The sequence below is a fragment of the Pristis pectinata genome, chromosome 2, assembly GCF_009764475.1.
Source record: "Pristis pectinata isolate sPriPec2 chromosome 2, sPriPec2.1.pri, whole genome shotgun sequence".
Taxonomy (NCBI): domain Eukaryota; kingdom Metazoa; phylum Chordata; class Chondrichthyes; order Rhinopristiformes; family Pristidae; genus Pristis; species Pristis pectinata.
This window is the reverse complement of record NC_067406.1, coordinates 142821443-142893296: the sequence shown is the minus strand read 5'-3', so window position 1 is coordinate 142893296 and position 71854 is coordinate 142821443. Positions and strand designations below refer to the sequence as shown.

At 48.2% G+C, this 71854-nt stretch overlaps 2 protein-coding genes across 2 annotated transcripts; both read right to left on the bottom strand.

The window, feature by feature from the left end:
* Positions 1–5822: 5822 nt before the first annotated feature.
* Positions 5823–20070, bottom strand: LOC127587500 (epigen-like). The gene is made up of 5 exons (XM_052045865.1): positions 19975–20070; positions 16268–16387; positions 11314–11443; positions 9549–9707; positions 5823–7233 (listed from the first exon to the last, which is right to left on the bottom strand). The coding sequence occupies exons 1-5, from the start codon at positions 20006–20008 to the stop codon at positions 7179–7181; spliced, it is 498 nt and encodes a 165-aa protein (XP_051901825.1). The 5' UTR covers positions 20009–20070; the 3' UTR covers positions 5823–7178.
* Positions 20071–29526: 9456 nt separating this feature from the next.
* Positions 29527–71282, bottom strand: LOC127586070 (bifunctional methylenetetrahydrofolate dehydrogenase/cyclohydrolase, mitochondrial-like). The gene is made up of 8 exons (XM_052043872.1): positions 71169–71282; positions 67884–68068; positions 63827–63949; positions 55799–55951; positions 51383–51490; positions 46002–46094; positions 36108–36233; positions 29527–29772 (listed from the first exon to the last, which is right to left on the bottom strand). Exons 1-8 carry the CDS (start codon positions 71276–71278, stop codon positions 29657–29659), a joined length of 1014 nt encoding a protein of 337 aa, XP_051899832.1. The 5' UTR covers positions 71279–71282; the 3' UTR covers positions 29527–29656.
* Between the last annotated feature and the right edge of the window lie 572 nt (positions 71283–71854).

The following is a 71854-nucleotide window of genomic DNA, read 5'->3' as shown; positions in this document are numbered from 1 at the left end:
ATTAAGATCTGCAAAACATCCAAGCGGAATGAGCCAAGGAAAGTGGAAGCGGACAAACCAAATGTCTTTGTTCTTGCCATGTGGCTGAAGGAATGGAGGCTGCCATTTTGTGAGACTGTTCTTGCAGCCACCATTTTGTGAACTGTTTTGTGAACTTGTTCTTGCTCGTGGATGGTTTGATCAGAGCAACTGAACATAGACACAATGATGTCCCTGCCGATGATCTGCTAAACCCGAGATCATTTCCAAATAAGAAGCTGTTTAATTGGTTTGGTAGAAATGGCAGGTTTGTGGAAAGAACAGCCTATGATCTGAAGTAACCTGAGCCCAGTGTTTGTCCAACCTGACTAAAATGGTTTGAACTGTCTCAGGGAAGTCAAAGAAAGTGACATGAGACACAAGTCCGGTGGAAGAGCCATAAAGTAATCCTGCTTGTGGCCTTGGGCCAGACCCAGTCAGAAGCCGACACAGGCTCGCCAGGCGAGCCTGAGCCGATGAAATTGAAACACAACAGTTTGATCTGATAAGGAAGAGGATAAGAATGGAGAGTTTTGGGTGTAGAAGCAGCGAAAACTCTGGAGACCAACCATCACAGTGGATGACCCCACATCAGGAACGTGGAGATTACATCTGGATCAAGAGGAAAACTTGGCCGGCGTGAACTCCTATTCTCCGCTTACCCTTTTCTGTTCTTTGACTGTTCAGGGAGGGTCAGAGAAACCCAGTGGGTGTGTGCACAGATATTTAGTTTTGTATGACTTGCATGCTTGTTGTTAACTGAACCAATGAAGGTGTTTGTCAGTTAATACGGATTCTCTATGTGCCTAATCAATTATTGTTGTTGAGGGTGAATACCTGCAACAAACCAGTGCTGTCCAGCTGATGAAGGTGCCCCCACGGTGCAGATGGGGAGCGAGCTCCAGGAGTTCAAGGCAGTGACAATGAAGGTCTGGGGATGCATTTACAATTCAGGATGGTGTGGGACGAGGGGAGCAAGGGCCTTGCTGCATGCAGCCATGGTCTGCTTCACCTACTGAGGAACTGTGGATGGAATTGAACATCAGCCAACATGGAGCAGCTGAAGATGGTTGGACCTAAGACACTGCCCTGAGGAACTGCCCAAGGGGCTGCTCACCTCAGACCAGAGAAGTGCAAGAGGTGACTTGATTATAGTGATGGGATTTTACAGAGCAATTGTTGGTGGTGGCTGGATGGTCAATAATCAGAGACTAAAGTTTAATTTGAGTTACAAATTTGATTGAGCTTTTTGAAGAAGTAACCAAGAAGGCCAATGAGGGTAGGGTGGTAGACATAGTTTCTATGGACTTCAGTAAGACCTTTGATAAGGTTATGCATGGTAGGCAGCTATGGAACGTTAGATCGCATGGGATCCAGGGAGAGCTGGCTAATTGGATGCACAATTGGGTTGATGGTAGGAAGCAGAGGGCGATGGTGGAAGGTTGTTTCTCGGACTGGAGGCCCGTGACTAGTGGTGTTCCCCAGGGGTCAGTGCTGGGCCTGTTGTTATTTGTCATCTATATCAATGACTTGGATGAAAGTGTTAAAGGCAGGGTTAGTAAGTTTACAGATGACTCTAAAAAAGGTGGTGATTTGACAGTGAAAGTGGTTCTCAGGATTCACAGAGGGATCCTGATCAGCTGGGTCATTGGGCCGAGGAGTGGCAAATGGAGTTTAATTCAGTGTTAGATTTTGGGAAGACAAATGAGGGTAGGGCTTTCACAGTGAACGGCAGGGCCCTGGGGAGTGTTGTGGAACAGAGGGACCCAGGAGTACATGTACATGGTTCCCTGAAAGTGGCGTCACAGGTAGACAGGGTGGTGAAGAAGGCGTTTGGCACTCTGGCCTTCATCAGTCAGGGCACTGAGTAAAGAAGTTGAGATGTTACGTTACAGTTGTACAAGACGTTGGTGAGGCCACATTTGGAATATTGTGTTCAGTTTTGGTCACCCTGGTATAGGAAAGATGCCATTAAGCTGGAAAGAGTGCAGAGAAGATTTACGAGGATGTTGCCAGGACTCGAGGGACTGAGTTATAGGGAGAGTTTGAGCAGGTTGGGACTTTATTCATTGGAGTGTAGAAGAATGAGGGTGATCTTATAGAGGTGTCTAAAATCATAACCGGCACAGAGAGCGGTAATATGAACTGTTTTTTTCCCAGGGTTGGGGAATCAAGAACTAGAGGGTATAGGTTTAAGGTGAGAGGGGAGAGATTTAATAGGAACCTGAGGGGCAACTTTTCACATAGAGGGTTGTCCGTATATGGAACGAGCTGCCAGAGGAAGTGGGTGAGGCAGGTACATTAACAACATTTAAAAGATACTTGGACAGGTACATGCATAGGAACAGTTTGGAGAGATGTGGGCCAAATGTGGGCAAATGGGACGGGATTAGATGGGAATTTTGGTCAGCATGGACTAGTTGGGCCAAAGGGCCTGTTTCTGTGCTAGATGATTCTGTAGCGCTATGAAGGTGTAAAAGGAGCAGGGAGGAACCTTTCTCCTTTGTGTGTGGGTAGCATTGGGAAGACACTCCCTGATGGACCAAACACAACAGCAGTCTTCAAAAAGGTATTGAGTAATTATTTTGATGGGGAAAAAAGTATCCAGTTCCAGGAAAAAGAGGGAAATGGGACCACAGCTGCATTTAGAAAGAAATGGACAGGCCCAGGGGCAGAAAACTGGGACCAAATGATGTGCTGTAGGCAGCTGTTGGTCCAGATGTTTATTGGAGTGTCAGACATTGGGCTCCACCACAGTGAGTGGGTGGATATCCTTGACTCATTTGTCCCTGTGACAAACTTCAGGAAAATGCTGGTTGTAACGTGTCCACCTCTCCAGCTGACAGATACAATAAACAGATTTTCATTGTGTGACCATTTAAGGTTTGGAGTAAACACTTCCTGATTCTTCCTCACATCACTCATGGCAGTTCACTTGCCACCGATTTAGGAAGTGTGGCTTCAAGTCCCATGCTCTAATGATCAAATATAGATTGACACTCTGGTGAACTGCTAAGGGAGTGCCGCCCTGTCACAGGAGCTGTCTTGGGGGTGAAAAATTACACCATCAGGCAGGAGGTACAGGAGCCTGAAGACCCACACCTCACGGTTCAACAACAGCTTCTTCCCCACTGCCGTCAGGCTCTTGAACCCACCTGAAAACCCAAACTCTACCTCTGACTATATTTCTTTCTCTCCCTCTCAACTTGTACTAATGTAGTTATGGTTATTTTGTCATGTAAGTTGTGTATAATTTATGTTAATTTACAGTTACGTTAACATACGTTTGAGATGAACTGTGCCGTTGCTGCAAAGAGCAAACATTCATGGCATTTATACCCTGGATATGTCTGCCTGTGACAGCAATAAACTTGAACTTGAACTTAATCTTCTCTTGAGTCCTGCCCAATGTGAACAAACATTATTGAAAAAAGGAACATTCCTGTAACGTGAAACCTTCTTTCATTTCTTTCTGATGTAAAAAAAACGCCAACTCACCCAAGTCCTGATTCCAGTGCCCATCCTGAGCTTCCCCCCCCCCTTCACTTTCCTCTGACCTCCATACCTCACCCCAGCTCCAACCCCCGCTGACCCCAGGTGACCAGTTCTCAACAGAAGTCTCAGCTTTGTACCCCTACGCACGCACCCTAATGAATTCCAGACCCGGCATGATGTCAGACGCCGTCCCCGTGCTCATTTCTTTGACCAGGAATCCTCAGCCCAGACCAGGGACCTTGTGTCCCATCTCCAGAATACCCGATGCACTCAGACCACCACCGCCCAGCCCCTGCCCTCACCCACCTTTCATCTCTTCATTGGGAATTGCCAAGGTGACATTATTCTCTCCCCTCCCCTCACCCATCCCAACCTCGCCCCTCCTGAACGTGCAGCCGTCTACCTACTCCAAGCCAGTCCAGGTCTGGTCGTGAGGCCTGCAGACAGGACGGTGCTGTTGTGGTCTGGTCTCCTGACCTCCACCTTGCAGAAGCCAAACGTCAGCTCTCAAACCTTGTACCTCCCTCTGTCCCATCACTGCACTGCCCACTTCTAACTCCGACCCGAGATCCACCAACAGAACTGTCCCGGTAGACCTATTGGTTCAGCCTGCTCTTGCCCTGTTGAACATTTCTTTACCTTGACTTGATGCTGCCCCCTTGTCCAGTCCCTTCACCCTTACGTCTGTGACACTTCTAATCCCCTCCTCTATTTTGACGATTTCCAAGCACCTGGCCCCTCCTGCACACCTTCACCATTACACCTCCATCGCAGTTGTTCCAATGATGAGGCCTTCCACTCTAATCCTTCTGAAATGTCCTCCTCCTTCCTGACCCATGGCTTCTCCTCTGCCGGAGAATCTCCACGTCCCACATTTCCCCTGTTTCCCATAGGTCTGCTCTCACCCGTCGGCCCCAGGACAGAACACCGAGCTCCCCAGTTCCCACCTTCCACCCCCCCCAGCCTCCCCATTCAACATACCATCCTCCGCAACTCCCGCCTGATCCCACCACTGCTCACATCTTCCCCACTCCTCCCCTTTCTAAATTTCGTAGTGGCCTCTCACCTCGTGACTCCGTGGATGGAGGTACGTTTGAAAGATCGAGGAATCGAGGGTTATGGGGAACCGGCACAGAGGTGGAGTTGAGGCCAGCGTAGATCAGCCACGATCGTAGTGAACGGCGGGGCAGGCTTGAGGGGTCAAGTGGCCTACTCCTGCTCCCATTTTCTTGTGCTCTGAAGTTGACGTGTTCTTGTGCTCTTGGTCCGCTCTCCTGTCCCCACCCTTCCCTCCACGTCCCACAGAACCTTCCCATGCAACTGGAGGAGATGACAAGCTGTCCGATCACCTCTTCCCTTCTCACCACCCAGGGAGACAGACTGTGTCTCCAGGTGAGGCAGCGGTTCACTTACACTCCTTCTGGTCTAGTGAACTGCAATGGGTGCTCACACTGTGGTCTCCTCCACACTCAGAGAAACCAAAGGCAGATGGAGCAGTCGCTTTGTGGAGCCTGCTCTCAGTCCGCTGCGGAGATCTAGGGCTACTTATTGCCTTCCACTTTAATTCACAATCTCACCTGTCCATCTGTGGTCTCCTCCGCTGCCGGGGAGACCCGACGTGAATTAGAACAACAACTTCTTATCTTCCGTCTGGCCACTTTGCAACCTACTGGAATGAACCTTGAGTTCTCCAACATCAGGTGACCCGTTCTCTCGTCATTTCCCATTATCCTGCTTTTCTCACCCATTTCTCGCTAACGGTCAGTGCCCATGGTCCTCATCACCTGATCTTGTGTTCTTAAGTTGATGTGTTCTTGTGCTCTTGGTCCGCTCTCCTGTCCCCACCCTTCCCTCCATGTCCCACGACATGGCCCTTAACCCATCTCCATGTGGCCTTTTGTCGTACACCTCACTCCTCGCCCCAGCTCTGCTTTGGAAACTGTAACCCCTTCACTCCCCCCCTCCCCCCACGCCCGCCAGTTTGGAGAAAGGTCCCTCACCCAAAGCATTAACTGGTTTATCTCTCCACAGATGCTGCTTGACTGGTTGAGTTCTTCCGGCATTTCTGGTTTTGTTTCAGATTCCAGGGTCTGCAGTTTTACTTGTTTTCCATTGGTAAAAATATCCCAGATTGTGTAGTCTTAACTGTTGGTGGGAGCTTGCTGTGCATTCTTACATTACAGCAGTGGCTAGATTTCACCAAGTCCTTCATTGGTCAAAGTCCTTCCTCAGGAGGTCTGGAGAATGTGTTAGGTGCTCTAGAAATACAAGGGCCCCTAATTTTCACTGGTTCACTTAAACATTACACATTAGGATAAAAAATAATTTATTTGCATTACCAAATAAATACTGACAATGTATAATATTTGTTTTTCAGCTTACAATGCATACTTTCAAAGCTATTACGGACAATAATTGCACAGAATCACGGGATGGCCACAGCACCAGAAGAGACCAGCAGGACCCTTGGCTCCTTACTGGCTCCATGTACGAGCAATCCAGCCAATCCCACTCCCGCACCCTCTCCCCACAGCCCTGCTCATTCCTCTATTCAGATACTAATCCAGCTCCCTTTTGATACTACAACTGAATCCCCCTCCACTACTCCCCCCCACCCACATGTGTTCCAGACCCCCAAACTCTTGCTGTGTAAAAAAGTGTTCCCTCTTTGTCACTTTTGGTTCTTGGCCAAGCACCTTCATTCTATGTCCCTCTTCATCCTCCACTGATGGGAACAGTCTCTCTCTGTCTGTACCCTGCATGATTTTAAATACTATTGGCTCCTTTCACAACCTCCTCTGTTCCAAGGAGAACAACTCTGGTTTCTCCAGTCTATCCATAGGACCGAAGGCCCTGATCCCTGGAATAATTTTGCTGAGTCTCTGCTGCTCCCTCTCCAAAGCCTTCACATCTTCCCTAACTGTGGTCCCCAGGACTGGACACAATACTCCAGAAATGGCTGAAGTAATCAACAGGTGCAGTCACACCAAGGGCCCCAGTAATTCATCAAGACATCTTCACTCTTGTGTTCAAATTCTCTCATAATACTGGCCATTACACCATTTGCCTTCCTAATCGCTTGTGTGTTGGGTTCCAGTGACTTGTGCACAAGGACACCCAGCTCCCTTTGAACTGCAACATTTCGTAATCTCTCCCATTTAAAAAATATTCCACTTTTGTGTTACATGCAACAAGGTGGATCATTTCACCGCCCTCCACATTATATTCCATCTGCCAGATTCTTCCCCACTCACTCAGCTTGTGCATTTCCTCTTGAAGCCTCTACACCCTCCTCCCTCCTCACAATCCCACCGAGTGTTGTAGCATCATCTAACTTGGAAATATGACATTTGGTCCCCTCCCCAAATCATTGATCTGGATCGTAAACACATGGGTCCACCAATACGTTCATTGATTGAGCACAGAATGTATCAGTTGAACACATCTTTACGTATTAGCTTATAAGACTTTGCAGGGCTGAATTAGAAAGCCCCTGTGCCATAGCACATGATCAGTAATGAGTTACACTCTTCCATAGTCCTGTCTAAGTGTAATGCGTGATTGCAGAGTTCACTTCTGTTCTGGGCACGTTGGTTCCACCAGTGGGTGAGCTGATCACTATCAGACCATGGGATCAAGGTCAGCAGCCTGAGTCACACAGCAGGTCAAACTCTTGCCTGTCTCGAGCATGTGCTGTACATCGTATTAGATTTCTGGCACCTAGGAACAAACACAATTGCTGTTAGAACATTTAGAAATCTACCTCATGTGTATAAGGTGAGGTAGATTTATTACGTGTATAATTACTGATGTTATATGTTTTATTCTGTATTAATTTGAAAATTAATAAAAAGATTGAAAAAGAAAGAAATCTACCTCACACGAATAGAGATTGTGTCCAGGCCAGCTCTTTGCAAGTGCCAAGGCACTGCCAAAAACAAATCACCCATCTCACTGCCTGTCTAAAACCTCAGACATACACCAAATTCTTTATGTCCTGCACTGTACTGCTGTCGCAAAAAAACACATTTCACAACATATGTCAGTGATAATAAACCTGATTCTTTTCTTTCAGCTGGTGTCTCAACTGCAACAGAACTTTTCCCAGACCTCCCATCCCACCTCCCGTCCCTGCAACTGTCTCTCCTGAGCTAATGTGACCATTTTTAACAATTGTCTGTCCACCCTTCAACTAGAGGTGAGTAAAAGACAAAGGTTTGCCCCACCCAAGAGAGGTAATGAACGCTTGCCTGCTGAGTCCTCCCGATCAACATTCAGTTTGTTGAACAGGTGAATAAAACAACTCTCACACTGTGAATTTGTCGTGCCTTTCTCTTAGTGGAAACATTTCAGCTTGCTTTTCAGGAGTGTTTATTGGCCAAACTATGCAAGAGGAAATACTCAAGATATCCAGAGGTTTTATTTTAAGGAACATCTCAAAGAAGATTTGGGAAAGGGATCTCAGAGCTGAAGGCACGGCCATCGGCAGTAGAACTCAGGGATCTCCCCATCTCTGCTCTCAGATGGGTGCCAAAGAATCAGAATCAGATTTATAATCACTGACATATGACGTGAAATTTGCACTGTACTATTCCAAAGAAGAGAAGAAGGTTCTCCCCGTGCCCTGCGTCAGTGTTATCTAACCAGTATCAGTCTCGTCAAAACTCAGAACACAGCAGAGGCTTGGATCCTGAAATAAACCCAGGAAATACTGGAAACCCTCGACAACCCAGGCAGTGCGTGTGGAGGGAGAAACAGAACTATTCTGGTGAAAGATCATAAACCATAAACATTAATTCTGTTTATTCCTCCGGCTGGGGATCCCTGTCTTCGGAAAGTGGGATTGAGTAGAAAGAACAGAAAATGCGGGAAACACGCAGCAGGTCAGGCAGCGTCTGTGGAGAATGAGGCAGAGTTAACGTTTCAAGTCAGTGGCCTTTCACCAGAATGGGAAAGGGGGAATGCAAGTGAGTTCTAAATCAAGAGAAGCTGGAGGCCAGGAAGGTCCAAGGAATATCTTGGATCGGTTGTGGCTGGAGTAATCCCTAGGTTTAAGGAGCTGCCTGGTTAATGGATTACTGAGGGCAATTAGAGAGAGAGAGAGAGAGAGAGAGAATACAAATAAATGAAGCTGTGAAATGCAGGTCGAAGCTGTTGCTGAGACCTGACACCAAAGTAAAAATGCTGGAACCCATTAACAGGCACCGTCTGACCTGCTGAGTGTTTCCAGCATTTTCTGTTTTATTTCAGATTTCCAGCATCTGCAGTTCTTTGGACCTTCCTTCCACCATTTTCCAGTTGTATGGATTATAACGTGGCTGTGATCATACTGAGGTTGCAATGTTCCTTTTGTGTGGCATTGGTGGTTACTTCTCAGAAGGTATCTAATTGGATGTGAAATCCCTTTGGGAGGTTCGAGGTCATTTCAAGCACAGGTTTTTTAAAAACATAGAACAGGAACAGGGCTTTCAGCCTACGATGTTGTGCTGAACTAATTAAACTAGTAATTAAATGCCTAAACTAAACTAATCCCTTCTGCCTGCACCATGTCCGTATCCCTCCATTCTCTGCACATCCATGAGCCTATCTAAGAGCCTCTTAAACACCTCTATCGTACCTGCCTCCACCCCCACCCCTGGCACCACATTCCAGGCACCCACTTTGTGTAAAAAACATGCCACTCACATCTTTGAAATTACCCCCTCCCACCTAAAATGCATGTCCTCTAGTATTAGACATTTCAATCCTGGGGAAAAGATACCGGCTGTTTATCTATGCCTCCAATGAATCTTATAAACTTCTCCCCTCAGCCTCCAACGCTCCAGAGAAAACAACCCAAGTGTGTCCAACCTCTCCTTATAGCACATGCCCTCTAATCCAGGCAGCATCCTGGTGAACCTCTTCTGCACCCTTGCCAAAGCCTCCACATCCTTCCTGTAATGGGGTGATCAGAATTGAATGCAATACTCCAGATGTGCCCTACCCAGAGTTTTATAGCTCCTTTATCCTGAGATTTATTCCACCTCTGGATTTACCTCTTTCGGCAGCAGTAATAGAACAGGACGGCAAGCCCACTCAGTAGTAATCCGATCCCAATCCCGACCGCGATGTTCAGAAAGCGTTCCGACTTTTCAACTCCTTGAGATGTTAACAGCACATGTTGGCACCTTGTTCCCGTATATCCTTGGTGACAACTGGTGAGAAAATCCCATAAAAGATTACACCCTTCAGTCTAAAATCCAAAGCCTGATCTCTGTAAATAGTTCATTTTGTTTTGCAGGTAATACCAAATGAAAAAATTAAGTAACACCAATAACTCAAGACATAAATAATTCCCCTGCTCTCCTCCTCTGAAATGTTAACTAGAACTTAGAATATAGAGCAGTAGATCAGAGAGGGAGGGGGATGGAGAGCCACAGTGACAGGAGAGAGAAACTCAGGGACAGACAGAACAGAGGTGCTTCACAAAGCACTCACCCAATCCCCTTTGGTTTCTCCAGTGTAGAGGAGACCACATCATGAACACCAAAAAGGATAAACTCCCTCATCTTATAGGACGCCAGTTCCAAACATCCAAACATTCCCATAGGAACAGGCCCTTCAGCCCACCATGTCTGTGCCGACCGTGATGATGATTCAAACTAATCCCATCTGCCTGCACGTGGTTAATGTCCCTCCATTCCCTGTGGTGATGATTTGTGGCTCCAGGAAACACTGATTTCACTGTCCATTACTCCATGAAAACTGGTGAAGCACCCCAGTGTATGGAGGTCCCACCATGTGCATCAGGTTCAAGTTAAACATCCACCTGTAATCCCAGGGGCACTGATCTCAATCTGGTTCCAGTATAAGCATTAACCTCCTGATTATCACACGTCAAGACATCAGCAGCCATTCAAAATTGGCCCATTTCTGAGGTTCATCACGTGACCTCTTCACATGAACTTCCATCTCCATCTGTCCCACCCCCCACTCCTGCCATTGGTCCGCCTGCATGTCCATCCTTAAAGCCTCCTTCCCCCTCACAGCTGGTTGGAAGCAAACAGACTCTGTGTTGCCTGACTGGGTATTCCTCTACTCTCTGTCAAACAGAATTTTTGTTTGTTTGTTCAATAAATTATTTTAAACCCCTGGTAAATTAACCGTTAATTCCAAAAGAGTGCAGGTCATTTCCAGAGAGTTAATAGCCAAAAAGCAAAAAAAGCTGCTGTAGGGAGAGGAAGAGAGTTGACGTTTCAGGTTGAAGACCTTTCATTGAAACTGGAACAAGCTAGAATTAGAAGGGTTAGAAATTATAAAGGGGTGGGGGGAAAAGGGTGGGACAGGTCTCCTGGTGAAGACCAGGAGAATCTGAATGACACCATTGATGGTGGTGCTGGCTGAGAGAGGGTGTTAAAGAGCACAGGAGGTGTGAAAGGAGAGGATTGGGAGAGGAAAAATACTGAATGCAGTCAATGTGAGCTCTGGAATGGCTGATTATCAGAAATTGTTGCATTCATTGCTGGGTCCTGAGATTCATAACTTGCCCAGAGAGAAAATGATATTCAGTTCGTCAAGCTTGTGTTGAACTTTGCTCGAACAGTGCAGAAGGTCAAAGGCTGAGAGATCAGAGAGGGAGTGGGATGGAGAACCACAGTGACAGGAGAGAGACAGACAGAACAGCGGTGCTTCACAAAGCACTCACCCAATCCCCTTTGGTTTCTCTAGTGTAGAGGAGACCACATCATGAACACTGAAAATGATCGACTCCCTCATCTTATAGGACGCCAGTTCCAAACATTTTAAAGGAAAATGACTTACATGCAGATGCGATGTTTGGTGACCTGGTCCTGACTTTCATGGTATTGGCAAATGCCATTCATACAATAATCTTGCTCACTTTGGTGACAGTTTTGTTTTGAATTCAGAGCCATGAATTGACTGGAATTTCCTGTCAAGTGAAGAAAAATCAGGTTACAGCATCAGATACATTTTTGCAGACGCCACTTCCACTGAACCTCAGCTTTAAGAGGAAGGTTTGATGCCATCTCATGATCCTCAGAGATTATGTTCCATCATACAGCACAGAAAAAGACTAACCAGCCCATCAAGCCTTAAATTAGTGTCCCCCTGGTCAATGACCCTCCCGTCCCTGTTCTCTATCAAAACCTTTCTTAGTTTTGAACAGATTAAATCTCCCCTTAATCTTCTCTGCACTGATTCTACCCCAGAGAGTTGAGATACTGCAATATTGAGATATTGTCTCAGGTGCTGCCTTTTAGATGAGACATTAAACTGGGTTCACGTCTGCCATTTTATGCGGGCAAAAGAGAGGCAATGGTGCTATTTTGAAGGGAAGAGGTATTCTGCCTTGTCTTCCTGACCAATATCACAGCAGTAGATCATCTGGCCTTGCTGCTCGCCACACTATAGGAAGGTGTGATTAAACAGGGAAGGCACAGAAAGGATTCACAGGAATGTTGCCGGGACTGGAGGGCTTGAGTTATAAGGAGACACTTGGACTGTTTTCCCTGGAGTGTTGGAGGCTGAGGGGTGCCCTTACAGAGGTTTATAAAATCATGAGGGGGATCGATAGGGTAGATTGTTACAGTCTTTTCCCCAGGGTAGGGGAGACCAAAACTAGAGGGCACAGGTTTAAGGTGAGAGAGGAAAAATTTAAAGGGGACCCCGAGGGGTAAGTTTTTCCACAGAGGGAAGTAGGTGTGTGGACGAGCTGCCAGAGGAAGTGATAGAGGTGGGTACAGTTAAAATGTTTAAAGGACATTTGGACAGGTCCACGGGTAGGAAAGGTTTAGTGTGACATGGCACAAATGCCAGCAAATGGAATTAGGGTAATAGGCATCTTGGTCAGCACGGACAAGTTGGGCTGAAGGGTCTGCCTCTGTGCTGTATAACTCTATGACTTCATGCTTGAGGGAGCTTTCTGTGTGCATATTGCCCACTTATTCCCTACACTCCAGCAGTATCATATCCTATAAATCTATCCACATTTCACAACGTAGGCATCACCAACAGGCTTAGCATGTGTTACCCATCCTTAGTCACCCTTGGGAAGGTGGTGCTGTGCTGCCTTCTTGAACCATTGCAGTCCGTGTAGGGAAGGTGCTCTCTCAGTGTTGTTGGGGAGGGAGTTCCAAATTTTTGACCCAGTGACAATGCAGGAACAGCGATACATTTGCGAGTCAGGATGGTCTACTTTTTTTTTAGATACCTGAACACACACACTCAGAGGAGGCAGAGATGGAGGGTGGCGTTTAGAGGGATATGGGCCAAGTGCAGGAAATTGGGACTAGCTAGGTGGGCACTGTGATCAGCATGGACTGGTTGGGCCGAAGGGCCTGTATCCGTGCTGTGTTGCTCTATGACTCTATGAATCTTTGACATGTAAGTTGCAAAATTTTGGAAGTAAATGGACAAAAGATCGGGGAGCATGGACCCAAAACTTCCTGACCAAATGTCAGCCCCTTTACTCTGAAGTCCTTCCTCTTTAGGGAACATTATGTGGTGAAGCAACTGCACCTCTGCCCAACTCATTCTGACAGCAGTGGCTACAATTAAAGTTCTGGAGAATTCCTGAAGCATGATGTATGTTACAACATCTTCCCCAGCAGCTTGTCACGTGTGTCATGCAACACGCAACTGTAATCATAAATTCTAATCACTCTGGGTTCAGATCCAGGGCAAGTAGTTCCAACGTCTGTGAGATTTGCTGAATAACTGCAAAGGCAAAGTTTGGACAGGCGGCCAACGCACTGGAGATTTCAGCTCACCAGGCACTGTTTTATTCTCTCCATCATTCAGTTCCTTGGCCCTGCATCACAAAGTGTAACCCGACTCTGAACACATTCAGCTTCCCAGTCTGGCATTGGACTTGAAGTAATCAGTCAAGACAATTATTTCTCGCAATCTTAAAATAAATACTCCCACTCACTTACTCAACCAGGTGAAGGCACGTTCCAGGTAGTCAGTGGTATACTGCCAGGGGCACTCAGCTCGACCTTGAACCAAATCTGGAGCAGGTTTCCAGGGCTGAGGCGGGAGCAACTGTCCTTGACATCAAGATGGCTTTTGACCAACTTTGACAACAAGGAGCCCTGGTAGAACTGAAGGCAATGGGTGCCAAGGGAAAAACACTCCAATTGTTGCAGTCACACCTCACACAAAGGAAAATATTTGTGGTTGGAGGCAATGATCCCAGCCCCACGACATCAATGACGTTCCCTTCATCGTAAGGCCAGAGCTGATGTTTACAGGATGTTCACATGATGAAGCAGCCCATGGCTGTACGAGGCAAGGCCTCGAAACCTCACGGGCCTGGGCTGAGCAGTGACCGGTGGCACTTGCACAAGTGTCAGGCAGTAACCAGTGACCTTAACGTTCACTGGCATTACCGTCAGCAAGACTTCCACCTTCAATATCCTGGGGGTCACCACTGACCAAAAAGAAAATGGACCAGCCACACATATCCCACGGCTTCAGGAGCAGGTCAGAGTCGGGGGTATCCTGTGGCGAGTGACTGACCTCCTCACACCCCAAAGCCTTTCCACCATCAACAAAGCATTAAAGCTTTTCCAATAACACCTCTCAGACCTGGGATCCATCCCCAAGAGGGAGCATGGCAGCGGGTGCACAGGGAACACCTCTCTGATTCGGACATTACTCCAATTTGAAATAACTAAACTAGTGTCATACTATACCCTGGAATTAATTATAAATCAACTGCTACATTGGTCAAAAAGATCTTTCAAAGGAAGAGGGAGATGTTGAGGGAGGGAATTCTCGTTCCTTTCCCATATCCCTTCTGAGTCTTGCCCCTCACTCTCTCTGAAGTCCTCCAGCCTGAAAACCCTTTGGGATATCTGTGCTCATCCATTTCTGGGCGATTAAATCGTCTCTGATGTCCACTGATCCATTCTGAGTAACTCCAGGCTCCTGTACACTGAAATCCTATCCCTAACTCTACCGTGCCCTCAACCCCTCCCTGCTCGTTCACAACTCTCTCTCGAACTAGCCTTGTCCTAACATCTCCTCCGACAGCGGTACCACAGACCGTTCATCCTGTGATGGGTTGTTTGTAAGCACTACAGAAATCCATCTCATAGTTATGATGCTGGCAAGAGAACAGGAAGACAAAAGGTCACGGAGAAGGTGGTGGGTCTGTGGAACGTGCTGCCAGAGGGAGTGGTAGAGGCGGGTACAATTACACTGTTTAAAAGACACTTGGACAGGTCCAGGGATAGGAAAGGTTTAGAGGGAGATGGGCCAAATGCAGGCAGATGGGACTAATGTAGACTGGCACCTTGGCCAGCATGGACAAGTTGGGCCGAAGGGCCTGTTTCCCTGCTGTATGACTCTAGGACTCCATAACACATTATTTATGGAATAAATAGGATTTCAAAGCTTCTTTTTTCTTCTTTTTATTATTTTTCGATAAAAGGAAAAATCTATATGCTTTTTAACCCAGAGGAAGGATTTTCCTAAAATTGAACTCCCCAGGTGACTTATACACCAGTGCAGCATTGACATGGACTTTGTGATAATGACTCACTCCTTTAACCAACAGAAGGCAGCCTGTTGGGAATCCCATCTTCAGTTGCTTTGGGCTTCGATTCCCCTCCAGCTTTTGGCTTCATCAGTGACCTCAGGGCCCCCCTTTTCCACACAATGTGTGGTGAGTACATGGAACGAGCTGCCAGAGGAATTGGTACAAGTGGGTAAAATTACAATGTTGAAAAGGTATTTGGACAGGTACATGGATCGGAAAAGCTTAGAGGAATACAGCCCAACACATTGATGCAATCATGAAGAAGGCACGCCAGTGGCTCTACTTCATTAGGAGTTTGAGGACATTTGGTATGTCACTAAAGACTCTTGCAAATTTCTACGGATGTACGGTGGAGAGCATTCTGACTGGTTGCATCACCGCCTGGTACGGAGGCTCCAATGCGCAGGATCGCAAGAGGTTGCAGAGGGTTGTAGACTCAGCCAGCTCCATCATGGGCACAACCCTCCCCACCATCTTCAAGAAGCAGTGCCTCAAGGAGGCAGCATCCATCACTAAGGACCCTCAGCATCCGGGACATGCCCTCTTCTCGTTACTACCATCGGGGAGGAGGTACAGGAGCCTGAAAACCCACACTCAATGATTCAGGAACAGCTTCTTCCCCTCTGCCGTCAGATTCCTGAACGGTCCATGAATCCATGAACATTACCTCGTTATTCCTTTTTTTTGCACTATTTATTTCTTATTTTATAATTTATAGTAATTTCATGTCTTTGCACTGTACTGCTGCTGCAAAACAGCACATTTCACGACATATAAGTCAGTGATAATAAACCTGATTCTGGTTCTGATTCTGAAATGCCAGCAAATGGGATAGGCCTCTTGGTCGGCATGGACCAGATAGGTTGAAGGGCCTGCTTCTGTTCTATCTAACTCTGTGGATCTATCAGCTTCTCACACAGTCATATGCAGTGCTTTCAATCTTTATTTTGCAATCTGTAAAGTTAAAAAGTTAATTAAAATCTTGCTTCTTGCTTCCTGTCAGTGAAAATTCTTCAGTGTGATTGGCTGTTCACCCAACCTGTTGGAGATCACTGCTGCTGGGTGCCAGAGGTCCTCTTATACCGAGGCTGAGGTGTGACCTCTGAGGACAGCCCTCTGAGGGCAACTACTATGGATTCTCTGCAGCCAGCTTCCACTACGGCAGACTGTGGCCAGTTCAGGAATGTCGCATCACCCACATGCCCTTACCTCGGAGTGTTGGAGCTGTTGATTCCTGGCCACTCGATTTGTTTTCTGATACGATGGAGTTCGGGAGAGTTTCAGAGACGGATGTTGTTGATTCACTCACAGCCACAGCCAGAGCCAGAACTGCCAGAGAAAACAGAAAGGCCGTGTTTAGTGGCGAGGGCACTGGGTGTGTGTTAGATCTGCACAGACCCCAGGACAGTGTTAGATCCACAGCAGGGCTGTGTTATATCCCATTGGCATTGGAACTGTGTTATATCCACACCGGGATTGCGTTAGATCCACATGGGCACTGGGACTGTGTTAACACTACACAGGTATCAGGACAGTGCTGGTGGGCAGGCTGCCGATTCCAAAAACCTCCTGGCTAGGCTCTCCTCAAACTTCCCATCAACCTCAGCTGGCCCAGCATTTCGTTGTTGATTGGTCCATTCCGTTCATCTCTCACCACTTGAGCCCTCGCCCCCCCCCACTCCTTGTCCCCTGACCCCATGCTCCCAACCCCACTGACACACCAGCTCCCAATCCAGCAATGCCTCAAAATTCTCATCCATGTGTTTAAATTCCTCACTGATCTCATTCCTTCCCATCTCCTTCAAGTCCTCCAACCTCATTCCAAGAACTATGGACATTAATAATAGAAGAGGCACTAATGGGGGAATTCAGAAGAAACCTGTCTCCTCAGCGAGTGGGAGAGGGTGGCATGTGTAGCCGAGGCCGGATTAAGGCAAAGCTGGAAAAACGCACAAGAGAGAAATGGAGATGGTGATGGGGGAGGGGGGGGATGGTGATGGGGGAGGGGGGGGATGGTGATGGGGGAGGGGGGGGATGGTGATGGGGAGGGGGGGAGATGGTGATGGGGAGGGGGGGAGATGGTGATGGGGAGGGGAGATGGTGATGGGGAGGGGGGATGGTGATGGGGAGGGGAGATGGTGATGGGGAGGGGAGATGGTGATGGTGATGGGGAGGAGGGGAGATGGTGATGGTGATGGGGAGGGGGGAGATGGTGATGGGGAGGGGGAGATGGTGATGGGGAGGAGGGGGGATGGTGATGGGGAGGGGAGATGGTGATGGGGAGGAGGGGAGATGGTGATGGTGATGGTGATGGGGAGGGGGGAGATGGTGATGGGGAGGGGGGGAGATGGTGATGGGGAGGGGGGGAGATGGTGATGGGGAGGGGGGGAAGATGGTGATGAGGGAGGTGAAGAGGGAGGAGTTCCTGTGGACCAGGAACCCAGCATGGAGCAGAGGGGACAGATGGACTTCCACAAAAATTTCCAAGATCTGCACTCGTGCTTCCCCTTCCATGACTGAGCAGATTAAACTCTGGAGTATTCTCACTGAACCTCCTGCTCTCTCTCTCTCTCTCTTAATGTGCCACATGAACACAAGTTGATGTTGTCCGTTCTTGCCTTGGAGAGTGGACAACAGAAGCAAGGGGTTCTGGGAGTTGAGCACAAGTGGGGCCTGATCGCCCAATCCCGTCACACAGCAGGTTAGGGGCACCAACCCCGGTCTGTTATGTGTGCAGGTTGAGGCAGATTGTGTAGCACTCATGGTTTGAGAGACGTAGCTTTAAGTCCCATCTCCCGCACATTCAGCCTCATTCCCCAAAGTAAGAATGACCACAAACAAGTGGATAAAGAACGAATCATTGGTTTCAGAGGCGTTGGTTGCAGGTTAGAAACTGGGCTCAGGACATCTTCCTTTCTTCAAAATAGTTCTATGGGACTGTTTATCCAAGAGAGAGCAGAACAGATCACCTCAATGTTTCATTCAAAAGGTAATAGCTCCGACAGTGTGACCCTCCCTCAGTACTACCCCTCCCACAGTATGACCCTCCCTCAGTACTACCCCTCCCACAGTGTGACCCTCCCTCAGTACGGCCCCTCCCACAGTGTGACTCTCCCTCAGTACTGCCCCTCCCACAGTGTGACTCTCCCTCAGTACTGCCCCTCCCACAGTGTGACCCTCCCTCAGTACTGCCCCTTTTTTTTATTATATAAACATTTATTCGCTAAAAGCACTACAAAAAGACGACCAGTGTCAATACACGACATCTAATACAGAAAAGAAGAAACTACGCAACGACATACTACAGTGGAGAATGCAAACTAATACTAACGAAACACACACGCGACGCTACACCCCTTAACACGACACGCAACACTTCAAATAAGAATCGCGTTTGTACCGTCCACAACACATGCGATCCCCTGAGGGTCAGTACTGCCCCTCCCACAGTGTGACCCTCCCTCAGTACTGCCCCTCCCACAGTGTGACCCTCCCTCAGTACTACCCCTCCCACAGTGTGACCCTCCCTCAGTACTGCCCCTCCTACAGTGTGAACCTCCCTCAGTACTACCCCTCCCACAGTGTGACACTCCCTCAGTACTACCCCTCCCACAGTGTGACCCTCCCTCAGTACTGCCCCTCCCACAGTGTGACCCTCCCTCAGTACTGCCCCTCCCACAGTGTGACACTGCCTCAGTGCTGCCCCTCCCACAGTGTGACCCCCCCTCAGTACTGTGAGCACCCTTGTGCTGTGAATGTGCAGAATCTGTCAATATGTTGAACACAAGCGAGGAATTCGAGGGCTGCTGCCCGGATTAGAGGGCATGAGCTATCAAGAGAGGTTGGACGAGCTTGAGGCTGAGGGGAGACCTGATAGAGGTTTATAAGATTACGAGAGGCATAGATAGGGTAGACAGCCAGTATCTTTTTCCCAGGGTCGAAATGTCTAATACTGGAGGGCATGCATTTAAAGTAAAAGGGTTAAGTTCAAAGGAGATGTGCAGAGAATGGAGGGATATAAACATTGTGTAGGCAGAAGGGATTAGTTTAGTTAGGCATTTATTTACTAGTTTAATTAGCACAACATTGTGGGCCGAAGGGCCTGTTCCTGTGCTCTACGGTTCTATGTTCTAATTAAATTCCTGCAACCTGCTCGCACGGGCAGCCAGTGCTGGTTCTTGGAAGAACTGACACCAGTCCCGAACTCTGCTCTCTCCGCACTGCCCTGAATGTTATTTTCCCCACTCCCTCTGGAAGGTTCCTGTGAACCTGCTCTCTGCACCACATCACAGCCACTCACTGAGAGAGGCATTGTCCCCCCCCCGAATCTCCCCCACCCAGCTCTTGCTTCTTCAGCCGACCCCCTTCACTCCCTGTTGTCTGCTCCCACATCCCCGTCACTGGAAACGTTTGTTTCTCACGCATCCTGCCTGGACCCTTCCTGAACTTGAATGCTTCTATTAAATCTCCCCTTAACCTTCCCTGCCCCGAGGAGGTCAGCCCCGGCTTTAACCCCTCACTCTGGCACTGGAGCTTTGCTCCAGGAACCAACATTTATTTCCAGTTATAACAAAAACAGAAAACGCTGGAAACACTCAGCAGGTCAGGCAGACCAAACGCTGGCTCTGGCCCTCTTTCCACCTGATCCGCTGACCGTTTTCGGCACTTTCTGTTTTTACATCTTCTTTTAGTCAGTAGCTCTGGGATCACCTTTCCCTGCAGGCTTCACGTTGTGTCAGCGTCCACACTGACACCACAGCCAACTTCTCACACCTAAACCTGAGATCAGATGGGGCTCCACGGTTGACAACACTGCTTATTTCTTCCGTCAACCACTGGCAGAGAGCTGGGAATCAGATTACTGTTTAACGTAAAACAACCACAGAGGAGGTTAAAGCATTTGCAAGGAGACTTACCGCTTAATATGTAGACACTTGCCCCGGATTCCATTGTCGAACAGACTCTGTGCACACACTGCCACTCAACCTGCACAATGCTGCTCACCTTGTTGCTGTGTTCGGACCAGCTGATCTACCTGTACTTAAACTTGTTCAAAGCAGTGAGTCACCAATACGTCAGGGAGCTGGAGCTCAGCCCACATTCTGATCTTAGGGAGCTTGGCAGCAGGTCCAGACTCGGCAACTTGTACAGAGTCCCAACTGCCCTGGGGCAGGATCTGTCATATGGGCGATACAAGGTAATCCATTTGTGCATTTCACCAGATTCAGGGCAACTCCCAAAGCAAAGTCACAAAGGACCAAAGGAAGTGGGCTGAGCAAAGATTTGTTCAGTGCATTTCCTGCTGACAGTTGCCTGTGCCCCAACTCGAACCAAGCCCTGTTCCATCTCCTGTTGCCTATTGTCCCACGAGCAGAAACCAAACCCCTGTACCAACTTACCACACCAGCTTGTAATTCTGCTGAAGCAGTAAAAGCTGTTGCTTTTGACAGTCCCTTCCGGAGATCTCTGGTGTCAGCAGATTAGGGATCAGAATCCTGTGACTGCCTTCTGGGTCTTGGCCGTATAAAGACTCCTGAGGTTTGAGCTCTTTCAGGATCAGGTCACATATTGGTCAGCCTTTCGTCAGTTCTGACGAAGGGTCCTGCACCTGAAGTGTTAGCTGTTTCTCTCTCCACAGATGCTGCCTGACCTGCTGATTGTTTCCAGAAGCTTCTGTTTTTGTCTCAGATTTCTATCACCAGTTTTAATGATTTTCATGTAGTGTTAAATTCTGCCACTTCAATGAAAACTTTGACGAGGTTCCCTTCTGCTCTCCAATAGGATTTCCATCCATCTCCTTTTCCTTGTCCACCCTGAGTGGCGTTAAGTTCTGATGAAGGTGCCAGACCTGAAACGTTCACTGTTTCTCCTTCGACAGACACGGCCTGACTCACTGAGTCTTTCCTACATTTTCTCTTTTAACCACTGACATCAATGGAATTTTTTTGGGCAAGGGTGTCGCTGCTAATGGAAGTAAGCTTGGTAACTAGAGTTAGATATAAATCAGCTATGGCTTGATTGAACAGTAGAACAACCTCAAGGGGCTGAATGGCCTTTTTCTGTTCCTGTGTACTTTGTCCCCGATCATTCTAAGCTGTTAAATATAAGTAGAAACACAGTGGTTTAGGACACAGGCAGCATGATTCTGGACCAGTCCAAGTGTACAGGGAGTGAAATAGACTGGTCTGGGGTAATACAGGTACCAAGTGGGGTAAATAGAAGTGTCCACAAAATAACCTTCATGTTGACTGTAACATTGGAACCATTCATACGGCAATTGCCAGCAACAAGCCACAATAGCTCTCCTTAATCTCCGAACCCTAAACAACCCAGCCCCTTGCTTCATAAGAACGTAAGAAACAGCAGTCTGTTCATCGAGATCAGGGAGCAACACCCAAGATGCTGGAGGAACTCAACAGGACAGGCAGCATCTGCGGGGGGGAGTGGACGGTCGGCGTTTCGAGTCGAGGCCAGGTGAACCTTGCTGAGTTCCTCCAGCTTTTTGTGTGTTGCTCCAGATTCCTGCATCTGCAGTCTCTCGTGTCTCCATCGAGATCTTTTGCCTCAGCTCCACTTTCCCGCACTGTCCTCACATCCCTTGATTCCTTTCATATCCAGAAATCTACCAATCTCTGCCATAAATGAACTGTCAGAGCCCCACTGGAGAGAGAGTTCCAAAGATTCACCACCCTCTGAGTGAAGACATTCTCCTTATCTCAGTCCTAAATGGCTGACCCTTTATCCTGAGACTGTGACCCCTTGTCCCAGATTCCTCAGCTGGGGAAACATTCACCCTGCTTCCAGCCTGTTATTGATGAGATCTCCTCTCATTCCTCTAAACTCTAGAGAGCACAGTGACAGGTCTCAATCTTTCTTTGTACAACAAACCTACCGTCCCTGGAACCAATCTGGTGACCCTCTGTGGTACTCCTTCTATGCCAAGTCTATCTTTTTTAGGTGAGGAGATAAACACTGTCCACAATATTCCAGGTACAGTCTCACCAAGGCTCAATTAGATTAAACTTTCTGGTTTTCAACTCCTCTCAAAATAAAGGCTAACAAGTCATTTACTCTCTTAATCGTTCATGGCTTCTACATGTTGGCTTTTGGTGACTGGTGTAGAAGCACACCCAAATCCCTTTGAACCAACACTACCCAGGCTCTCACCATTTAACAAACACTCGGCTTTAGTTTTGTGCAGCTTTGTGGATGACCTTACATTTCCCACTTTATCTTTCACCTGCCTCATCCTCACCCACTTAGTCAGCTTGTCCACACCCCCTTGAAGCCTCTTTCCACCCTCCCCCCCACTCATGGTACCACCTAGTTTAGTATCATCAACAAACTTGGTAATTTGACGTTTAGATATAGATCAGGAACAGCTGGGGTCCCCAGCACTGATCCCCACTAGACACGGCTGCCAACCTGAGAAAGATCTGTTTCTTTCCACTCTTTGATATCTGTTGAATGACCAATTCTCAATCCATGTCAGTACCTCGCTCCCAGTTCCACGTGCTCTAATCTTGTTGACCAGCTTCCTGTGCAAAACCTTATGAAAGACCTTCACTATTTCCCCCTTATCTATTCTACTGGTCACATCCTCAAAGAACTCCAGTAGATTAGTCAAACATGATCTTCCTTTCATCGATCCATGCTCAATCCTGTTATTCATTTCAGGGTGTTCTACTACTACACTACAGATTCCAGCATCTTCCCTACTACTGACGTTAGGATAACAGGTCAGTCGTTTCCTGTTTTCCCTCTTCTTCCTTTTTTTAAAATAAGAAAGTCAAGTTTGCTTCCCTACAATCCACAGGGTCAACTCCAGAACCTATAGTAGCTTGGAAGCTGGTAACCAGAGCACCCACTACAGTCACCTCTCTCAAAGTTTCTGGATGTGAATCATCTGGTCCTTGGGATTTAACAACTTTTGGTCTCACCAACACCTCTAGGACAATTTTTTTTGACCTATACTTAGTTCCTTCAATACTTCCTTCTATACATTTAATTCTGGCAGGTTTTGTGTGTTTTCTTCCATGAAGACAGACACAAAGTAATTGTTTAAATCCACTGCCATTCCGAACTCTCCTGTCTCTGTCAGGGGCCCACACTTCCTCTCACTGGCCTTTTCCCTTTTACATCCCAATGTTTCTCTCCAGTCTACTCCCAGGTTTTATCTCTCTTTTCCTTATTAATTCCTTGGTCCTCCTTTGCTGAACGAGTTTATTATCGTCACACGTACCGAGGTACAGTGAAAAACTTTGTTTTGCATGCCATTCATACAGATCATTTCATCACATTGGTGCATCAAAATACTACAAGGGAAAAACAATAACAGAATGCAGAATGTCAAGAATGCAGAGCGTCCTGACGAAGGGTCTCGACCCGAACCGTTGACTGTTTACTTCTCTCCATAGGTGCTGCCTGACCTGCCGAGTTCCTCCAGTACTGTGTGTGTTGCTCTAGGTTCCAGCATCCACAGAATCTCTTGTGTCTACTGCTAGCTCCGTCAGTTTTATAAGCCTCTGTCTTGGATTTAATACTCTCTTTAATTTTTCAGTCATAGATGAGTACATTTTCGTGTTGGCTTTTCCTGTCTCAAAGGAATTTTTTGTGCAACTTATTTTGTGGATTTATTCAGATACAACGGCTTAATCATGTGATTCTGTAACAGTTTTCTGTGGAGTCATACAGCACAGAAACAGGCTCTTCGGCCCAACTGGTCCATGCCTTTGACTTTGACGCCTTTGTTGTTTCACTTTGTTTTTGCTATTTTACTTTCTACTTTTTTAACCTTCTTTCCACTTTCTTTCTCTCCTTCCTTAATCCCTTTTGAGGTCCCAAGATAGTTGAAACCCTCCCCAATACCATTAGCAACAGCTCCCCCCCCCTTAAAATGATGCCCCTATTTTAGGGAGAGCAGGGTAGGGACCAACCCCATCCTACACTCCCACCTCAGTTACCCCTGAGGCAACATCCACTCATTACCTCCCTGCTGTTACAGGGAGCTGGCAGTAAAATGGGTTTCCTTGGCTATGGGGGGGGGGGGGGGTGTCTGAGACTCTGAAAGGTGCTATCAAAATTCAGCTCTACTGTCATTCCCTTAAACAACAAACCCCCTCAGGGAAGCAACCCAGCAGTTTCCCCGCATCATTTAAAGATTAATTTAACTGACAAATGTTCCTAATTTACAGTCCTTTCACTGCTTCTTCCAAGAAGTGTTCAGTGCCAGATGATCTGTTATACCAACAGCTAACACGATGAAACCTGTTCAGTAGTGGGCTGGAACCAGTTGTGAAATGCCAGCGGTTCTGTGATGAACAGTTAGTGTTTGCAAACACCCACAAACCCAGCAAACGTCAGTGCTGTTGGGGAGGGAGTTTCACCATTTAGACCCTGCAGTGGATGAAGGAATGATGATTCAGTTCCAAGGCAGGAAGGTGTGTGACTTGGAGGGGAACTTGCAGGTGGTGGTGTTCCCCATGCAGTTACTGCCCCTGTCCACGGAGACTGAGGGGTTGGGAAGTACCTGGGTGAGTAACTGCAGCACATTAAGTGGATGGTTTCGATTTGGCTGCATGCCATCATATGTTCCAAGGTTTTAAAAATTATCCTTGGGCTGTGGCTTTTGCTGGCATCTGATATCCACCCACTAGTTGCCTCTTGCGAAGATGGCAAAGATCAGTCACGTCCAGACACTGAGCGCATGACTGTGGTAGTCCTTGGAATGAAAAGTTCAGTACCAGGGTACAACTACAAACTCTGTCCCATCACCTGTTTACAGTGAGGGAAATGAGGGAGTGAGGGTGAATATCTACCCAACTTTTGTTCCAAAATCTCTTTGATTTTGCTGTCATGGTAGTGTAGCAGTTAGTGTAACACTATTACAGCACCAGCAACCCGGGTTCAATTCCGACCGCTGTCTGTAAGGAGTTTGTACGTTCTCCCCGTGACTGCGTGGGCTTCCTCCTGGTGCTCCGGTTTCCTCCTACATTCCAAAGATGTACGAGTTAGGAAGTTGTGGGCATCTTATGTTGGCGCCGGAAGCGTGGCGACACTTGCGGGCTGCCCCCAGAAGATGCATTTCACTGTGTTTTGATGTACATGTGACTGATAAAGAAATCTTATCTTGTTTGTGATCCAGAAGTTGTCCCATTCCTGGGTCTGACCAGATTTCAGTGAGGTGTATTCTTTAAGTAAGGGGTTTATCTCGGGGATTCAGTAGCCTGTGGGCCAAACGTGGGCAGATGGGACCAGCTCAACATGGACGAGTTGGGCCAAAGAGGCTGTTTCAAGCTGTATGACTCTGACCATCAGAATGCAGCCCCTGTTAAAATGACACAGAGCAAGAACCCCAGGGAGCGTTGGTCTCTGTGAGGTCCTCTCCAGCACCCTTGTCCCACCAAGCCTCAGAAACACCAATTAGTTTAACCTTCAAAAGGCCAGTGGTTGCTCTATCACAGGCACCTCTTCTGCAGCCTCCATCCAGAATCCTTTATTGAATGATACAGTACGGAATTCTGAAATGTAAACAACACCTATCCCAAGAATGAGAAGGAAAAGAAATGAGGAGCTATTCCCCACCTCCTGAGGAAATAGTTACCCTACAGGCTACGTAACTTTAAAAAAAATGATCCTATCGTTATCAACATGCTGCTTGTGGGATCTTGCTGTGCTGCTGTCTGCCTCTCTTTCTGTGACCATGCCCAATGTGCTGTGCTGTGGGATGAAGAACTGTATTGGTTTTGGGGCTCCCCAAGGTAGCATAAAGTGCAATAGAAATAGAAATCCTTCCACAGGCAGGAGGCCGTTGGGCCCATCGAACCCCTTCTGTACTTCGGGACTTGCCCACTGTCCCGCCCCATCGCCGCTCCTCTTCCATTCTACGCACCATGCGCACTGATCCTTTTGTGGTGTTTTGGGGTCAGATATGGCTGCCTTCGGACCCATGAGCATCCCCCAAGGTTCACGTGATCATAAATGCACACATGGGTTGGACAAACATGGGTTGTTCTCCCTGGAGCGGCAGAGGCTGAGGCAAGACCTGACAGAAGGTCATAAGATTATGAGAGGCACAGACAGCCGGTATCTTTACCTTCAGGGTTGAAATATCTAATACTAGAGGGCACGTATTTAAGGTGAGAGGCAATAAGTTCAAAGGAAACATGCAGGGCAAGTTTCTTTTTTTGTTTACAGAGAGGTGGGTGCCTGGAACACACTGCCAGGGGTGGTGGTGGAGGCAGATACGATAGAGGTGTTTAAGAGGCACGTCTGTGCAGAGAATGGGGTAAGGGAAGGGGTATGGACATTGTGTAGGCAGAAGGGATTAGTTTAGTTGGGCATTTAATTACTATTCTAATTAGTTCAGCACAACATTGTGGGCTAAAGGGCCTGTTCCTGTACTGTTCTATGGAATGAATTAATACTGAAACAGAAGATGTTCAGGTATTTAATTGTCAACACCAAGTGATGTATCAATCATTATGTGTTCACCTGTGGGTTTTTGACCTCCAGTCTCCAGGTTACAGACACCTCATAGTCATAGAGCACGGAAACAGGCCCTTTCGCTCAACTCCTCTATGCTGACCAAGGTGCCTACCTGAGCTGGCCCCGTTTGCCTGTGTTTGGCCCAAATCCCTCTAAACCTTTTCTATCCATGGACCCCTCTACAACTTCTTCTGGCAGCTCGATCCATATACCCACTGTGTGAGATAGTTGCCCCTCAGGTTCCCTTTAATTCTTTCCCCACTCACCTTAAACCTGTGGCCTCTAATTTTAAACTCTAGTCCGGGGAAAAGAACATCCACCTTATCCACGCCCCTCATGATTTTATAAGCCTCTATAAGGTCACCCCTCAGCCTCCTTCGCTCCAGGGAGAATAGTCCCAGCCTATCTGGTCTCTCCTCATAACTGAAGCCCTCCAGTCCCGGCAACATCCTCGTGTATCTTTTTTGCACCGTCTCCGACTTAATCACATCCTCCCTACAGCTGGGTGACCAGAACCACACAATACCAAGTGTTGTCTCACCAACAACTTGAACAGTTGCAGCATAACCTCCCAACTCCTGTACACAATGCTCCCACTGATGAAGGCCAGCGTGCCAAACACCTTCTCCAGCACCCTGCATCAGAGTTCAGGTACCCCACTGATCACCCAGCCACACCTGATCTTATTAGGCACCTCCCCAATTCTCCATACACCGAGTGCACGGAATGAGTCATGTGGGCCCTGGATTGGTTACAACACAAGTCTGATATTCCTTCAACTGTACAAGGTTAAGGGAGGTCCAACTGGTGAGGTACAATGTTTTAAAGGATTTAATTGTGTCAAGAGTAACTATTTTCACTGGTTGGGGGATTAACTAAGTGATGGACCAGCCACCCAGTGACATCACTGGAGATCTACATCTCCAGAAAGCTGTCAAGATTGGGGGCTATTTGATGGATCAGCAAATTTGTGTCTTGGAGAGGGGATGGGATAATTAAGGATTATAAAATGGAGACAGATAGATGTTGATATATAAATTGTTTGTGAAGCTGGTAGAAATACCCAATGGGAGAGGGGTAACTGAGCAACAACTGCAACATTAAACAGACACCATGTTCTGGTTTTAACATTGCATAGATATGACTTTAATCAATTGTTATCAGATGAAGATCAATGATTTGACAAAACTGATGCAATTGGTCATTGCCCAACACTCATCCTTCTTATTGTAAAAGGCCAGCACCTAATATCCATCCCTAACTGCCCTGAGTGGATGATGTGAGCTTCTCCTGGTGATGGTGCTCCCACAGTGCTGTTGGGGAGGGAGTTCCAGGATTTCGACCCAGTGACGGTGAGGGACTGGCGAGACGTTCCCAAGTCAGGATGTGTATCTGTAGGTGGTGGTGTCCCCTATACCCACTGCCCTTGTCCTTCTCCCTGTAAAGATCACAGTCTAGGAAGTGTTGGCAGAACAGCCTGGGCAAGTACCACTGTTGTCTCACATTTACCAATTAATGAACAAACCTGCTCCAAAATAGATCAACTGAGGATATTTGAACATCAGCAATGCACAAAGGCAGCTGAATGATCCAGTTAGTCTCTCCCCCTGACAGATCCTCAGCACCTTGCAAATCTTCATATTTCCTCACAACAAGGAAGGCTGCTCTGGCCATCGAGTCTATGCTAGCTCTTACAGCAATCCCATTCCAATTATGTCATAGACCCTCTCATAGCCCCATCAATTCCCCGTCACCTATCTGCACTAGGCAGTAATTTACAATGGCCAATCAACTGAGCCACACATCTTTGGGATGTGGGAGGAAACCGGAGCACCTGGGGGGAAACCCACAGTCACAGGGAGAGTGTGCAAACTCCACAAAGACAGAACCAGAGGGCAGGATTAAACCCAGGTCACTGGAGCTGTGAGGTAGCAACACTACCTGCTGCACCACTGCTTTGCCTTTGAAATATTCACACAAACCTTTTCTGGAGGGTCCAGTTGGAACTGCTTCCACCCTCGCAGTTAAAGCCAAAGCCATTCCCCCATCCCCACTGGTCCTTTTTCCCAATCAGTCACTCCGTGTCCTCTGGTTACTCTCCCTCCTTCCACTGGGGACAATTTTTCCTCGTTTATTCTCAGTGAATCCCTTCCTGATTTTGACCACCAATGTCACACCTACTCCTGACCCCCTCTGCTCGAAGGAGAACCCCAGCTTCTCCAGTCTCTGTGCTATTGTGGGATGGGATCCATTGTCAGCTGTCTGCATGAACACTGGATGTAACTACCTACAACTGAATCGTAACCTCTTCAATATTCTAGCTAAGCTACCAACCACCCAGCAACAATCACAAGCTTCAAGGAAAACCACAAACACCCAGAGATAATTTGGTTACTAATTCATCTCTCCTTCTCAATGACCCCTGAATTTAACTCCTGAAGCCTCTCCAACTGTGTCCTTGTCTCCCCAGACAATCTTTTGGTTATCTGTCCAAATATCTCCCAGTGCCAAAAATAACATTCCTGTAAAGCATCTGGTGATGTTATCAGGCTAAAGGTGCTTTATAAATGCAAAGAGTTGGTATTAACATCACAGCAACTTCAACTAAACTACCAGTTGTAGCGTCATACAGCACGGAAACAGGCCCTTCGGCCCACCGAGTCCATGCCGACCATCAACTACCCATTTACACCCATCCTATTTTACTCTCCCCACATTCCCACCAACTCCTGAGATTTTACCCCTCACCCACACAGCGGCCAACTAACCTACCAACCGGCACGTCTCTGGGATGTGGAAGGAAACCAGAAACCACCCCCCCACCCCCCGCAGGGTCCGGGGCGTAGCCCCCTCGGAATGACACAGCAGCAACAACAGGACAACCGATGCTTCCGTGGATGATAGAACCCAACGTGCAGCAGATGCAATGACTGGGAGTAGGGAGCTGTCGGGGTGTCCCCAGCTCCAGAACACAACATGAAGTAAACATCACACGTGTGACAGCTTCCAGCAATTACAAATATAGTTAACAAAAATATCTTTTATATAATAACTTAAACTATGCTCCACGGTGGGAGAGGGACTGCTTCAGTTGATGCCTTGGGCTCGTCTTCAGTAGGTTACAGACTTCTTGGCCACGATCAGAGTGTTCTTCAGGAGCATTGCTACAGTCATCGGCCCCACCCCGCCAGGGACAGGCGTAACATAACTCGCCTTCTTCTTGATCTCTGCGAGGAGGACACAGCATCTTTACCATTTCCAAAGAGCAGCAATGGCTGTGAGGTAGGATGGGATTGGAGAGGCCCACGCTACAGGCCTTCTGGGTAACAAACTGGTTCCGTTTTTACAGACACAGACTAGAAACTGCTGGCGGAACTCTTGAGTCGAGCAGCATCTGTGGAGGGAAAGGAATTGTCGACATTTTGGGTCGAGACCCTTCACCAGGACAGAGTGGAGAGAGGAGATGGCCGGTGTAAAGAGGAGAGGGGGGGTGGGGGGAGAGGGGCCAGAGCTGATTGGTGGACTGAGGAGGGGTGAAAGATGATGGGCAGTTTGCACCAGGTGGTGGGGGTGGGGAAGGGGGTGGGGGCAGGTGGGTGATAGATGGAGGTAGAGTAAACACAGAGGCAGATGGAGAGGGGTGAGGAAGGTGGAGAGGGGTGCTAGAGGGAGATAAGCAGGAACACAGAGGGTCATCAGTACCCCACCCTCCAGATGAAGGGTCTCAACACAGAACATCGACCATCCATTTCCCTCCACAGATGCTGCCTGACCTGCTGAGTTCCTCCAGCATCTTGTTTCCTGCTCAGTTTTTTCTTTAAACAGACATCCATGAGTTGATTTTGTCCATTAGTTAGAAACTACACAAAATTCACTTGCTATATTAACCATACCTCCAGTTTTGTAATCAATGGCATCAAAACATTAATAATAAAGAACAATTATCAAAGGCAGAGAGAGAGGAAACTAGTTCTGTCTTTGTAAGAATGAATACATATGCATACATTGGAATTTTGAATTTAATAATATTATGGGAGCTTGTTTGTATGTAGAAGTGTCCATAAGACAAAGGAGCAGAAGTCAGCTATTCGGCCCATCGAGTCTGCTCTGCCATTCTATCATGAGCTGATCCATTCTCCCATCTAGCCCCACTCCCCTTCCTCCTCACCACAACCTTTGATGCCCTGGCTACTCAGATACCTATCAATCTCTGCCTTAAATACACCCAATGACTTTGCCTCCACAGCCACCCGTGGCAACAAATTCCACGGATTCACCACTCTCTGGCTAAAGACATTTCACCGCATCTCTGTTCTGAATGGGTGCCCTTCAATCCGGAAGTCGTGCCCTCTTGTACTAGACTCCCCTACCATGGGGAACAACTTTGAGGGGGCATCTCAGAGACATTTCAAATGTTAAAAGGCTTGGACAGAGTAGATGTGGTAATCTTCTGAACTCCAAGGAGTACAGCCCAAGAGCCAGGTGTTCATATCCTGGGGGGTCTGTATATAAATACAAGTGTTTTTATTTCATTTGAGGAACTTTGTTGCAATCCTTTAAACATCCAAGATCCAGGGCAACTGGTGACAACATTATTCCAGTGCTGTCTGATCTGGGATCATTAGCCAGGAGGGGTATTGTAAGACAGAAGAGGTTACAGGGAAATAAGCAGAGAAATGGGAATGATGGGATAGCTCTGGAAGTCTGCACCGACTCGATGGGCCGAGTGGCAGAAGGAAGTAGGAGGAGATGGGGCAAGAATGGAACATATCCCAGTGACTGCTCTCAGGGAAAGGGAGAGAAACAAGATCAGCTTTTAATGAAAGGTTCTGTTAAACATTCTTCAAAGTTCATAAAAACACACCTCATTTGGAAGTCGTCAGGTCAGTTCTCCGAGTTCAGACAGAGTGCGAGAACCTACAGGGGTGATAAAAGGTGTGCGCAAGAACAGCCTTCTCTCCCCACCTTGTGCTGCTGATAAAACCTGAAGAACTATTGTATGAAAGCAAATGACAGTCAGAGCTACAAGTCAAGATAAAAGGTCCTACTGTTGAGAGACTGGTATGGAGTTTGGATATCTGGGAATCCAATCTCTTGCTCAGATACACGAACCTCCCAATGCATGACTCTGCCCTGGTTCCTCTTTACGTACTTGATATTGAAACAGGTTTAATAATGGTTGCTCCAGAAGTGATCTCCTGTGGTGGGAGGGTGGTCCTGTGGTGGGGGGGGGCAGGTGGGTGGATAAGAGAAACATTGAGTGGAGTGGTTCTGTGGTCACAAAGCATTAGGAGATCCCTGTGGAACTGCAAAAGTCAATGCAGACCGGAGTCCAGAAGTAGAGAGGTGATGTGCTTGCCAATTAGGGCTGAGGGAAGAAACTTCTTCACTCAGACGATTCAGAGAGTCTCAGAGTATTACAGAATGGAAACAGGCCCTTCGGTCCCTCAACCATGCCGACCAACTTGTCCACTTGAGCTAGTCCCATTTGCCTGTATCCCTCTAAACCTTTCCTATCCATGTACCTGTTCAAATGTCTTTTAAACACTAACTGTACCTGCCTCCACCACCTCCTCTGACAGCTCATTCCACACACCCACCACCGTGTGAAAAAGTTGCCCCTCAGGTCCCCTTTAAATCTTTCCCCTCTCACCTTCTACCTGTGCCCTGGAGTTTCAGACTCCCCTACCCTGAGGGGGAAGACTGACTGTCCACCTTATCGATGCCCCTCCTGATTTTATAAACCTCTGGAAGGGTCACCCCTCAGCCTCCTTCGCTGCAGGGAGGACAGTCCCAGCCTGTCCCGTCTCTCCTTGTAACTCAAGACCTCCGGTCCCAGTAACATCATTGGGTCCCGGTAACATCTCAAAAGGGAATTGCAGGGATAGCTGGAGCAAAGACGAGAAGGGCTGTGGGGAGAGTGATCGGAGACTCTCGAAGGGCTGGCACAGGCATAAATAATGCAGAGCTGCCCAGTTCGTCACAAGCTCCTCACTTCCTTCCTTCCAGTGCATTCACCGTGCACTGCTTCAGGAAGGCTGACTGTATCGGCAAGGGTATCTGCCCCCCCGGCCATTGCCTTTTCTCTTCTACCTTCTGGGAGAAGATACAGGAGCTCAAAAGCCCAGACGTCCAGACTCAGGAACAGCTGTATCCCCACTGCTGTCAGACTCCTGAACCAGTCACCTCTCTCACATCCCCTTCCCGGTGGTGCTGCCACCTTAGAACATAGAACACTACAGCACAGTACAGGCCCTTCGGCCCACAATGTTGTGCTGACATTTTACCCTGCTCTATCTAACCCTTCCCTCCCACATCACCCCCTATTTCTCTATCATTCATGTGTTTAAGAGTCTCTTAAATGTCCCTAATGTATCTGACCCCACAACCTGTGCTGGCAGTGCATTCCACACACCCACCACTGTGTAAAAAACTTACCCCTGACATCCTCCTTATACCTTCCTCCAATCACCTTAAAATGATGTCCCCTCATGTTAGCTACTGTCGTCCTGGGAAAAAGTCTGACTGTCCACTCGATCTATGCCTCTTATCTTGTACACCTCTATCAAGTCACCTCGCATCCTCCTCCTCTCCAAAGTGAAAAGCCCTAGCTCACTCTAGTCAGCCTGTCCACATACTGTGTCAGGAATCCTTCCTGGACACCTAACAAACTCTGCCCCATTTATCCCCTTTACACTAAGGAGGTGCCAATCAATATTAGGAAAGTTAAAAATCACCCATGACGACAACCCTGTTACTTCTGCACCTCTCTCCACAATCTGCCTCCCGATCTGCTCCTCAGTGTCTCTGCTACTATTGGGGGGTCTGTAGAATACTCCCAACAGAGTTATCGCTCCCTTCCTGTTTCTGACTTCCACCCACACTGACTCAGTAGATGATCCCTCCAGGACATCCTCCCTTTCTGCAGCTGTGACACTGTCCCTGATCAGCAAAGCCACTCCCCCACCTCTTTTACCTCCGTCCCTGTCCCTTTTAAAACCTCTAAACCCCGGAATATCCAGCAGCCATTCCTGCCCTTGCAACAGCTAAGTCTCTGTAATGGCCACAGCATCATAGTTCCACGTACTTACCCACACTCTAAGTTCATCAGCCTTGTTCCTGATACTTCTCGCATTAGACACACTTCAGCCCATCCAACTGACTGCAGTTTTGCCGGTTCAACAGCCTATCCTTCCTCACAGTCTTTCTACACTCTGCATCTGCTTGTACACTAAATGAACCAAGCTCTGACCTATCACTCGGGTTCCCATCCCCCTGCCAAACTAGTTTAAACCCTCCCCAACAGCTCTAGCAAACCTGCCCACAAGAATATTGGTCCCCCTCCAGTTCAGGTGTAACCCGTCCCTTTTGTACAGGTCATACCTTGCCCAGAAGAGATCCCAATGATCAACAAATATGAAACCCTGCCCCCTGCACCAATTTCTCAGCCATACGTTCATCTACCAAATCATCCTATTCTTACCCTCACTGGCACGTGGCACAGGCAGCAATCCAGAGATGACTACCCTTGAGGTCCTGCTTTTCAGCTTCCTACCTAGCTCCCCATATTCCCTCTACAGGATCTCATCTCTTTTCCTACCTATGTCATTGGTACCAATATGTACCACGACCTCTGGCTGTTCACCTTCCCCCTTCCGAATGCTGTGGACCCGATCAGAGACATTCCTGACCCTGGCACCCAGGAGGCAACATACCATCCAGGAATCTCTTTCACGTCCACAGAATCTCCTGTCTGCCCCCCTTACTATGGAATCCCCTATCACTACTGCTCTCCTCTTCTCCCCCCTTCCCTTCTGCACCACACAACCAGGCTCAGTGCCAGAGAGTTGGTCACTGTGGCTTTCCCCTTGTAGGTTGTCCACCCCCCCAACAGTATCCAAAGCAGAATAACTGTTATTGAGGGGAACGGCCACAGGGGTACTCTGCACTACCTGCCTATTCTCTGTCCTTCTGACAGTCACCCAGCTACCTGCCTCCTTCAGCTCCAGAGTGACTGCCTCCCTGTAGCTCTATGAACTCCTCAGTATCCCGCAGGAGCCGAAGGTCATCCAGCTGCAGTCCCCAAAAACCGCTGGATGCACCTCGTGCAGATGTAGTTATCAGGGAGACTGGATGTCTCCCAGAACTCCCACATCTCACACCACTGACCCTGGAGCCATTCTCACTAATCTGGCCTGGCACTAAAGGGAACACCAAATCAAAGAAAGAAAGGAACTTACCAGAGACTTACCTTCGCCTCTTCTCCCCGAAGCCTCTTGAGCCAAAGCCTCAGCTTCCCCCACTCTAACACTGCCCACTCACACAACGGCCGCTCCACTTAGACTTGCTTTACATTTATTTGCTGCTGTTAATAAGACGATCAACTAGTAACAATTTGCAAATGTGCCTCGTTTAGTCTCTTGCAAGCTGAGACTCACAAGCACAGGCACAGAGACTCACTTCTTTTCAAAGGTCCCGCTCCAAATCCCGACTCTGTAAAGTGAATCTCACCTTCTTGGAATTTTAACCCTCTTTCATTCCTGTCACTTCAGAATTTCTTTCTGCACTACCTCAGTCTGCACTGCTGTACTGAGGACCACTGTTGTCTTGCACTCATCGTTATATTTATTACCATGTACACTGTTTACTCTGTGAATTTCACACCAGCAAGGAATTTCATGTGACGATAAACTCATCTGAATCTGATCTTTCTTCACGGTGACAAGCGATCAGCGCTCTCACAACCCCCATCTCCAGTTCCCATAGAGCGGTGACCAGAACTGTCCCAGTGTTCTCCCACACTCGTTGTGTGCAGTCCCAGAGTCACCTCCCTGCTCACCCATTCTGTGCTTCACTCAGTTATGGAGAATGTCCCACAGGACTCCTTAACAACTACTGACCTACCCTGCAACCTTCAGGGAGGTGTGGACAAGACCCAAAGGTCCTCAGCCCTCCACCACATTGCACAGTTCCTTGCCTTCTTGGCCCTCCCTCCACAAGTCACCTCACACTGCTCTGCAATGAGTTCCATTTGCCACCTTCCCAACCCAAACCGACCACTGATGGATCCCTGACTTCAGTGCCTCCCCCACAGTCAACCACACCACCAATTATTGTATCATCTGCAAACTTCTTATCCATGGGCCCTCAGCTTAAACCAGTCCCCTACCCTCCTCCCTTGGTTTGAGTTCCCCACCATCTGAACCGTGCCATCTTCTCACAGCTACCATCAGGCAGGAGGTACAGAAGCCTGAAGTCCCACACCACCAGGTTCAGGAACAGCTACTTCCCTTCAACCATTCGGTTCTTGAACCAACCGGCACAACCCTAATCACTACAGTTTAGCAACACTATGACCTTTGATCACCTTGCACTAAAAATGGGCTTTATTTGTTCTAATTGCGTTCTTTCTTGTAAAAATTGTGTATAATTTATGTTTTTCTTGTGAATGCTGCTTATCTGATGCTCTGCGCCTGTGATGCTGCTGCAAGTAAGATTTTCCTTGCACCCGTGCACACATGGACTTGTGCATCTGACAATAAACTCGACTGACTTTTTTTACCTTCAAAATCAGCATCTCCCACCAACTTGGTCTTGCCCGTTACAGGATCCTGGACGCGGTTGATGCCGACATCTATTACAACCGTTCCCTCCTTGATCATGTCAGCAGTAATCAGTTTTGGAATTCCTGGAAGGAAGGAATAATCTAGTTATCACTGTAACCTCTCAGGCCGCGAGTCTCAAAGCAAGTCGCCCACTGCTTCCCCTACTACGTGGAACCAGAGGACAGGAACCTCTCTCATCATTTCAGACTTTTATTCATTAGAGACATTTGTTACATCCCTAATTGCCCTCGAGAAGGTGGGGGTGAGCCACCTTCTTGAACTGCTGCAGTCCTTCTGGTGAAGGTGCTTCCACAGTGCTGCTGGGGAGGGAGTTCCACAACATAGATCCAGCAACAATGAAAGAAGAGTCAATATTAAGTCATTATAAAGTCAGGTTGATCCATGGCTTGGAGGGGAACCTGCAGGTGGTGGTGCTCCCTGTGCCTACTGACCTCCCCCTTCCTGGTAGTAGATGTCACGGATTTGGGAAGAACCTTCAGAGCAGCCTGGGTAAGTAACTGCAGTGCATTTTATGGGCGGTGCACACAGCAGCCAATGGGTACCAGTGGAGGGAGGGAAGGAGTGTTTGGGGGGTGGGGGGGGGGGGGAGAGTGTGAATGTGGTGCCAGCTGAGCAGCTGCTTTGTCCTGGATGGTGATGTTGGAGCTACATTCATCCAGACAAGTAGAGAGGGCTTCATCAAACTCATGACTTTGACTTGTACAAGACGTTGGTGAGGCCACATTTGGAATAGTAGAAACATGGAAAACCTACAGCACTATACAGGCCCTTCGGCCCACAAAGCTGTGCCAAACATGTCCCTACCTTAGGAATTACTAGGCTTACCCATAGCCCTCTATTTTTCTCAGCTCCATGTACCTATCCAAAAGTTTCTTAGAAGACCCTATCGTATCCGCCTCCACCAACAATGCCAGCAGCCCATTCCATGCTCTCACCACTCTGAGTAAAAAAACTTACCCCTGACATCTCCTCTATACCTACTCCCCTGCACCTTAAACCTACGTCCTCTTGTGGCCGCCATTTCAGCCCTGGGAAAAAGCCTCTGACTATCCACACAATCAATGCCTATCATCTTATACACCTCTATCAGGTCACCTCTCATCCTCCGTTGCTCCAAGGAGAAAAGGCAGAGTTCACTCAACCTGCTTTCATAAGGCAACTGTGTTCAGTTTTGGTTACCCTGCAATAGGAAAGGTGCCATTAAGCTGGTAAGGGTGCAGAGATTTACGAGGATGCTGCCAGGACTTGAGGGACCGAGTCATGGAGGAAGGTTGAGCAGGTTGGAGCGTAGAAGACTAAGGGGTGACCTTACAGAGGTGTATAAAATTATGAGGGGCATAGAGAGGGCGAATGCGCGCAGTTTCCCAGGGTTGGGCAATCAAGAACTAGAGGGCAGAGGTTTAAGGTGAGAGGGGAGAGATTTAATAGGAACCTGAGGGGCCTTTTTCACCCAGAGGGTGGTCCGTATGTGGAACGAGCTGCCAGAGGAAGTGGTTGAGGCAGGTACATTAACAACATTTAAAAAGACAAGTGGACAGGTCCATGGATAGGAAAGGTTTAGATGAATATGGGCCAAAACAGGTACAATTGGGACGAGCTCAGATGGGAAACTTGGTCAGCATGGCCCAGTTGGGCTGAAGGGCCTGTTTCCATGCTGTATGCCTATCACCTTGTAGATCATGGGGTGTCAGGAGGTGAGTCACGTGCTGCAAGGTACTCAGCCCCTGACCTGCTCTTGGTGTTTATGTGGTTGTTTTGCTTAAGTTTCTGGTCAGTGGTGACCCTCAAGATGTTGATGGTGGGGGACACGGGGCTCTGCCAGATTTTTTTTATTTACAAACTTGTACAACTATAGGAGTGTGGTGCTAACAGTGTGACGAGAGCAGGTGGTGGAGGCCAGAATCTTGTGTTTGGAGACTGTGGGTAAACCACACTGATGTTCAATTCAATACAGCAGAGCATAAACATGGCAAATTCTGGCATTTACTTAGCGCCAGTATCAGAAACAAATTATTTACCCTACCCTGTGGTACAGCTTGATACAAGTAAACATCCATTGCAGGCTTGGCTCTCTCCAAGAACAACATTCTTTTCGATAAAGCCTTTAAAACGTAGAGGAATTCACAAATTTGTCACAGATACAACACGGAAAAAGGCCCTTCATCCCACTGACTCCATGGCAACCATCAAGCACTCATTTACACTAATCTCATTTTATTCTCCCCACATTCACATCAAACCCTCCCCCCCCACCAGATTCTACCCCTCACCCACACACTAGGGGCAATTTACAGCAGCCAATTAACCCACCGACCCGCACGTCTCTGGGGTGTGGGAGGAGACTGAAACACCCGGGGGAAACCCACACGGTCACAGGGAAAGCGTGCAAACTCCACACAGACAGTGCCAGAGGTCAGGATTGAACCCAGGTCTCTGGCGCTGTGAGGCAGCTGCTCTGCCAACTGGGCCACTGTGTCGCTCCTGTCACCCAGCTACACAAGGAGATGTGAAGGGCAGGAGATGTGGCTTTACATGGAGTTCAGTAAGGCCATCGATAAGGTCCCAAATAGGTGATTGGTCCAGAAGCCCATGGGATCCAGAGCAAGTTAGTAAATAATGAGAGACTAGGTAGTGTTGATGTTCAGAGACCTGGGTGTCCTTGTAGACCCAGGTCTCTCTGAATCTGGGTGTACAACATACCCAGAAGGTCTTTGACCTGAACGTTAGCTGTTTCTCTTTCCACAGATCCAGACTCAGTCACAAACTTCAGGCTGGCATCAAATTGCAGCAAAGTACAATGGGAGAGACTGTGCCAAGGGAGTGCTGCACTGTCACTGATGCGGCCTTTCTGAGGAAGCATCACAGTTGGATGTGAACAATCCCCTGTCACTATTTTAAAGAAAGGCAAATGATTTTTCCTGCTGTACAACCCAATATTCATAGAACATAGAACAGTACAGCATAGGAACAGGCCCTTCAGCCCCCCACGTCTGTGCAGACCAGGGAGCCAAATGAAACTAATCTCATCTGCCTGTACACAATCCATATCCCTCCATTCCCTTCTGGTTTGTGCGCCTGTCTAAATGCCTCTTACACACCACCATCGTATCCGCTTGCACCACCATCCCTGGCAGCGTGTTCCAGGCACCCACCATTTTCTGTGTAAAAACTTGCCCCACACACCTGCTTCAAGCCTCCCCCTCTCACCTTAAATGCATATCCTCTAATATTTGACATTTCTACCCTGGGAAAAAGATCCTGACTGTCTACCCTGTGCCTCTCAATTTTTTTTTATATAAACCTCTATCAGGTCTCCCCTCAATCTCTGATGCTTCAGAGGAAATTTGCCCAACCTCCCCTTATAGCTAATACTCTCTAATTCAGGCAGCATCCTGGTGAACCTCTTCTGCACCCTCTCAAAAGCTTCCACATCCTTCCCATAATGGAGCAATCAGAGCTGCAGGCAATACTCCATATGTGGCCCGACCAAAGTTTTATACAGCTGCAACATGATTTCCTGACTCTTGCACTTGTCTGGATTAAACTCCATCTGCCTCTTCTCTGCCCATATCTGCAAGTGATTTATGTCCTGCTGGAGCCTTTGACAACCATCTTCACTGTCCACAAGTCCGCCAATTTGTGTTGTTTCATTTCATAAAATCACCAAAACACGAGGCACTTGGTATCAAGTTGTTAATTTGTGGGATCTTTCTCTGCTCAGCATGGCTGTCAGGTTTCCTGCATTAGAATAGTGATCACACTATAGCTGTATCACACTCTGGGGACACCCACAGAGTAATGGAAGGGGCTACAGAACTGTAGGTGACTGCATGAAGTGGATTCAACGCACAGCAGGGGAATTCTGACACATCAGTATTCGTGAGAACGAGGAGTATCCCCAAGTTTTTCCCCTGAAAGCAGTGAGCAAGTGAAACCCACTTCCTCCTCCCTCACAGCCTTACTCAACAGAATGCGACAGAAGTTGTAAACACAATGGTTGCTTCCAAAACATTCATGTCCCAACAGCACTTGAATGCATGTATGGAAATGTGTTAATTGATACAGTTTCATGGAAAGCAAGGTTCAGGGCTGTGGCACACAACCATTCGACAGCAGACTCAAACATTGTAAAGTGTCAAAGATTCCCAAGTGAAGTTACACTTCATTCCCAGCTGGAACTTTTTATGTTACAAAGTGAACATTATCTTATTAAATAAACTGTATTAATATTCATGGTAATTTAAACACATGTATGCACATGGATGCTTCTTTTGGAGATAACTGGTGAAATTGGCAGATAGCTAGAAGTTAGATATTGGAGGGGTATTAAAAACAAGAGGGGATGGGTTTAAGGTGAGGGGTAGGTATTAGAAAGGTTTTTTTAAAAAAAACACACACAGTGGTTGATATCTAGAACTCACTGCCAGAGGAGTTGGTCGAATCAGATACATTCACTACGTTTGAGAGGCATTTAGACAGACACTTAAATAGGCAAGGCTCAGAAGGATGCGGTCCTAATGTGGGCGAATGGGATTGGTATAGATAGCAAAAAGGGTCAACTTGGATGTGGTGTTCTGTCTGACTCTGGATGAATAGACAGTTGATAACTTGATACACATACAGACATAGATAAGAATACATTGAGCTCGCAGGTGAGAGCTGTGTGCAGACATTGACAGTCCATGCTATCGACCAAACATTTACACTGATCCCATTTTATTCTCCCCACATTCCCATCAACCTCTCCCAGATTCTACCCCTCACCTACACTCTAGAGGCAATTTACAGCTGTTCATTAACCTACCAACCTGCAAGTCTTTGGAATGTGGGAGGAAACCGGAGCACCCAGGGGAAACTCACACAGTCCCAGGAAGAACGTGCAAATGCCACACAGACAGGACCAGAGGTCAGGATTGAACCTGGGTCTCTACCTGCTGCTCCACTGGGCTGCCCTGATCTGGTGAAAAACCACTGATGTGAAACATGCTCTCTGATCACCTCTCCCTACACCCTGCCTGACCTTTGAGTGTTTCCAGTACCTCCTGTTTTATTTCAGTTTAGCATCTGCACAATTTCAGGCTGTAGACACCCCCTCAAACCTACCCAGCCCTCACAATCCCTTAATTACCCAGAAGGAGAGATCAACCTTTCCTTCAATGACAACATTGACTTCAGGAAAGGAGGGGGGTGTACATGCACGTGTCTACATCAATGGTGCTGAGGTCAAGAGCTTCAAGTTCCTGGGAGTGAACATCACCAACAGCCTGTCCTGGTCAAATCACGTGGACACCATGGCCAAGAAAGCTCACCAGCGCCTCTACTTCCTCAGGAGGCTAAAGAAATTCGGTTTGTCCCCTTTGACTCTCACCAACTTTTATCGATGCACCATAGAAAGCATCCTATCTGGATGTATCACGGCTTGGTATGGCAACTGCTCCGCCCAGGACCACAAGAAACTACAGAGTATTGTGGACACAGCCTAGTGCATCACAGACACCAGGCTCCCCTCCTTGGACTCTTGTCTTTACTGCTTGCTGTCTTGGTGAAGCAGCCAGCATAATCAAAGACCCCACCCACCCAGGACATTCTCTCTTCTCTCCTCTTCCATCGGGTAGAAGATACAGGAGCCTGAGGGCACGTACCACCAGACAAGGACAGCTTCTACCCCACTGTGATAATACTATTGAACGGTTCCCTTATCCGATGAGATGGACTATGACTCCACGATCTACTTTGTTGTGACCTTACACCTTATTGCACTGCACTTTCTCTGTAGCTGTGACACTTTACTCTGTACTGTTATTGTTTTTACCTGTACTACATCAATGCACTCTGTACTAACTCAATGTAACTGCACTGTGTACAGTGCACTGCACCTCAGTACAAGTGACAATAATAAACCAATACCAGTGATTCCAGACAGCTCTCGGAGGACTAGCAAGGGAAAACATTTCCCGGTTTCATGCATCCAAACTCCCTCTCCATCACAAAATGGAAACAGTGGATTTTTCTGGCTGAGCACATGATTGAAGAGGCAGAGTGCTCACCCGGAGAAAGGTCGCCTACCTTGAAGAAGTTTTCCTCCTGTCTTCAACAGGATCTCTGAGACCCTCTCCGACTGCTCCCCCTCTGATCTCTGCTGCTCTGCGATTCTCCGACCACGTCTCACCCAGAAAAAGCCAACTGTTCATTTCCCTCCATAGATGCTGCCTGACCCGGCCAGTTCCTCCAGCAGTTTGTCTGTTCCTCCATCACAAAACCGTTGTTTGTCCTGATCTACTGAGGCAAGGCCCCTTCTCCATGATTTCCCTCTTCTCACACACTGCTCCTGCGGACAGGTCGGAGTTGGGACACACTGGGACCATCCACCTGACCGAGGACCTGCAGAGCATGGTCACAGCCCCACTCCCACCCACAGCGACATGGCCTCCTGCTCTCCCTCTCCCACCATCTCTTCAGCCTTCTGCTCTTGGTCTCTGCTCTGCAACTCCCATCTCAGGGACCAAGAGAGCAGAAAATGTTCCAAGGGGCGAAGTGACAAGGAGCGGGTTACTGCACAACAATGCAGTTACATGGCACCTTTGTCGTTCCTCGATGCCTTCTGAAATGCAGCCTGGACTCGTGAGTCACATGATCAAAAGCTCGACCAAAATGATTTGAGCAAGTCAAAGGGGAAGACAAGGCGGAGACGTTCAGGAAGGGAATTCCAGAGCTCGGGGCCCAGGGAGCCGAAGGCACGGCCACCAGCGGGAGAAACCATTAAATCTGAGGATATCCACAGGAGCAGGATTAGGGGAACACAGAGGTCCCAGATGTAGAGCAGGGATAGAACTCTCTAGCTAGGGATGGACTTTGCTTAAGGTGCCTCTAATACAGCATGTTGAAAATGAGCACTGGAGACCCAGTACATGCAGCGGGGAACCACGGTCAACTGATCCTTGCCAAGTCTTCTGCAGGAAAGCGTGTTCCATACAGTGGGTGGTGGTGGGGTCCAGAGGATAAGGTGTGGGCAACACAGACAGGGACAAGGAGGGAGATGCTCCAGTCACACACCAGATGTCACTGGCCACATTTATATGGATTACATCCATGATGCCACAGAGCAGCAACCTGATGCTACGTGCCAGAGAGCTCCACTCAACACCAAAGCAACCTACAACATTAATGTTACAGTCGGATTAGCCAAGACTGTGTTGAGTAGCAGGGCAGGCTCGAGGGGCTGAATGGCTTATCCCTGCTCCAGTGAACTGTAGACAACAGACATCAATTCAATGGGAGCCACACCTTGTGAAATTAGAGCAGTTCAATTCCAGGTAATAGTGACACCTTCCAGGCAATGACAAGAGACTTGACAAGCACCCAATTTGTGGTTCACCACCACTCATGACCTGGGTCATGGAAGTCCGGTTTCAACACATCAGACATAGCAACAGTGTTCACTGACACTTAACATAGTTAAGCTTCCCAACAAACTTCACCAATACTGGACAGGTGACCAAATGCTTGAAGAGGTGGGCTTTAAGATGGGGGTCTTTCTCCAAGGTTTTGAGGCAAGAGGCAGGGAGCTGTTCAGAAGAACAAAACTGGAGTTTGGAGGTGTCAGAGCGGTGGGGGTTGAGGGGCGGATGCAGATAGGGTGGGTCAGGCCAGGGTCTTCAAGTATGAATGAGAATTTAAAAATGAAGTTGCAGTGACTCCCTGAGACAGCGTACATTGATCAGCACAGGGGCCCAACAAGAGCTGAAGGTAGACGATATTTCAGGAGCTGTTGCTACAATCAACTTAAGTTTGATCAACTTGTATGAACCTTGTTAGACCACACTCAGAGAGCAGTTAACAGTTCTGATCTTCGTATCAAAGAAAATCATAGTCATAGAAAGAATACAGCACGGAAACAGGCCCTTCAGCCCACTGAGTCTGTGCAGACCATCAACCACCCATTTACACTAATCCGTCACTAATCCCATTTTATTCTCCCCACGCTCCCATCAACTCCCCCCAGATTCTACCCCTCACCTACACACTGGGGACAATTTACAATGGCCAATTAACCCACCAATCTGCACGTCTTTGGGGTGTGGGAGGAAACCGGAGCACCCGGGGGAAACCCACACAGTCACAGGGAGAACGTGCAAACTCCACACAGACAGCACCGGAGGTCAGGATTGAACCCAGATCTCTGGTGCTGAGAGACAGCAGCTCTACTACATAGAACAGTACAGCACTGGAACAGGCCCTTCGGCCCACAATGTCTGTTCCGTACATGACGCCAAATTAAACTAATCCAATCTGCCTGCACATGATCCGTATCCCTGCATATTATTATGCCCATCTAAATGCCACTTAAATGTCACTATCATACCTGCTTCTACCACTTGGCCTGTTCCAGGCACCCACCACTCTGTACAAAAACTTGCCCCAAACATCTCCTTTAAACTTTCCCCCTCTCACCTTATAGCTGTGCCCTCTAGTATTTCACATTCCTACTCTGAGAAAACGACTCTGACTTTATCCTACCAATGCCTTTTATGAACTTCTATTAGGTATCCCCTCAGCCTCCAATGCTCCAGAGAAAACAAGTTTGTCCAACTGCTCCTTGTAGTGAATACTTACAGCTGCACCACTCTACCACCCTCGAGAAAGTAGAACGAGATTTACAAGGACGATATGAGAACTGAGAGGATATAAGCATCAGGAGAGACCAAAGGGACCAAAACTCTTTCCTCTAAAAGCAGAGCTGTTGGGGAACAGCCCAATAAAGGGCTTTAATATTCAGCAAGATTTGATTGGCAGGCAGTGAAAGGGGAGTAAGAGCCATCAATGGAAACCAGTCACTGATATATCCAACTGGGAATCCAGCAGCCTCTTTCTGCAGGGGGGGGGGGGGGGGCGGGGGGAAGGTGCATGAAGACTGTGGAGCACACTCCCACAGGGAGCAAACAAGGCAATTAGTAGGAATGTATTTAAGGAGAATCTGGGTAAACAGGCAAAGGGGGAAGAAATAGAAAGCAGATGATGTTGGGAACACTCAGTGGGCCAGACAGTGTCTGCGGAGAAAGAAACAGTTGCTATTGAAGACCTTTCATCCCTAAACCTTAACTCTGTTCCTCCACAGATGCTGCCTGACCCGCTGAGTGTTTGCAATACTTTCTGTGCTTATTTCAGATTTGAAGGGTCTGCAGTCCTGCGCTGAAGGAGTGGAAGGAGAAGGTGATGGGAAACGAAGAGAAACTCCAGCATGGACCTGATGGGCCGAGTGGACTAGTCCTTAAAACAGATTCACAGAGTTGTACAGCATGGAGACTGGCCCTTCAGCCCAACTCCTCCATGCTGACCAAGGTGCCTACTGATGCTCATCCCATTTGCCCGCATTTGACCCATATCCCTCTAAACCTTTCCTATCCACGTACATGTTCAAATATCTAAATCTTGTAACTGTACCTGCCTCTCCCACTTCCTCTGGCAGCTCGTTCCACACACCCACCAGCCTGTGTGTGAAAAGTTGCCCCTCAGGTCTCCTTTAAATCTTTCCCCTCTCACCTTGCACCTGTACCTTGGTTTTAGACTCCCCTACCCTGGAGAAAAGACTGTGGCCACCCACACTACCTTTGCCCCTCATGATTTTATAAACCTCTATGTGATCACCCCTCAGCCTCCTTCACTCCAGGGAGAACAGTCCCAGCCTGTCCGGCCTCTCCTTATAACTCAAGCCCTCTGGTCCCGGCAACATCCTGGTGATTCTTGTGGGAAAAAAATAATGGCAAGAGATGAGATGACAAATCACTCCAGCAGAGATGAGCAGTGGGGTTTGGGAATGGGGAAGAACTTGCCTGCACCCACGATGACGATATCTGCCAGAAGCGTGTGAGCCATCAGTTGCTCCTTGGGCGTGAACCTGTGCGTGATGGTCACTGTGGCATCGCCTGTAATTCACAAACAATAGCCCGGATTAACAGCTGAACCCTCGGAAGGAGAGATCAAGGCAGGCGACTGAAGGCTTGGTCACAGAGGTGGGCATTAAAGGTTGAAAGAATCCCTTGGGATCCAGGCGGGAAAAGACCAGCCACCAGCGGTGCAGAAGTTGAGGAGCACAGAGATCTCAACAGGTTGGAGGAATGGCGTGGGGGGGGGGGGGGGGGGGGGGGTAATGGGTAAATTGGTTTATTATTGTCACATGTACCGAGGCACAGTGAAAAACTTTGTTGTGCGTGCCATTCATACAGATCATTTCACCACATCAGTACATCGAGGTAGTACAAGGGAGAATGCAGAAATAACGTGTTACAGTTGTAGAGAAAGTGCAGTGCAGGCAGACAATAAGGTGTGAGGCCATGATGAGGTAGATTGTGAGGTCAGGAGTCAGTCTTATCGTACTAGGGAACCGTTCAATGGTCTTGTAACAGCGGGGTAGAAGCTGGGTGGTCATGGAGAAGTGTGTTACGGTTCAGGGACTGGTGGAGGTCAGGAACCAGTATCAGTGAGTGCAGGGCAATAGGTGACCAGGTCTCCGTGTGGGCAAGGACACGAGCAGCAGAATTCCAGGAGTAAATACCATAGAACCCAGTTGGTTAATGAGCCATAGAACACAGGACAGTACAGCACAGGAACAGAACCCACGGCCCACCACGTCTGTGCTGACCACCATGCCAATCTAACTAATCCCATCTGCCCGCACGTGGTCTGTATCCCCCCCCCCCCCATGTGTAAATGTGCCTTAAACATCACTATCATCACCCCTGGCAGCGCGTTCCAGGCACCCACCACTCTGTGTGTATCAAACGTTGCCTTAAACTTTCCCCCTCTCACCTTAATCCTACGCCCTCTAGTATTTGACATTTCTACCCTGAGGGAAAGATTCTGACCGTCTACCTCACCCATGCCTCTTATAATTTTAGAAACCTCTATCAGATCTCCCCTCAACCTCCGACGCTCCAGAGAAAACAACCCAAGTTTGTCCTTGTAGCCAATACTCTTCAATCCAGGCAGCATCCAGGTGAACCTCTTCTGCATTCTTTCCAAAGCCTCCACATCCTCCCTGTAATAGGGCTACCAGAACTGCACACAATTCTCCAGATGTGCCCTAACAAAAAACCTCTGGCTGCTTTCCCTGGGCTGCATCAATGCAACACCGAGGCTCTTTCTAACCCTATCCCTTCTCTTCAAAGGCTGAGTAGGACCAGAGAGCATCACCTGAAAACAGGCGACAGCACAACCCCTCTTCTCCACACCCTGCTCCCCAGTCCAGTGGTGGCCAATGACAGATTTCCACATTTCCTTACAGTATAGGCCATTCAGCCCATCAATCCCATTCTCCACTCATTTTCCCTGCAACCTATTCTCCCACATCCCCTTCAACTCCCCCAGATTCTACCACTCACCTACACATTAACAGTGGGCAATTAACCCACCAAGCCACACGTCTTTAGGATGTGGGAGGAAACTGGAGCACCCGGGGGAAACCCACACAGTCATGGGAAGAACGTGCAAACTCCACACGGACAGCACCTGAGATCAGGATCTGACACAGTGGTGCTCACTGGCTCAGAGAGGGCAGGCATGGTGCTGGTGTCCAGGGGCTGTTGGTCACATTGGGAAGGGTCAGGAGGAAGAAAGTTACAAGGAAATTACTCTACGTGAGCTAGGAGATTTTAAGGGAAGCAATCACTGACAGCTCAACTTCTCGGGAAGGACAAGTTATTGAGCATTTAAATGTGATTCAGTCTGATATCCTGGTGGGTTAACAGGTATCCAACCTCCCCATCTCTGTACACTCCTGCAGTCCTTCCTCTTCCAACCCTGGATGCCCGCCACACACACACTTTCCTTGCGAAAGCAAAATACTGCTGGAAAGTTGCAATGAAAGCAGAAAATATTGGAAGCACGCAGCAGGTCAGGCAGCACCTGCGGAGAGAGGAACAGGTAACCTTTCCCATCACACATGGACATGGGTAGTTTGGCAGCTGGAGCTGGGGTCCAGAGTGTTTGTACATTTCCTGCTCTCTTTAAACTCACCGGGTTCGACAGAAAATGTATTACACCACTGGGTAATGTTAAAAAATGAAATGGTGTGTTTGGGTGTAAAATAGGAGTAACATCTAATGGCCTGCAAAATCTGCTGCTCTAGTTCCTCCAGAATCTAAAAGTGCTGGATTATCAGAGTTTTATGGATAAATAAACATCAAAAAGCTGCTGGAAATCTGAAATAAAAAAAACAAAACATGCTGGAAACACTCAGCAGGTCTGACAGCATCTGTGGAGCGAGGAAAAGTGTGAATGTTTCAGGTCTTCAGGTGTGCTCCAGAACTGGACATGGTGCTCCATCTGGGCCAGAACTTGTGTCTCGGAAGGTTTAGCACAACTTTTTAAAAGCACAGGCAAGCAGCAACAGCACTTGGCACACCAGGTGATGAAAGCCCAGGTGAAACAGGACTGTGCTTGTGCTGCGTGCTGAGTAGTCAGTGGGCTGGGGCTATTGGTGTAAGACACGTGGCTCTAACCTCAACAGGGAGGAACTGTGCCAAAGAGAATGAGCACTGGAATTTTCCTTCTTTCACCTTGTCTGTACACAAAGATAACTTTCCATCACATTCTTGAGTTACTGGGTGTATATTTCCTCATAGTCTCTGGGATTGTGTTTGCCCATCTATTCATTCCTGAGAGGAAGTGGATCAGTGAATCAGAGCTTCAGATCACAACCACAGCAGCTGGAGAATTCAAATTCATTCATTAAATTAAAATGAACTGAAAAGCTAACAACACACACCTTCAACTTGTATACAGGGACCAAAGCAGAAAGAAAATAGTTTGTGTGCACACTTTGGAAGCCTTGTTAGAGCACACAGAAGGTGGGGGTGAGCCACCTTCTTGAACTGCTGCAGTCCTTCTGGTGAAGGTGCCCCCAGTGCTGTCAGGGAGGGATTTCCCTGAAGAAAGAGCAATGTCGTGTGTGACTTGGAGGGGAACCTGCAGGTGGTGGTGCTCCCCTGCGGCTGCTGCCCTTCCACTTCTCGTTGGTGGAAGCGGTGGGTTTGAGGGGTGCTGTGCAAGGAGCCTGGGCAAGTAACTGCAGTGCACTTTGCAGATGGTACACACTGCAGTCACTGTGCGCCGGCGGTGGAGGGAGGGAGCGTTTGGGATGCCAATCAAGTGAACTGCGCAGTGTCCATTGCTGTCCTCATCTCGGCAAATGGAAAATATTCACCACTCCTGACTTGTGCTTTCCAGATGGTGGAAGGGCTTGGGGTATCAGGAGGTGAGTCACTCACTGCAGGACACCCAGCCTCTGACCTGTTCTGGTGGCAATGAGGCTTGTCCTATTGAGTTTCTGGTCAATGGTGACCCCCAGGATGTTGATGATGGGGATCTCGGCCACGGCGATGTCTTAAATGTGAAAGGCAAGTTGTTGGACTCCCTTGCGGGAGATAGTCATTGCCTGGCACTTTTATGGTGCCAATGTTACTTGGAGTAGAGGTCTGAATGTGGTCCACCTCTTGCCGCATGCAGGCAAAGGCTGCTTCACTGGCTCAGCAGCAGTGAACAATGTGCAACCGTCAACGGCCATCCTCACCTCTGACCTTATGATGGAAGGAAGGTCACCGATGAAGCAGATGGTTGGGCCCAGGACACTGAGAGGACAGGCTATCTGGAGCGGAAATGAGGAGAAATCGTTTCACTCGAAGGATGAAGTCCTCCACCCTGGAGGCTCAGTCACTGACAGAGATCCACAGAGGAATTAAGGGATATGGGGATAAAACAGGGAAATAGCTCTGGGGTAAATGTAATGAGTAGCTCTTACTGAATGGTGGATCAGGCTTAAGGAACAGAAACTCCTGTTCTTATTACGTTCTTGGAGAGGGATAGAGAGGTTCAGGGAGGGAATTCCAGAGCTTTGAGTCTCGGAAGTTGACGACCAGTCCTGACACCAATGGAAGTTGTGTACAAACAGGGGCCAGGATTGGAGGACAGCGCCCCCAGAGGATGGGAGGACTGTAGCAGGTTAGAGTGATTGAAGGTCTCGGGATTGCCCCCACATCTGTAACAGGCCTCCACATCTGCCGTGAGGACAGTCAATGGAAGACTCTTGGGCCATGTAGGTCCCTCAGAAGAAGAACATGCAACCACAGTAGGTGACACAATGTGTGTTGGTGAATTTTATGCAGGCAACACCAAATGCCTTATGAAACCAATTCTCCAGGGCACACATCAGCCTGGATCTTCTGCCCAGGAGAGGATGCCCACCACTGAACCTTGAGCACACTGCCCAGAAAGAACCAGTGGCCTCTGTGCCTTAGACTTCCCCTTTCCCTATGGCAATGGCTTCAGGAGACTCCTGGCACGCCGGTACAATGGTTTAAGCAGCCCAAGTTCTGGACCTTTGATCCAGAGACGAGTTCAAATCCCACCACAGCAGCTGCGAATTTAAGTTCAGTGATTAAAAGTAATCTGTATTCTCAAAAAATAACACAGTCTCAGTAACAATAAGCATGGAATGACTGTACCGTTGTAGTTCATCAACAGGGAACAAAACTTAACTCACAAATGTGGTTGATTCTTTAACTGCCTCCTCAGTCCAGGGGCATTTACGGATGGACGATAGACACTGGCACTGCCAGCAATATTAACATTTCCCCAGTGAATCCTTCCTTTAAAACAAAAGCTGCTGCAATGTCATCAAGTTGTCTATTCAAATCACAGCCAACAACCCAGCAAGAGAAGAAGCTAAATATCACACAGGGCACAGACTATAAACCTGAACAAATTCGCCACCGAGGCAGATGCTGAAATATCACAGCCTTTTCAAAATTAGAAGTAATGTTATTATTTTAAGATACCCTACGTTTTAAATATTGACCCAATTACAACCCACATTATTGAAGTTAACGTTTTAGGGAGCAGCAGAAATTATGACCTGGCTAGTTGTTAAACATAAGCAACACTTTCAGGGTATTTCAGTCCGAGAGGACTTTGGAAACATCTGATGCCGCTGGGAGGCATCAACCCAAGGTCTCCTCTCAGGTGAATGCACGGCACAGGTTTGAAGAGTTGGGCTGACAGACACTGATCAGCCTACTTCGCTGGCACTGGTCGTTATCACGCCGCTGTTTGTGGGATCTTGCTGTGCACCGCCTACATCACCATAGTGAGTGCATTCGGTACAAAGCGCTGGGACGTGTCAAAGGTGGTGTGGCATTGCAAACCTACTTCCACCTACCACCGGGTCTCTCGTGCCTTCCATCAGTGTGCAGGAGAACAGCCATGGGCATCCCGACATTCTTCGACCTCCCCACGACCACCACGTTCTTACCGAACGTCTCGATCCCTGCAGGGGAGCAGCATGCCGTCAGCATTCTGTTAACCTGGTTCTGAATTAATGTCACAGAGTCATACAGCAGGGAAACAGTCCCTTCAGCCCAACTGGTCCATGCTGACCAAGATGCCCATCTAAGCCAGTCCCTTTTGCCCACATTTGGCCCATATCCCTCGAAACCTTTCCTGTCCATGTACCTGTCCAAGTATCTTTTAAATGTTGTTATTGTACCTGCCTCATCCACTACATACCATATACTGACCACCCTCTGGATGAAAAGGTTGCCCCTCAGGTTCCTATTAAATCTCTCCCCCTCACCTTAAACCTATGCCCTCTACATAGAACATTATAGCACAGTATAGGTCCTTCGGCCCATGATATTGTGCCGTCATTTTATCCTGCTCCAATATCTATGTAACCCTTCCCTCCCACATAGCCCTCCATTTCTCTATCATTCATGTGGCTATCTGAGAGTCTCTTATGAATATTTTAAAGTATTCATAATCAACCACAGGACTTGCAGAAGAGGGCACGCTACCCTAAACATGCCTTGCCATTGATCAGGGAGAGGGGACACACGGTAACAGAGTCATGGAGTTATACAGCACAGAAACAGGCCCTTCAGCCCAACTCACCCATGTTGTTTTCCTGAGCTAGCCCCATTTGCTTTTGTCTGGCCCAAATCCCTCTAAAAGTTTAAGAGTCTCTCGTTCGTGATTCCCCAACCCTGGGAAAAAGACCATCACCCTGTGTATGCCCCTCATGATTTTATACACCTCTATAACATCACCCCTCATTCTCCTACCAACCTGCTCGACCTCTCTCCATAACTCAGTCCCTCAAGTCCCAGCAACATTCTGTAAGTCTCCTCTGCACTCCTTCCAGTTTAATGGCATTTTTCCTACACGAGGGTGACCAAAACTGAACACAATATTCCAAATGTGGCCTCTTGTGACATCTTGTAAAGGTTAAACGATATCGTCAAGATAGCTGACCACACAGGAATGAGGCCGTCACAGGATGTGGGCAGGATGTCACCCACTGAAGTGATTGAGAGGGAAAGGCAACTAACTGAACTGATCCTGAAGCTTGCTGTTGGACAGATCTCCCTAAAATCTCCCAAGTCTTTGTTTTGAAATTCTTACTTAACTCTGTCCAAAACCCACAGCCTCAGCAGCTCTGAGGGGTGGGGTGGGGGGTCGTGTGGGGGGTGGAAGTTCTGACTAAGAGGATCCAACCATTCGCCCATACCAATGATGTCAGTTGCTAAAGCCCGTACATTAGGTGCTGATTGTGTCAGACACATCTCCATATCTGACAAATCAGATCTATCTCACTCCCATACGCCTCTTCATTGCCATCTGAGATTCTACCAACATTAGCGCCATCAGCAATAGTACGGATGGAGTTTGAGCTGTGCTTAGTGTAGAGAGAGTACCTTGGTAACACCCTGTGGAAACAAGTTTCACATTACATTGTGGGCTCCAAACTTCCCAAAGCTGCTTTAGGTCCATTTTGGTCTTGTGTTCAGCAACTGAGAGTTACTGGGAAGAGAACACAGAACAGTACAGCACAGGAACAGCCCCTTCAGCCCATCAAGTACGCACTGACCATGATGCCAATGACAAACTGAGTCAGCCCATCAGGGGTCAGAAGATAATCTCACCACCCACCCCACTGTTATTGTCAAGTCTGCCACTGGAAACATTTCCAAACTTAATCAATTGAAATCTTTCATAAAGGCAACATCCAAAGATCCCCACCATCCAGACCATGCCATCTTCTCGCAGCTCCCATCAGGCAGGAGGTACAGAACCCTGAAGTCCCACACCACCAGGTTCAGGAACAGCTACTTCCCTTCAACCATTTGGTTCTTGAACCAACTGGCAAAACCCCAATCACTAGTTTAGCAACACTGTGACCACTTTGATCACTTTGCACTAAAAATGGGCTTTATTTGTTCTAATTGTGTTCTTTCTTGTAAAAATTGTGTATAATTTGTGTTTAATTTATGGTTTTTCTTGTGAATGCTGCTTATCTGATGCTCTGTGCCTGTGATGCTGCCGCAAGTAAGTTTTTCATTGCACCCGTGCACACATGGACTTGTGCATCTGACAATAAACTGGACTTTATAAATCTCAGAAGGAGAATCTGCTCTAAAGGATCTCATGCCATCCTTGCATAGAGTCACATCACTAAGTCTCCTCGGCACCTTGCAAAGCCTTTACCATCCTCAATAAAGTGTCGTGGACACGAGCTGACTGCCAGCAGAGAGCGCTGGCTTCTCTGCCACACACAGAGTTAGAATCTGAGCCCTGGCTGCTTATGCCAAGTGTGCAACAAAAGAGTGTTTGCACACTGTACGTTGTTTCCAAAATCGGGTTCTGCTGACTTTGGGAGTGGAGTAGATACACATGCCTTTCACGCTAGCACACAAGGTCAAATTACTGCCTCTCCAAGTTCTGGTTCTAATTGTTTGCCCTGTGGTAGAAGTTGCTGAGATGCTGCTATCTACTGGATGGACTCTGACCTCATGATCTACCTTGTTGTGACCTTGCACCTTATTGCGCTGCACTCTCTCTGTAGCTGTGACACTTTGTACTGTTATTGTTTTTACCTGTACTGCATCAATGCACTCTGTACTAACCCAATGTAACTGCACTGTGTAATGAATTGACCTGTACGATTGGTATGCAAGACGAGTTTTTCACTGTACCTCGCTACAAGTGACAATAATAAACCAATACCATGGTTACAACTGCTCTTGCCATTTCAAGAGCTTTAAAGCAACCAGGATTTTATTTCTTTTAAAAAAATAGTGAACATTTCACACTGCCCCAATCCAGAGCAAGTAACAAGACCAAGGTGAAGAGGAACCTCTGATTCAAATCTCTAGTCGGCCAAACTTTCAAGTGCTTTGCTAGAAGTTACTGAGCCGTTATCTGAACTTTGAAAGGACAACATCGCCCTCCAGAGATGCCTGCAATTACCACACACAGACATTTCAGAAAAGGATACTGCATGGAACATTCGGCCCATCGTAACCGTGAAAGCTCCTCTACCTCTCCACTGCCCTACTTTTCCATTCAAATGCTTCTCCAGTTCCCTTGGGAAAGTTGAATCTTTCAAGCAGCACATCGTTTCCCAGGGTTGGGGAATCAAGAACTAGAGGGCAGAGATTTAAGGTGAGAGTGGGGAGATTTAATAGGAACCTGAGGGGCAACTTTTTCACAGAGAGTGGCCCGTACATGGAATGAGCTGCCAGAGGAAGTGGTTGAGGCACAGGTACATTAATAACATTTAAAAGACATTTGGACAGGTACATTGATGGGAAAGGTTTAGAGGGACATGGACCAAACACAGGCAAATGGAACTAGCTTAGATGGGCATATTAAGAACATAGAACACTACAGCACAGTACAGGCCCTTCGGCCCACGATGTTGTGCCAACATTTTATCCTGCTCTAAGATCTATCTAACCCTTCCCTCCCACATAGCCCTCCATTTTTCTATCATTCACGTGGGCATGGACAAGTTGGGCTGAAGGGTGTGTTTTGGAACTCTACGATTCTATCCCGGATCATACGACGTGCTGTACAAAAACATTCCCCTGACCTGCGGCCCTTTCACCAATCCCTTCACGCCACGCGTTCTACTCACCGACCCCACGTCTATTAAAACTGATCCCAGGAATGAAAGGGTTAACACACGAGGACCGTTTGATGTCTCTGGGCCTGTCCTCGATGGAGTTCAGAAGGATGAGAGGGGGAAATCTCATTGAACCCTACCGGATACTGAAAGGCCTGGACAGAGTGGACATGGAGAGGATGTTTCCATCAGTGGGGGAGTCCGGGATCCGAGGGCACAGCCTCAGAATAAAGGGAATTCCCTTTAGAACAGATGAGGAGGAACTTCTTCAGCCAGAGGGCAGTGAATCTGTCGAATTTGTTGCCACAGACGGCTGTGGAGGCCAAGTCATTGGGTGTATTTAAGGCAGAAGTTGATAGGTTCCTGATTGATAAGGGGGTTAAGGGTTACGGGGAGAAGGCGGGAGAATGGGGTTGAGAAAAAAAAATCAGCCATGATTGAATGGCGGAGCAGACTCGATGGGCCGAATGGCCTGATTCTGCTCCTATATCTTTTGGTCTAATGTTCCTAATTTTGTGGGGTTTCACTTAATCTCGCCAACCTTCTCATCTCCAAGCAGAGTGATCCTAGCCCCCCAACCTCTCCGTGTCATAACTCAGTAAAATTCACTCGGTGTTTTGGTCGCAGTTCCTTCCTGTGACGAGGCAGCTAACAGGAGCACCCTTCACGTACCCGTCCGTTTAATCATCTCCCAGACCCCCGCGGGGGTGGCCGGGAGAATTGCCTGTTGATCCAAGCACAACCTTCCGACGTTGATGACGTGAAACCCATCCACGTCCTTCTCCGGAGCGACAGCATTGCAGACGGAACGCTCGTCGATGTGGTCTGCAGGTCGAACAAAGGGTTTGGGAACAAGGCATTAGGATTCCTCACCTCCGTCACCTCACCTTCATTTTCCTCACCCCCCCACTTCACTAACCCGTAGGTACCTTATCTGTTTCCACCCATCACCTACCAGCCCGTGTCTATACTCCTCCCCCCTCACCTGGATCAATCCACCCACATTCCCCTCCTTACCTGGTTCCATCTATTACCTCTGCCTCCTCCCCTCCTGGATCCATTTGCCCATCAATCCACCCCCTCCCCACCCCCCCAAAACTAATTCCACCTATCACCTGCCAGCCCATCTCAGCCCTCGCTCTATAACGGCCATCTCCCCTCCCACCGATGCAGGGTCTCAACCAGAGACACTGACCCTCCCTCTGCCTCCACAGATGCTGCCTGACCCACTGAGTTCCTCCAGCAGTTTGAGTTTTGCCCTCAGAACCTGCTGTGGCTCAAGGTTCAAGTCCCACCCCGGACCCTTCAGCGGAAAAGTTGACGGTGCAGAATAGTGTGACATTTTCCTGGCTCCACCCCCCACCCAACCCCTCCTTTCCTTAAAGGGTCACTGTTGACAACACCATGTCAGCCAATGAGAGGCAGGCTTATGGGGTCATAGAACATGGAAACAGGCCCTTCAGCCCACTGTCTTGTGCTGGTCATCAAGCACCTATCGCTATCAGCCTCGGTTTGTGATCACATCAGACAGCTGACTATAGAGCAAATGACATCAACTTGCCCAGAAAACTGTATTTAAACAGCAGGGGACACACGTGAAAGAAACTACAGCAACTGCTCCCAATTTAAGGAATTACTTCACTGGAAATGCAGATAGTGGAGGATAACTGTACATGAATTACGTGCTTCTGTTCAATCTTGGTCATAGGGTCGTACAGCACAGAAACAGGCCCTTCGGCCTAACTGGTCCATGCTGACCAAGATGCCTGTCCAGGCTAGTCCCATACAGCAGAGCAACCTCAGCTGGCAGTGACATTACCCAATCACACTCACTTTGTCTGGGAATAGCTCTGTGACTATACTCAGCCACCACAATCCGTGGGTGTGTCCTGTCCCACCAGCAGACAGACCCCCACGGCGGCACAAGAGTGGGAGGGAGTAGCCCTAGGACATCAGCTCCAGACATCGTGAAGTCTCGTACTATCAGGTCAACCATGGGCAAGGAATGCCCCTCCTGATCCTCACCCACTGCCCTCCCTCAGCTGATGAATTGGTGCTCCTCCCTGTTGAACAGAGGGCAGCAAGGACACAGAATGTCCCCTGGGTGGGGACCTAAGTGTCCATCACTGGGTTGGTAACACCACCACTGACCGTGTCCAGGAGGAGAGGTCCCAGACTGGGTGTGGGGCAGGTAGCGAGTGACCATCACCGGGGACAAACCCACCGGCCCCGTCCTCCCTGTGGTGGGTACATCTGTCCCTGAGAGTACTGGTAGAGGTGACCACAGCATTGTCATAGAGTCATACAGCACAGAAACAGGCCCTTCGGCCCAACTCATCCATGCTGACCAAGGTACCTTCCTGACTTAGGCCCATTTGCCTGCGTTTGGCCCATATCTCTGCATGGACCCGTCTTTGTAATTGGACCTGCCTCTACAGCTTCCTCTGGCAGCTCGTTCCACATACCCACCACCCTCTGTGTGAAAAGGTTGCCCCTCAGGTCCTCTTTATATCTTTCCCCTCTCACCTTAAACCTAGTTTTGGACTCCCCTACCCTGGGAAAAAAAACTGTGACCATCTGCCTTACCTACGCTCCTCGTCATTTTATAAACCTCCATAAGGTCACCCCTCAGCCTCCTACGCTCCAGGGAGAACAGCCCCAGCCTGTCCAGTCTTTCCTGTAACTCAAGCCCTCCAGTCCCAGTAACATCCTCATGAACCTTTCCTGCCCCCTCTCCTGCTTAATGTCACCCTTCCTCTGGCACCGACGACTTGTACAGCTGCAACATGATGTTCCAACTCCTGAATTCAAGCCCTAGTGAGACGCAGTCCTGCCTTCACACCGAGGACACCCTCCATTGCGTTGTGTGACATTACCGCTTTCCTAGCTGGGATAGACTCGAAACAGATCCGGCAGCTCAAAACTGGGAATCCATGAAGCCCTGTGGACCATCCTCACCACCACGCACCGTAACCACATGGCCTGGCATATTGCTACAGCCAATGGATGAAGCCTGGTTCAGTGAGGGACACAGAAGGACATGCCAGGAAAACACCAAACAAACCTAAAGGTGATAACCTGGTGAAGCTACAGCACAGGATGACAGGCAAAAACATGCAACATACAGAGCTTGGTGGATCAGATCAACAGTCTGCAGTCCTGCCACATCCGGTCGGGAATGGCGGACAATTTTACAGCTAATGGGAGGCTCCAAGAACATCCTCCCCCTCAACGCTGTGAGTGCTGAAGAAATGCCAGGCGGATGGTCCACCTCAGTTCCTCCCGAGATCCCCACCAACACAGAAACTGGTCTCCAGACAATTCCATTCACTCCGTTTCAAGAAACAGCCGAGAGCATTGGGCACTGCAAAGGCCAAGGGACCAGACAACATACTGAAGGCCTGCTCTCCAGAACTGGCTGTGCCTCTAGCCCAGTTACAACAGTGGCATCTACCCTACCATGTGGAGAAGTGTCAGGGTACATCCTGTCAATGAAGAGCTGGACAAATCCTGTTCACTAATGACTGTCCATAGAATCAATGCCAAGGAAATGAGTGGTGATATCTTGGACTACATATGAATTAGCAGGGAGGAGGTATTAGAGACAGGGTGCATTAACATGGTTAAAACCACAGGGCCTGACCTAGTGCATCTATGGACCTTGTGGGAAGTTAGAGAAGAAATTGCAGAGGTCCTTGCAGAGATTTTTGCTTCATCTCTGGCCAAAGGTGAGGTTCCAGAGGACTGGAGAGTGGCTAATGTGATACCATTGTTTACAAAGGGTAGCAAAAACAAGCCAGGAAACTACAGGCCAGTCAGTCTGACATTGGAACATCGGTGGTGGATATACTGCTGGAGGGGATTCTTGAGGGTCAAGATCTACCAATATTTAGAGAGAGACAGGGTCTGATTCGGGACAGTCAGCACGTCTGTGTGTGTGGGAAGTCATGTCTGATAAATCCCTGGGACTTCTTCGAGGAGCTAACCAAGAGGGTAGATGAGGGTAGGGTAGCGGATGTTGTCTATATGGACTTCAGCAAGGCCTTTGAGTCTGGAAGATTAGATCGCATGGGATCCGGGGGAGCCAGCAGATTGGATTCATAATTGGCTCGGTGGTAGGAAGCAGAGGGTGATGGTCGAGGGTTGTTTCTCAGACTGGAGGCCCATGTCTAGTGGTGTGCCACAGGGGTCAGTGCTGGGACCTTTGTTGTTTGTAATTTATATAAACGATTTGGATGTGAATGTACAAGGCATGGTTAGTAAGTCTATGGACGATACTAAAATAGGTGGTGGTACAGACATTGTAGAAGGTTATGAAAAATTACAGGGGAATCTTCATCAGCTGGGTCTGTGGGCTGAGGATTGGCAAATGGCTTTCAATCCAGATAAATGTGAAGTATTGCACTTTGGGAGATCAAACCAGGGTAGGACCTGGTTCATTGGTAGGGCAGGGTATACAGTGAATGGCAGGGCCATGGGGAGTGTTATGGGACCTAGGAGTGCAAGTACAGTTCACTGACAGTGGCGTCACAGGTAGACAGGGTGGTGAAGAAGGCTGTTGACACGCTGGCTTTCATCAGTTAGGGCAGTGAGTACAGAAGTTGGGAAGTTATGTTGCAGTTATGCAAGACGTTGGTGAGGCTGCACTTGGAGTATTGTGTAGAGTTTTGGTCGCCCTGTTATAGGGAAGATGTCATTAAACTAGAAAGAGTGCAGAAAAAATTTACCCAGACGTTGCCTGGACTTGGGGGCCTGAGTTACAAGGAGAGGTTGTGCAGACTAGGACTTTATTCCCTGGAATGTAGGAGATTGAGGGGTAACCTGAGAAGTATACAAGATCATGAGAGGCATAGACAGGGTGAAAGCACACAGTCTTTTTCCCAGGGAGGGGAAGCTAAGAACAAGAGGGCATAGGTTTAAGATCAGAGGTGAGAGATTTGAAAGGGACATCAGGGGCAGCTTCTTCACACAAAGGGTGGTGCGTATTTGGAATGAGCTGCCAGAAACAGTTGAGGTGGGCACATTAGCAACATTTAAAAGCCAACAAGATAAGTATGTGGACAGGAGAGGTTTAGAGGGCTCTGGGCCAAACATAGGCAGATGGGACTAGCTCGCTGAGCAACACAGTCGGCACAGATGAGTTGGGCCGAAGGGCCTGTTTCCGTGCTGTATGACTATGATGCCGCAAAGGAGGCCATTCAGTCTGTCAAGTCTATACTGGATCCCTGTAGAGCAATCCGGTCAATCCCATTCCTCAGTCCCACTGCCCATAACTCTACAAATTATTCTCCTCCCTGGTGAGGGAAGGTATCATCAACAGAGCTGTCAGCAGCACTTATCGACAACCTGCTCCCCGATGCCTGGACGACCCATCTCTGGTCTCAGTCCAAACATGGACCAAACAGCAGAATTCCAGAGCCGAGGTCAGAGTGACTACCCTTGACATCAAGCAGCGCTTGGCTGGGAGTGGCATCAAAGAGCCCTGCTAAAGCAGACTCAATGGGGAAAGCACTCCCAAGCCTCAAGTTGTACCCCACACAAAGGAAGGTTATTATTTTCATTGGTGGTCAGTTACCCCAGGACATCACCACAGGGTAGTGTCCTTGGCCCAACCACCTTCCTTCTCTCAGAAGTGGAGACCTGCACTGATGACTGCACAGTTTCTATTCCATTTGCAACTCCTGAGCCAATGAAGCAGTCCTTGCCAGCATGCAGCAAGACCTGGACAACATCCAGGCACGGGCTGTTAAGTGGCAGGTAACATCTACACCACGAAAGTAGCAGACAATGGCCATCCCCCACAGAGAGAGTCTAACTGCCTACTTTTGACATTCAGTGGTGAGTCCTCAGTCATCAGCATCCTGGGGGTCACCATGAGACAGAGACCCAGCCAAACTGTGGCTGTAAGAACAGGTTAGAGCCCTGTTACTCTCCAGGTCACACAACTCTCCCGACTTGGGCATATATCACTGTTCCTTCATCATCACTGGGTCTAAATCCTGGAACTCCCTCCCTGACAGACTGTGGGAGCACCTTCACCAGAAGGACTGCAGCTGCTCAAGGAGGCTCACCACCACCTACTGTTTGTTGAGCACTGAAAAATCTCTTTGTAAGTCTTTCACTGTTCCTCAACTGTCCCACCACACAGCCTGTGCTCCCAGCCTAGGCTAGCCAACTCCTCCCTCATCCATTGTAGTCTCCCTCGTTTAGGCATAATACACTGGTTTTAGATCGAACTATTGCACCTTCCATTTGTATGAGAAATCCAATCATACTATGGTCACTCTTTCCAAGAGGACCCCTAACTACAAGATCATTAATTTTACCTGTCTCATTGCACAGGACCAGATCTGGATGCATTTTCCTTTTGTAGGTTCACTGACATGCTGTTGAAGGAAGCTATCACGGATGCATTCTGTGAAGTCCTCCTCAAGACTGCCTCGACCAACTTGATTCACCCAATTTATGTGGAAGTTAAAGTCCCCCATGACAACTGCCGTTCCATTCTTACATGCATCAAATATTTCTTGGTTTATTGCCTGTGCCACTGTGATGTTATTATTTGGTGGTCTATAGACAACTCCCACCTGTGACTTCTTCCCCTTTACTGTTCCTAATCTCTACCCAGATAGACTCAGCATTCTGCTCCCTAGATCTTATATCATCTCTCACTATCGCCCTGATCTCGTTTTTAATTAAGAGCACTACCCCACCTCCCTTACCTTCCTGCCTATCCTTCCGTATTACCTGATACCCTTGGACATTTAATTCCCACTCATCTCCACCCGGCAACCACGTTTCTGTAATGGCCACTAAATCATACCCCTTGGTACTGATTTGTGCCACAAGTTCACTGACCTTGTTTCGAATACTACGGGCATTTAGATAAAGTGACCTTACGCTCATTGTCCTTTTAGAATCGAGTAACCTTTGTGTCCTTTGCGTTTGATTTTTCTGTGCTCCACTTTTACTTTTCTCTTTTCTGACTTCTTGCCCTGGTCTCTGCTTTGCTTCCCTCTGTCTTTCTGCATGAATTCCCACCCCCCTGCCTTATTAGTTTAAACCCTCCCCAACAGCACCAGCAAACAGTCCCCCTAGGACATCGATCCTAGTCCTGCCCAGGTGTAGACCATCCAGTTTGTACTGGTCCCACCTCCCCCAGAACTGGTTCCAATGCCCCAGGAATCTGAAACCCTCCCTCCTGCCCCACTGCTCAAGCCACAGATTCATCCAACTGTGCTGCTGTTCCTACTCTGACTAGCCCATGGCACAGGCAGTAATCCTGAGATTATTACCTTCGAGGTCCTACTTTTTAATCTACCTCCTAGCTCCCTAAATTCAGCTTGTGAGACCTCATCCCACTTTGTCCCTCTATTGTTGGTACTTACATGCACCTCAACAACTGGCTGTTCACCCTCCCCTTCCAGAATGCCCTGCAGCCGCTCCGAGACACCCCTGACCCTTGCGCCTGGGAGGCAACACACCAACCGGGAGTCCCATTTGCAGCCATAGAAGCTCCTGCCTATCCCCCTTACCATGGAATCCCCGACCACTAGAGCTCTGCCTCTCTTTTTCCTGCCCTCCTGTGCAGCAGAGCCACTCACAGTGCCGTGATCCTGTCTACTGCTGCCTTCCCCTGAAGAGCCATCTCCCCCAACAGTGTCCAAGGCAGTACATCTGTTCTGGAGGGAGATGACCGCAGGAGACTCCTGCACTACCTTCCTACTACTGCTCTGCTTGTTGGTCACCCATTCCCTCTGGTCCGCAAGCTCCACCGGTAATTTCTGTAAGTGAAACTCATAAGCAAGGAGACTCACCTCTTTTTCCAATTCTCCCACTCTGTCCCAAACTCTTTCTTACTGAAACCTTTTTGTTCAAATAAAGAGCTGCTCACACTCCCCTCACCAAAGTCACTTACTCAACCTCTGGCGCCAACATCCCACCCCACCCAATCTTCTTTTTATTGGCTGTTGTTAATTAGCCAATCAACTATTAACAATTTGCAAATGTGCCTCTTTTGGACTCCTCCAAGGTAAAGCTCACAAGCACAAGGACTCACCTCTTTCCAAAGCTCACATTCCAAATGCTCCAAATGACGGGCATGTGAGACAAAATAGGTTACCGGGAAGTGTGGGGGCAAGAGACTGATGGGAATGGGACTGCTGAGATTGCTCAGAGAGCTGACATAGAATTGATGGGCTGAACAGCCTCCTTTATGTTATAGTAAAACAGAAACAGTTCTGCTGGAAGAACTTCAATCTGGAAAGTTAACTGAGTATTTGGTCATACGAGAGAGACATCACCAGTGACCCAGGTTCAATTCCCACCGCTGTCTGTGAGGAGTTTGTACGTTCTCCCCGTGACTGCGTGGGTTTCCTCCAGGTGCTCCGGTTTCCTCCCACATTCCATAGACGTGCGGGTTAGTAGGTTAGCGTGGGTGTAATTGGGCGGCGCGGGCTCGTTGGACCTGTTACCGTGCTGTATAAATAAAAGTTTTAAAAAAAGTGAAAAAGCAAAATGCTTGAGGAGCTCAGCAGGTCAGGCAGCATCTATGGAGGGAAATAAAGGGTTTCGGCCCGAGACGTCGACTGTTTATTTCCCTCCACAGATGCTGCCTGTCCCACTGAGTTCCTCCAGCACTCTGCGCGCATTGCTGAGTATTTGTTCAATGTGCTGGGTAAATCCCAAGGTGAAACTCACCAGGTAGAGGGAGCTGAACCAGCAGCCCAGTGACCTTTGGATCCCGGTTCAACCTCTCAATAAGTTCTATCAGTTCTTCCTGTGACACACTGGCAGGTCGTAGAATGGTTTCACTGGTAATGCCTGCAAGCAGAGTGAAGTTATAGATCAGTGTTCTTCCAACACGGAAAACTTCCATCTTTGGGGAAGTCCAAAATTAGAGGTGATCAACACAAGATGGTCAACTGAGAAATGTCTTTGCTCACAGAATGTGGAACTCACTCCCACAGGGAGTGATTGACGTGGTAACTGCTGACAACTCAGTCCCCCCCAGCTGCTGAATCTAGAACCAGGGGAGTCACAGTCTCAGAATACAGGTCAGCCACTTCCAATGGAGGTTAGGAGAAAGGCTTGTCAATCATTGGAATTCTCTATCCTAGAGCAAGATCTCTCCTATATTGGGAAATTGGTTTATCATTGTCACATGTACCGAGGTACAGTGAAAAACTTGTCCTCCATACCATCCATACAGATCAATTCATCACACAGTGCATTGAGGTAGTACAGGGTAAAACAATAACAGAATGCAGAATAAGGTGTTACAGTTACAGAGAAAGTGCAGTGCAGGCAGACAATAAGGTGCAAGGCCAAAACGAGGCAGATTGTGAGGTCAAGAGTCCATCTTATCGTACTAGGGGACTGTTCAATAGTCTTATAACAGTGGGGTAGAAGCTGTCCTTGAGCCGGGTGGTACGTGTTTTCAGGCTTTTGTATCTTCTGCCCGATGGCAGGGGAGAGAAGAGAGAATGTCCGATGTCCTCCAGAAACCTCACAATAACAAGGACCCACACCTGACATACACCCCTTCTTTTTCCTGATCAAACCCTCAATTTCCTTTGGTAACCAAGGTTCCCTGATCTTACCATCTTTGCTTCTGACCCTTACAGGCACATGCCGACTCTGAACTATTTCACCTTTCAACAACTCCCACTTATCAGATGTTGCTTTTCCCTCCAGCAGCTACTCCAAATTTACTTTCACCAGGCCCTGTCTTATACCACTGAAGTCAGCCTTTCCCCAATTTCAGACCTTAACTCTTGGCCAGATTCTACTCTAACTCCATCTACAAGTTTGCAGATGATACCACTGTTGTGGGCCATATCTCAAATAATGATAAGTCAAAGTACAGGAAGGAGATAGAGAGCTTAGTGGAATGGTGTCATGACAACAACCTTTCCCTCAATGTCAGCAAAACAAAAGAGCTGGTCATTGGCTTCAGGAAAGGGGGTGGTGTACATGCACCTGTCTACATCAACAGTGCTGAGGTCGAGAGGGTTGAGAGCTTCAAGTTCCTAGGAGTCAACATCACCAATAGTCTGTGCTGGTCCAACCACAGACACCACAGCCAAGGAAGCTCACTAGCACCTCTACTTCCTCAGGGGGCTCAAGAAATTCGGCATGTCCCCATCAACACTTACCAACTTTTATCGACACACCACAGAAAGCATCCTATCCAGATGCATTACGGCTTGGTACAGCAACTGCTCTGCCCGGGACTGCAAGGAACGGCAGAGAGTTGTGGACACAGCTCTGCGCATCATGGAAACCCGCCTCCCCTCCATGGACTCTTGTCTACACTTCTCACTGCCTCAGTAAAGCAGCCAGCATAATCAAAGATCCCTCCCACCCCAGACATTCTGTCTTCTTCCCCCCTCCCATCGGGCAGAAGATACAAAAGCCTGAAAGCACGTACCACCAGGCTCAAGGACAGCTTCTATCCCGCTGTTATAAGACTATTAAACCAGTCTCCTAGTATGATAAGATGGACTCTTGACCTCACAATCTACCTCATTATGGCCTTGTACCTTATTGTCTGCCTGCACTGCACGTTCTCTGTAACTGCAACACTTTATTCTGCATTCTGTTATTGTTTACCCTTGTACTACCTCAATGCACTGATGTGATGAAATGATCTATATAGACTGCATGCAAAACGAAGTTTTTCACTGTACCTCGGTACATGTGACAATAATAAACCAATTTACCAACCTTACTGTTTTCCATGATTATCATAAAGCCGACCGAATGTGGTCACTGTTTGCTAAGGGTTCCTGCACAGACACCTCCACCCACTCGGCCATCTTCATTCCCTATAAGGTTGAGTACAGCTCCTCCCCAGTAGGGCTCTCTACTTCAAAAACCCTTCCAGGATGCATTCAACAAATTCCACCACCTATGCCCCTGACACTAAGGAAACCCAGTCAACACTGGGAAAGTTCAAATCACGCACTACTACAACCCTTTTGCATTCAACTGTCTGTCTACGTATTTGTTCCTCCAGTTCCCTCTGACTACAGCAGTATAACCCCACCAGTGATCACCCCTTTATTATTTCTAAGTTCTACCCATATCACTTCATTCGCCAATCCCTCCATAATCGAACAAGATGCCAGTGGAACTGGTAGAAGTGGGTATAATTAGATGTTAAAAAAAAAATTGGACATGTCCATGGATAGGAAAGATTGAGAGGGATATGGGCCAAACGCAGGCACATGGGACTGGCTCAGGTAGGTAATGGCCAGCATGGATGAGTTGGGCCGAAGGGCCTCTTTCTGTGCTGTATAACTCCATGACTGCAGGATATCCACCCTGAGTATTGAGTAATGCTCCCCCAATCACAGTGCAGCATCTCTTCCCCTTCTGAAACCCACCCCACCCCCCTCCCTCCCGTCACACCTCTTCCCAGGAACATTGAGCTGCCAGTCCTGCCCTTCCCTCCGTTCCCGTGATGGCCGCAATATCATAATACCATGTGCTGATCCACAACGCTCTTCTCCTGGGACAGAGCAGATTCTCGGCCACTGTGGAGCTGGGCAATAAGGACACTGCAGAAAGGTACAGGTGATGGTTGTCACTGGGGTGGGGGGGGGGGGGGGGGGGGGGGGTCATCTCCCCTCCCCACTGCACTTCTCATAGTGCAGCAGTAGGTACAACCAGTGGTGGGTTATAGACCGAGACACAAGAGACTGCAGCTGCTGGAATCTGGAGCAACAATCTGCTGGAGGAACTCAGCGGGTCGAGCAGCGTCTGTGGGGGGAGAGGAACTGTCGACGTTTCGAGTCGAAACCCTGCATCAATCTGAAACATGGACAGTTCCTCTCCCCCCACGGATGCTGCTCGACCCGCTGGGTTCCTCCAGCAGACTGCCTGTTGCAGTGGGTTACAGATGTTTACACTGCAGAACATCTGCTCTACTTCCTGGAGCAACGATGACCTAATTCTCACTCGAACAAGCACATCAATGGTCTTGAGAAGTGTCAGAATTACCCTTCCCACAACACTAGCTTCGGTTTCTCATGACTGTATTGAACGAAAGGGAGTGAATCTGCCAGCTGCTCAAAGTCTCTCTCTAATTTTATACTGTAAAGGTTTGCATTTCCATAGCACCTGACTCAGCCCCAGGAAGATCAGCCTTCTGCCAATAAAGTATCTTTCACGTGCAAACGCTGGTGTAACGTGGAAATCGTAGCAACCAATCGCGCACAGCAAGATGTCTCAGCAGAAACCTGATAATAACCCTGCTATGTGGTTCCTCGTGAAGTTAACTAGAGGGATAACTACTGACACCGGAAGACTGCTACTCTTCAACACAGCGGACTGGGATCTCCTACATCCTCAGAGATGGGAGACCCAGGTGTACCTCTGACACTGCAGCAGTCTCTCAGTACTGCCCTCCAACAGCAACAGCTCTTCCTCAACAAAGCCTCAGCTTTTGTGCTCAAGCCCCTGGATTGCGACTTGAACTCACAGAATTCCAGCTCAGACGTGGGAGCACTGGGCTAGTGAACTGCAGCACAACCTGCAGATACCGGAAACCTGAAATAAAAACACAAAGTGCTGGAGACACTCAGCAAGTCAAGCAGCATCTGTGGAGAGAGAGTAACAGTCAATGTTTCTCTCTATGAGAGGTCGTCAGTCTGAAATGTCTCTCTGACAGATGCCGCCTGACATTGGCTGTTTCATAGCTCGGGTGTGGGGTGGTCAGGGTTACGATGTACAGGGCAGTACCTGTCCTCACCTACTGAGGCAGCAGCTTTGGTCTTATTCTTCACGTACGTGTGGCTGCCAGGGTCATCCCCCACCAGGACAACGCTCAGCTGAGGGCGCACGTTGCCGAGAGACATCCACTCCTCCAGCTCTCTCCGCACCTCCTCACGGATCTGCCTGGCTAGTGCCGTTCCCGAGATGACCACAGCCGTCTGCCTGTGGAAGGAGGGAAGGGAAGCTGTCAGAGCCAGTGAGGGTTTCAGACCAGCTCCCCACCAGGACCAGGTAATCAGACTATCTCAGCATCAGGACCAGATCCCAACGTTGGGATAACCAACGCAGGCACTCAATCTTACTCACAGAATTACTTTGGTGTCATGCAGTGTGGGAGCCACCCACTTGGATCCTGCTACCCACCACTATCTCCTACCCGTGGATTACGATCTCTGAGGGGACTGATGCTCTCAAACTACCAAGCAGCGGAAAAGAACTCTCTTCCCATCCAGATGGAAAGAGATCAACTTTCCAGACCAGACGAAGGGTCTCGACCCAAAGCGTTGACTGTCCATCTCCCTCCACAGATGCTGCCCGACCCACTGAGTTCCTCTAGCAGTTTGTGTGTTGCTTCAGATTCTTGCAGCTGCAATCCCTGTGTCTCTTTCCATTCTGCATTTATTCAGATATTCAGAGCTTTGAAATGCATACTAGATTAATATGCCCTGATTAAAGCTGCCTCTAAAATTTCACAAGATCACAAGACAAGGAAGCATTCAGCCCATCGAGTCTGCTCCAAAGAAGAGGGGAAAAAGAGAAAAGAAATGAGAAATGGGGGGGGGCGGGGGAAGTCTGCTCCATGAGCCAAAAAAACTATTCTAACCCCAATTTCCAGCCTTATCCCCATATCCCTTGGTACCTTGACTAATTAGATACCTATCTATCTCCTCCTTAAACGCCCCCAATGATTGGGCCTCCACTGCTGTATGTGGCAAGGAATTCCATTAGTTCACTACCCTCTGGCTAAAGAAATTTCTCCTCATCTCTGTTTTAAACCTGTACCCTCTAATTCTAAGATTGTGCCCTCTGGTCCTGGACTCACCCACCAAGGGAAACAGCTTGGCCACATCTACTCTGTCCAGTCCTTTCAACATTTTAAATGTTTCTATGAGGTCCCCTCTCTTCTTCTGTACTCCAGTGAGCACAGTCCAAGAGCCGACAAATGCTCATCATATGGAAGCCCTTTCATTCCAGGAATCATCCTCGTAAATCTCCTCTGAACCCTCTCCAACATCAGCACATCTTTCCGAAGATATGGGGCCCAAAACTGCACAAAGTATTCCAAATGAGGCCTCATTAGTGCCCCGTAGAGCCTCATCAACACTTCCTTATTTTTACACTATACCTCTCGAAATGAATGCCAACATGGCATTCGCTTTCCTTACCACCGATCCGACCTGGTGGTTAACCTTGAAGGTATCCTGCATGAGTACCCCCAAGTCCCTTTGTACTTCTGTACTTTGAATCTTCTCCCTTTCTAGATAATAATCTGCCTGTTTATTTCTTTTTCCAAAGTGTACAACCGCGCATTTCTCAACATTGAATCTCATCTGCCATTTCCTTGCCCATTCTCCTAAACTATCTAGGTCTCTCTGCAACCTTCCTGTCTCCTCAATACTCTCTACTCCTCCACCTATCTTGGTGTCGTCTGCAAACTTAGCCACAAAACCATTTACTCCATCATCCAAATCGTTAATGTACAGAGTAAAAAGAAGCGGCCCCAACACCGACCCCTGCGGAACACCACTAGTAACCGGTAGCCAACCAGAACAGGATCCTTTTATTCCCACCCTTTGCTTCCTGCCAACCAGCCAATGCTCCACCCATTCTGTTATCCTACCAGTAATTCCATGACCTCTCATCTTATTAATCAGTCTCTTATGCGGCACCTTGTCAAAGGCCTTTTGAAAGTCTAAATATACAACATCTACCGCCTCTCCCTTATCCACCCTGCCTGAGATTTCCTCAAAAAACTCCAATAGGTTGGTCAGGCAGGACCTTCCCTTCAAGAAACCATGCTGGCTTAGACCTATCTTGCCTTGCACCTCTAGGTATTCCATAACCTCATCCTTGAGGATCGATTCTAATAACTTTCCTACCACCGATGTCAGACTAATAGGTCTGTAATTTCCTTTATGCTGCCTCCCACCTTTCTTATACAGCGGAACTACATTTGCGACCCTCCAGTCCTCCGGAACCATGCCGGAGTCTATCGATTCCTTGAAAATTATCACCAGTGCCTCCGCAATCTCTGAAGCCACCTCCTTCAGAACCCGGGGATGCACCTCATCCGGTCCGGGAGACTTATCTGTCTTTAGTCCATTTAGCTTCCCTAGCACCTTCTCTCTAGTAATCTTAAATGAACTCAGTTCCATTCCTCGAGAACCCTGACTACCTGGCATATTGCTGATGTCCTCCACAGTGAAGACCAATGCAAAATACTCATTTAGTTCCTCTGCTATCTCTTTATCATTCATTATAATCTCTCCCGCACCGTTATCAATTGGTCCTATATCAACCCGTGTCTCTCTTTTACTCCTTATGTATTTAAAAAAACTCTTAGTATCCTTGCGAATGTTATCTGCCAACTTTCTTTCATAATTCATCTTTTCTTTCCTAATGACCTTCTTGGTTTCTTTCTGCAGGATTTTATTTTTTGAAACATCAGAGTTTGGTTCAAGAATTAAGCCTTTGACCAGATTTAGAGTGGCAATGCTGAAAGTGCTGGAAATACTCAGCATGGTGGAGTTTCAAGTCAATGACCCTCCATCTGAACATTTTTTTGCCCCAAATGCAGAACCGGTCCTTTTACTAATTTCGACTCTTTGAGCATTAAAAAGTCTCCCGCATGCTAACTCCCCAGCAGAGGTCGTGCTTCACCATCCCGAGAAGCGAAAGCTTCAGCCTGACATTGACAAAAATGAAATCCCATCACTAAACCCACCTGCAAACTCAGCTAATGCCACAGATGTTTGCAGTCAGCAATAACATTATACGGCGCTCCTGGTGGCCTTTTCTTTAAATTTTGCAAAAGGGAAGGTATTTTTTCAGGTTGCCCGCAATGCTAAATTAACCTGACGGTCTCCCCGTTATTTTGCACAGGACGGTCAGCAGAAGGGGCCGCCGCCGCCGCAGTTGCTTCTATCGTTTGCCGCAGGGTTTAGAGGCGGTTGCAGATGCCCTGGGGTGGGCACCGGTCCCCGGGAGCCGCCTCACCTGGGGACACGCGGCCCGCCCACCTGCCGCCCAGGTGTCGCCTTACCTGCGGCCGCCGGCGTGCAGCCGCCTGGCCAGGATCGGCGGCTGCACCACCGGCGCCAGCTTCAGCACCACGGCTCGCACGGGCAGCGAGAAGATGCAGAGAGAAGCCATGATGTGCAAAGCAAAGCGTGCAATGCCGGAGAGAGAGGGGAGGAGCGGGTGTCCCCTGTACTCAATGCAAGTTAGAAGCACTCCATTGGCTGCTGCCGACTTCGTGACCGCAGCTATAGAAATGCTAATTCTTTCCGAAGCAAGAGTTACAAAATGTGGACACACAGTGTGCAAAGTGTGCATTACACGTGGAACCGACACAATTTTCGTGCAAAAAACGATTTGCATTTTAAATCTGCCCTTCAGAAAGTCTCTCGGCCAATGAAGTACTTTTGCAGGATGTTCACTGTTGGTAAATGGGTTTATTATTGTCACGAGTACTGATGTACAGTGAAAAACTTGCCTTGCATACGGTTAATACAGATCAATTCATTACACAGTGCATTGTGGTAGTACAAGGGAAAACAATACCGAATGTAGAATAAAGTGTCACAGCTACAGAGAGAGCGCAGCGCAGGCAGACAATAAGGTCCAAAGTCATAACGAGGTAAATTGTAAGGTCAAGAGTCCATTTTATCTTCCTAGGGATCGTTCAATAGTCTTATTACAGTGGGGTAGAAGCTGTCCTTGAGCCTG

Excerpts from the sequence above, each read along its gene's own strand:
- LOC127587500 (XM_052045865.1), bottom strand. The coding sequence starts at position 20,008 with ATGGAATCCGGGGCAAGTGTCTACATATTAAGCG. Across the intron at positions 16,388-19,974 it reads AAGTGTCTACATATTAAGCG|TTCTGGCTCTGGCTGTGGCT; the intron begins GTAAGTCTCCTT and ends TTTCTCTGGCAG. Across the intron at positions 7,234-9,548 it reads TATTACTGCTGCCGAAAGAG|GTGCCAGAAATCTAATACGA; the intron begins GTAAATCCAGAG and ends GTTTGTTCCTAG.
- LOC127586070 (XM_052043872.1), bottom strand. The coding sequence starts at position 71,278 with ATGGCTTCTCTCTGCATCTTCTCGCTGCCCGTGCGAGCCGTGGTGCTG. Across the intron at positions 63,950-67,883 it reads CAAAGCTGCTGCCTCAGTAG|GCATTACCAGTGAAACCATT; the intron begins GTGAGGACAGGT and ends CTCTGCTTGCAG. Across the intron at positions 46,095-51,382 it reads AAGGCACGAGAGACCCGGTG|GCGATGCCACAGTGACCATC; the intron begins GTAGGTGGAAGT and ends TGTGAATTACAG.